Source organism: Phalacrocorax aristotelis, chromosome 9 (genome assembly GCF_949628215.1).
Source record: "Phalacrocorax aristotelis chromosome 9, bGulAri2.1, whole genome shotgun sequence".
Lineage (NCBI taxonomy): Eukaryota > Metazoa > Chordata > Aves > Suliformes > Phalacrocoracidae > Phalacrocorax > Phalacrocorax aristotelis.
In genome coordinates, this window is record NC_134284.1 from 33,491,860 (window position 1) to 33,563,345 (window position 71,486).

The following is a 71,486-nucleotide window of genomic DNA, read 5'->3' on the forward strand; positions in this document are numbered from 1 at the left end:
ATCATCTCAAACCTCAGTACGAGGAAGTTTCAGCCCAGAGACACTGTTACCAATCTTCACCTCTGCCCAGATGCGTATCTTTCTTTACTGATGATTTTCATTTAAATCCAAAAATTTCATTTCAACATGTGCTGCTTCAGTAGAATGACATTGATACTCGGGATCTTCACAGGCACTAATCCATAAACAGATTTGTTTACCGTCAGCCATAGTTAAACTTACTCTGCTTTAGTGTTTGCATGAGATTTTGACTCTGTTGCTTTAACTAGGGATACCTGACACCTGAGCTTTGAACCATGTCTCCCAGAACATCCTATGATGCTTATGTTTTTTGCAGGAGAACTTGCAGAGACCTTCTCCAAGTAGAAGCTCCATTGTACAAGCCTACTCACCCAGCGAAAAGAAAAAAAATAAGAAGTTTGCCTAAATTGCTTTGCTATCTTTCAAATGACTAATTGCAGGTCCCGAAAATGACTGAAGACTCTCCCTTTCTGTACAAAACTCAGGGGTGCCAATACTGTCCTTTCTGCTCTGGATAAATGGCCACATCAGCCTGCAAAACTTCCAGTGCTTCTGCCCATGGTGCAGGGCACCCAGAGCTCTATCCAGAGCACAGACCACCATGAAACCAAAAAATGCCACAATCAGTCAATTTAAAATGAAGTCACAGCTGGCTTCCTTTCCGATTCAAGGGATTTCTGCATAGCCCGAATATAGCATTAAAAAATGCTACTGAAAATAGCCTGGTATATTTGGGTGCTTCCAGGGGGGACCAAAGTCAGGAAGTCATTTTATTAGCACATCCAAATAAAGAAAAGACATTCCCTGCCTTAAGAAGGTGATAGTCCAAGTAATGATGAACTTTCCTTCCCTTGTTTTTATAGTAGGCCCTGAACATTGCACACGTCCATTGTAACACCACAGGGCACTCACTGGTCAGTACTGATGCACTCGTGGGGAGCAGCACTTTGTATCCACAGTTCATACATTGGCAAATATGGCCCGTTTGGTTGTATTAGTGAAGTCTGGGCTTAGTCTTTTCCCAAGAAGCCTAATAAGCGTTGCTGGACTGTCCCCACAGCAGTGATAAGGAGTACCTTTGAAAGGACAAGCATTTTCAACAGGTAAGGAGACAGTCCTGCACCCACAGCGCCTCCAGAAGTCACCAGCCTGGTGCATGACCAAGTATTTCTGCAGCTCAGATAGGCACACTCTGACTTTGCAGATACTTGGAGTCACCCTCCGTATTTCAGCATTTTAAACCCCCCGTTCCAGATGGGACACGATGAATCCGGGTGTCTCTATGAGAGCCGAAGCCTTTCCTTGCTAACGAGTCACCCCCCAGAGAAGTGTGAGTAAACGTTGACACTCAACACAAAAAAAAGAGAAAGAATCATGCAAACGTTCTTCAAAGGCTGATGGAATAAACATGTAAATACAAGATGGGCTGATTTCCTACTGTTCATGTTTGCTCACTGTGAACATTTGGTTCACTTGGCTTTCCTCATTATTTCAGCTGGGGAAAGTCACTATATGAATTAATAGCAGATTTCCCCGCTGAAAATAAATGTTTACCGGTATTTTTTTTTTCCTTTTGGCAGAGACCAGGCTTTTTTGTCTGACTGCCTCCTTCTTGGCCTGCACATCCCTGAGGTGTGTAATTAAAGTGAGGGAATTTGCGCATAGTGCTTTAGGGGTTTAGTGAATAGAAAACACAGGATATTTCATTGATTTGGTGCTCACAATATTGTCAGAGTGTACATATCCTTTGTAAATGGCAAAAAGAGAGCCATAATAATATATGTGCATTCAACCCTGTATGTAAAAGACATAAAAAAACCCCAAATAAAAATAAAGAACTGTATCTATTACCAAAGTCTAATATAAAATACATTCAAAAGACCAATTTAGATTAAAACAGAAAAGGCAGGAGCTTCAACACGGTTCAGCATTAACAATCAAGCTACACTTTCCTCAAGATATAATTTCATTTAAAGTAGGTGTGGAAATCTTTGAAAAATTCATGATAGAGAACCACATGTGAAAATAAGATTTGTGTTAGTAAAAGATTCTTCAGCTGCTCTTAAAAAAATAAAAAGTATGTTAAATAGCATGTGTGTAATGCATAAATAGCATCCAATCTGTGCGGTGAGCAGGCACCTGTGATATGCCTCGCATGTCTTGTGGGTTGCGCGTCGAAATAACATTCTGTGTGTTGGGATAGGAGGGGATAAGGGAAAATAAATTCTCTTTTCTGGAGAGGTCTTTTTTGGGGACCTCTAAGCAATTCACATTGTGGAACTGCCACAATGGTCAGGTTGGTGTCAATACGTTTTCACACTACAAAAAGGAGATGGATATCCATGACGCAAGTTGGGCACCCTTTGGACCTGATGAAGAGGTACAGCCAGAGAACAAGCACAGACCACAACTACAGCCTTTTGAGTGACCCAGCTCAACCCAACTCAACTTCTGCCCCACCAGGTGATGCAGCACATGGGACACGTTTCCTAGCTTTCCCTGTCCTGTCTCCGAAAGCAGCACCAACTCAGACATCAAGAAGACAACTGATACGGCCCATCCGCATCTCCTGAGCACCATCAAAAGGAGGAGATCTCTCTAATATACTTTCTGTGTGCTATTTACGTAGATTGTGGTTACCAGGAGTCTGGCCAGGAGCCTTTGCACTGCACGAGTGCCAAAATACAAATAATCTGTGTGCAAGGAGCAAAGCAGGTTCACCAATCATCCATTCAGCGGAGAGCAGTCCTAGCCTGCCTAGGACTGAAGGCCCAAGGCTGATGCTGTGATCCTCTGCTTAACAGATGGATGGTGACACGCTGGAACAGATTATCTGGTGAGACGGTGCAATTTCCAGCACTGGGGGTCTCTGAGGTGTCTTCCAGCCCTATTGCTCAATGAATCTATAATTCATTGTTTCATGAGCAAGTCAAGACACTCCCTCAACTCTCAAAACAGCATGCAGAGGACAAATTGCTCCTTTTGCATCTTTTCCCACTAAGGAAAAGGGAAAATAAGACATGAGGTGGGAATGCAGAGAGAAAGGAGGAGAGTTCAGTGTCTCCCCACAGCTCTATTCTGTCCATACTATAAAGCTTTGTACGTGTTTATTCATATCCAAAAAAATGCCTGTGAAAATATAATTTTTCTCTTCTTTCCTTTGACCCTTCTGATATCTTCTTCACAGCAGAAGATTAAGTTCAATTTCAAGAATCCATTGGAGAAGAAATGCATGTAGAATTGAAAAAGAAGCATTTTATCATTAAAAGAAGACATCCCAGGGCGTGTTAGGGGATACCAGCAGAGAGAGGCTGTTTTGTTGGTACCTCAGACCTTATCCTCCTTGAATTTCCAGCTCTGTCTGGCACACTTGAAAAAAGCAACCAATTCAAACAGTTTATTTCAGGTCAGTATTATTATTACAATACAGTTCTATAACAGGCAGGACTTGAGGACTGGAATTATGAGTTATCTGAACTTCAAGGTATTTATTCTAACTGTAAATGACCTCCCTGACCTTCCTTCATTCTCGCTCCATCAGTGTGCTGGACTTCATCATTTAAAGCCAAACCTAACATTACTTAAAGTCCAAAGCAGCACGATACACTTGTAACAACATTATTTTCAAGCTGTCAGCTAAATTAAATATTTAATTAATCCACTGACACCCCATCCTATTATTTCCCTCATCTAGAAAGACAGAAGTAAAACCCAGGCATATCATCCCAGCTTTCTGTGGACATTTGTTTATGTCTCACAGTCGTACCCCAGCAGCGTGTGAGTCAGAGCCATTTGAGCCTCAGCAGATCAGCAAAGTCCAGGCAAAGTCAAGGCAAAGTCAACCTTGTTGGGTTCACTGTATTGCCCCCTCCACTAGTCCCCAACTTGCCAAGCAGTGGGGCATTTCCTGAATAAAAATTTGCTTTATGAAGTCAATATATTTTATATCAGATTTAGGATTGCCTTTTCAATTTATAGAGAACATGAAGAGAAAAACAGCACAAGTACGCTCAGAGTGGTGCGATAAGTACCACGTTGCTTGCATAGAGCTGGAAAGGAGAAGTGTATTTAATCTCTCCATCTGTGAGGGTTTCCTTGCCTGCCGGCCACGCAGGAGTGTTTGTAGGATGTGGGAACTGCTTCAGGGAGGCAGATTCATCTGGCACCCCCAAGGACAGAGTTAGCAATGCTCTTCAGCAGTCAGTGCACACAGAAACTTTGCCATTTATATGTAATGGTTATGTGACATTCCCTGATCTTAAAATAACAAAGCATTTTAATCACAGAGACTTTGACCTTTTGGTCAAGTGGAACGCTTGCTATTTAATTTCTTTACTTTTCATACAACACATTAGATCCTCCCTGTAAAGTAACTCGGGAGACTGCTCAGCAGAGAAAGGCTGGTTTTGTGGTAAAGGCAACCACAAAAGGTTCAGCTCATGCCTGTGTAAAGCCTTCCCAGCTGGGTTCAGACAATTTGCTCACACTTTGACCCATCTGACCCAGTTTTAGTTGTCCAAGGGGGACACGCAAGTCTCTCTTTGCATCCTCTGGGAAGGCAGCAGAAAGGAAGGACCCTGTCTGCAGGATAATTCAGCCTATCCCACCCGAAATGCATTTTAGAGGCACCTCCTTCTCCAATTCCTTATCTGAAGTGGTCTATTGGGCCGCTACATGCAGAAATTTGCTATCTTGGTTACATGCCTGAAGATTCATGAGTTTTTTTATCCTGTTCTTCCAGCCAGGAGGATCCAAACAGCAAAAAACAGTCAGACTTCGAGGGCCAAAAGCAGGAACAAGACCAAGAAAGAGAGGTCCAAGAGGCATCCAAGAGGCAGATCACACAGATGTGTAATCTCAGTCAATCTGGGCAGGCAGGGCAGGCCCGGGCTAACAGCCCTAATGGCGATCCCTTCTCTAATCCCAAGCTGCGTTTCGTTCACCCACCTTTAAAAGTCACTCACACAAACTACAGAAGAAATCTGTCAAATTGGCCGAGCCTTGTCAAATCGCACGTCCCTATGTTTGCCTACTCACCAAGAGATGGTGTAATCTGTATTTCTTCACATATGTTCACTGAATTTTGTCAAGCACCGTTAGAGGGGCAGAGATGAATTGCAGTTTTGTAGCAAATCCATGCAATACCGGCAGCAGCCACGACGACTTGTTGAACCACCTCCCACCCTGCCTTCAGCAGGACCATGCCATAGCCTGCTGCATCCCAAATCAGAGCTTAGCTCCTTGAGCTAAAGGAATTCGTCTTAAAGGGCATTGCTGGTAGGTTGCTCATCCTTCCAGTATATGGTGTAAAGAGCTGACCACCTACATGGACACATCTACACACAAACATCTGCAACAAGTCTGGTGACAGCGTGGTGACAGCCCTGGTGACAGTGGCGGGAAGGGATCATATGGTGGCATGGTGAGTCCCCTTCAGAGTCCTCCCATCTCCCACCCAGAATGCACACTTCTATCCACACCACACTTACAGCACCCCTCTGCACATCCAGCCCACGCTATCCCCTACAATCATCGGGAGGAAATGGCTCTTATGCTAAAAGTAGTACTGAATTGTTCATTTGAAGCTCAGTCCTTTCCAAATGAACCCTCACAGCTGCTGGCCCATGATGGAATTAAAGGTTCTTTGTATGCTACTGCCAGGACACATTAACAGGGGAGAGAGGAGAAAAGGGACAGTCATTCTAGTGGCCACTAGAAACAAAATTAGGCATGAATACATAGCACCTTTTTTCTAACACTGCCAAAATTGTGCAGTGTTGTATTAGTGGATGTATATACAACTGAGGAGTAAGTTATTTCTGGCCTCTCTTGGTTCTCACAAAGAAAATTTCAATGCCAACAACAGATTTATTCTGAAAGTTGTCAAGAAAAAAGCCTTCCTGCCAGACTTTCACCTGTACCTGCCACAGCGCTGATCTGGTTCGAAACTGATCCAGCAGCAGGGTGGACCAGACACCTCCCATCAGGCCCCATCTTCCATGATTTTATAAGACCATCCAGCTGGATTAAAGGACAGCGCAGATCCCCAGTGTACAGACGTGAACATCCATTGCCTCCAGTGGAGCCTGAACCCTTCTGGGAAAGGGGCTGAACGCTCCTCATCTCTAATCAGCAGCAGCCTGGTCACCTAAACAGGCACTAAAACCCGTAATGAACATAAATGCAGTAAAGACAAATGTTGATCTCCTTTCTTTTTTTAAGCAGCTTTATACTAACTCATTACAAACTTCTGCCCCATCCCTTCTTCCCCCGTGGTCACTCAGCAGAGTTGGGTAGCAGAGGGACCCGCTCCCAATAGGAAGCCTTTTCCTCACAGCCAAGAAGTGGGAATGTGAAGGCAGCATGACTCAGGACTTACAATAAAAACCCCACCGTCTGCTCCTCAACTTTCAGCCTTTCCCTCTTCACCCCCCCTTTTCCCGAGGCTCTCATTGCAAGCTGATCATGTTCCCGAATACCACAGGTCATTGTCTTCCCACAGCCTCAGGAGCTGCAACCTGCTGAGGCCGCAGTGCCAGAAGGCAGCTCTTTCCCTCTTTGTGGTTTGCAGCTTATTTTTTAACATTTTCCTAAAGGGAAGAGGCACTCGGCCTGGGAGTTACCACCACACGCATTTTCGTTTCGCCGTGCTGGTGGCAGCTTTTAGTCGTGTAAGCGCCAAACTTGAACTCAACAAGCTTTGCCTTTTCCCCTCTCCGCGCTTTTTGAGATGATTTGCAAGGAATTGGTATGCATTTGTAGCTCCGTTTTAAAGTCTAACTGCTGAGCAGAGACTGCCAAATTTCAGCCCACAGCAAATTCTTACAACCGAGCTGTAACCCTTCAAAACAGAGACTGCTAACATATGGTTGTGTCAGTGGGAGCTTCTGTAATGCAATTTATTGTTGTGTAGGCTCTTTCAAGCTACTACACATGAAAGGTAAAGGGAACATTTACTCTTCGATGGGAGTTTAATCTTAGATTTGCCTCATTTGAAACAAAACCATAATTTGCATCTCTAATACATAAGCAATCACCTATAAAGAGTGCTTGTGAATAGAGACATTTCTTGACTGTCATCAGAGCCTTTGTTCGTGACTGGGGGTTTTGCCTACGAAAAGGCGGCAGAATTCAGTCCTAGTCCAGCCAGGATGCACAAACCTGATACCACTAGAAAACAGTGATAAATAAAGGAAAGCGCTCTCATGAAGTGGAACAGATATTCACAGCTAACATGGGGCTTGTGCTAGGTTCATCCTGTTGCATGCATATATAATATAGAATTTAATTCCTCTATGCTTTGCCTTCCGTGCCCTTTTTATATTTAAGCATTACAGTGTATGGTTAAGGCTTCAAACAGGAGTAATCTCCTGTTGAAGTGAAAGTGCTTGATCCTGAACAAGCAATAAAAGATAAAGCTATTCCACAAGATGGTGAAGTGTGCTCAACTACTCAGCCTCCTCGTCTCCGCAGCTTCAGCAAAGGGATGCCCAGTGGTGCATGATCCTTTTGTGTGGCCCACTCCATCTCAATCAAATTGGCATCATGAGCTCATTGACACCACAAAGCACCTCTTCTTAAAGAGGAAACAGCCTTCTGGGGTTGAGGATGTTTAAAAACAAGTCCCTTTACTTGGTTTAGACTGGGTCTAGTAAGATGACAAGCGCTCTCTCCCAGACCCACCCAAGTACTTGTGCAACATCCAGCTTCAAGCCTGGCCACAGAGCTAGGACTTTTCTTATATGAGAAGGACAGAAAGCTCACCGCTTTCAGAATGTTTCTTTTTTTTTTTCTTGTGTAACTTCTACCTACAAAGGCACAGCATTAAGTAAGCACTGACCAGGCCATAATCCAAGAACAAGACCTCAAGCTGTGACCTCCAGCTTAATTTCTTAGTCTGAATCCAAGATGAAGGTACCTAAAGTACATCAGCTTCGGGAAGGGTTTGATCTAAGGTCTTGTACTCCTCTTGAGGGATTTCTGAGTTGAGGCACAGATTGCAGAAAACATTATGGATAAGTCTTTTTTTGTTTTTTTTTTCCTCCAGGGCAATTAATTTAACTTGAAATTTCAGTTGGGGTAACACATTGAAAGATAGCTTGGATATTAATCTGTGGGTCTGAAGTGGGTCATGCAGAAGCACACAGACTACAGATTAAAGACTAGCAAATAGGGGAAAAAAAGATATTTTAAAGAACTTTAAGACATGGACATGGTCCTGTTTTCTTTCCATTATGTGATTACTCTGAAACCTATCAATTGCCTTTACATATCACTAGTGTTAACTTTCAGAGCTGATCCTTCTAGTATAAATTCCTATCCAATATGTACACTGAGAATCTCTATGTGACTCCCCAAATACCCAGGAGACCCAGCTCCAGCTTCCCTCTACAGAGGGCCATTTGCACATGACAACTCTCTCTCTCCTGTAATATACATGATGTTCTCCAGCTACCATCATGAGATATTAAAAATTGCCTTTTTTTTCTGATAGTTTACATTTCTGTCCTCTGACTACCAAGGCATGAGTGCCCTGGTTACTATAAAAGTCATGCACACATGTCTTCTGCCAGCATGGTGTCATGTCTTCTGTCAGTGTGTTATTTAGCACTCAATGTTCCTATTATCTTCAAACTGGCTCTGGATTTGTTCCAAAGATTGCAATGCTATTCATGAAAACTTTGGTGGACGGTTTACAGTCTGTTTGAGCAATAGGTTGAAACAATGCAGGGTTGTGAGCAGGGGGGAGGAGACATGGGGATCGGGTTTTTGGGGGAAAGACAGAGGGATTTCATATCTATACGTGCCAATTATCAATCTGAGTCTGTGTTAATCTGTCTAGATAAAAGGAATTCTGTGTGGTGAGGAAAATGTGGAGCACTGATACATGGAATGAGGGAAATTGCTCTCCTAGACAGGTATCACCAGGAGGTCTCCTTGTCAGGTTAAGTCCCCTTCCTACTTTGATTATTTGCCAATTTATTACCATGTCTGCTATTCCAAACAAACAAACAAACAGAGCGGAAACCTGAAACATATCCTTGTCAGGCTTCAAGATGAGACATTAGCAAAACTTCCATAAACAATAATTTTTCAGACCTAATTTGGTTACTTCTTTGTTTCCCTGAATCCTGTCACTCTAAAACAGTGTAAGAGCTACCCTCTCTGGATGGCTCGGTTTTACTATTACTGGACTTATTCAAGCATATTAGCAGACTTCTAGCCAAGAATACCTTGTGGTCTGATGGAAAGTCTTGTTTTCCTTGATTAAACCTCCATTTCTTGTATTCGTTAGAACAAACAAGCAACTGAATATTTTATTAGAAAGAATATGATTTACTTGTGTTAGTTAATATATTTGTTCCATGGCAGAGCCTCAGGGGATGAATATTTTACTTCCTTGACAGCCCTAAAGGGATGGCACTTATAGAGTCTGATCTCAGCCTATTCTAGCAGTCCGCAAGCAGCATTTTGCAGTACAGAGGCAAATGAAAAAAAAAAACCACACCATTTTCCCTCTCCTACTTAGGTGCTGTGGTTTCGGTATCTGCCTACTTGTGTCTGAAGGTCTGAAGTCACACTTTTCAATGGGCAATCCCTGTTGCCAATGCGATAGCAAACCCAAAGAGGCTCGCACACAGGTAGGAGCATTTGGCCCAAGCGTAAGCAGGCTGTAGGATCGGTATTGTGGAGAAGGCTGGTGTGCAGTCAGGGACTGTGGCTTAGGCATGGGGTGGGAACCTCTTCAAAGCCTCTGTTCTCCACCTCAGTCCTCTTTCTTTTTTTCCCAGACCCGTAGCTGTAAGCAAAGGGAGACCTTGAGTCTTTTTTCTGGCCAGTGCACACTACACACAGATGCTCTCTTCTTGCTACTCTGCACACCGTAAATTAACTCCCAGCTTCTCACTGCCAGCCCTTACAACCAAGGCCCAACATTTTCTACAGAACAGATCATCTAGACACCTGTTTCCATAGGACAATTAGTTTATCTCGGCCTAGCAGTCTGAGCTTTGACTCATACAATATTTGGACTATTAGCAGTAAAAGAGTAAACAGAATTGGTGACTTACTGACCAGAGATGAAATACTGATGCCATATTAAATTTCTAATCAGATCAGGACCCGCTGAGCTGGGTATGTTACAACACAATGTAGGAAACACTCCATACTATGGTGAGTTTAAAGTGTGACAGATCAAAACACACGAAGGATAGGATGGGAATGTACCCAGGGCCACACAAAGGTCCAGTAGCAAAGCCAGAAGAAAATCCAAGACTTCATGCCTTCCCCGCTAAGGCATCCAGAATCAGTCTATGAACTGGAAAAGAAAAGCTGTAAAAAGGACGTAAAAGGGAATCCTATCTAGGTTCAACCAGCATGTTCATTCTTGCACTGTCTGAGCCAAGGATCCAACCATGGAGCACATGGATGACGTAACTTCTCCATGACCCATTGCATGGAGAGGTACAAAGATGAGCTGCAAGGATGAATAAGGACAGAAAGAAGCAGAATAAGCGATTGAACCAGAAGCTTCTGGTCTGTTCCAGGCAACCAGGGCAAAGATTTTCCCAAGCGTTTATCACAAGTACACATTTCTGGTCTGCACGTCACGTAGTGCCCAATATTGCAAAGACAAGTTTACTCAAGAGGCAGTAAGCTCTGCCAAAGGCACTGATTCATTGAGGACTTGCTTCCTAACAAAGGTGATCCCAAATAAAAAATGTAGTCCCAAACCTCTCTAAACCCTGAGTGTACATACTTCAGCTGCCTGCTATCTCTGAAATCAGATCTGGATTCAAAATGCACAGCTTCTGCTTGGCTTTTCTTCCCAGGAATGATACTATAAGGGAAGAGGCAGTGTATTTAACAAAGCTGTTATGCAGTTTACTGATTGCGATTATTCAAGGCAAATGCTTTGAAGTAACAGCTTAGTGCAGAGTGACAGTAAACAAGATATAGAGATATACCTAGATGAGAAGAAAAATAAATGGCAATTAGAATTGATATGCTAGGTGTAGGAAATGCTGGTAAGACCTCAGTCTCCAGCAATGACACCCTGCATTTGTATTGCCATTTCCCTGCAAGATCTCCAGGATGAATTACAAACAGCAATTAGGCATCACTGAACCCCCAAATGGCACGTGAACATTAGCCTAGCTACTATATAGCCAAGGCAAATGAAGAACAAAGAAAAGGGGAACCCTATTTAGACCTTCTATGCTAATGCTTAGCGTTGACCTAAGCACCTGCAAGGGCATCTAAGTTCAAGACAATGATAAGCAATTCAGACCAGCTCTTGACTTCCACATAATGAATGCAGAGGAGTTGGGGACTGTATTCAGACAGGCCACCATAAGAATATTTTTTATATTGTCACTTCTTCTCCCTATTCTTTGCACTGGGAACTAATGACTGGCAGTCAGGGATAACATGGGGCTGCACTGCTCAGTGTTATGCAGCTATGTTCATCCTAGGTATGGGTACCCATGGGGTAACCCGAGCCCAGGTCTAAAGGATTTGCCCAGGACTGGCCAGAGAGTCCAGGGCAGACCCAGGAAGAGAATCCAGCAGCCTTGACTCTGAAGTGGAAGGTAAATGAGCAAGCTGGACACTCCAGTACCTCTCAAAGCCGATGTGGGACAAAAATCCTCACAGGAAGCATGGAGGTCCTGGCACAGCATCCTAGGAGAGATGGCAGTTTGTAAACTTATAAACTGAGCACAAACTGAAGAAATGCCAATTGAAGAAATATAATTTTCTCTTCTCTAGTGTCTTTTGCCTCCTCTTAGTTTGTTTGTGAACCTGCTTGCCATTAGCTTTTGGTAGTCGGGGCAATGACTACATTCATTTTAATTTTCTGATTTTCATAAATCTCTCTTCTTGGACCCAAGGCACATTGGTTGTACTGGGGGAAATCCTTAGGTGGTGAAGCTATTGCAACCCAATTGTTTTCAGTAGAGGAGTTTGCATACAGACTCCAAAGTGTTTCTATGCAAACTCTGGCGTGGCCAAGGAGCTACCTTACGCTCTCATTGAACTGCAGGCTTTTGCCGCAAGTTCCCAAATGTACTGAACCCACTAAAATTATATATGTTTTCTTCTCATCCAGAAATCCCCTTCTCCTGTAAACAACCAGAGATGAAAAAGGAGGTGGCCAGAACAGCAAAATAATGATCTGCCTTCAGGGCGCCAGCAAGACGCCTTCCTAGCACTGGCATAAGTGACAGCCTGTACAATACTGTAGAGTTAAGATTCACCCCAATATTAACTTCCTCGCTTATATTTCCTCCTGATCATTCCTGCATCTGAAGTCTGTAAAATGCCACTGTTCCAAGGGGTAAAGCAAAGATTTATGACTTATCATGAACAGTGTATGCAGAACATTGTTCTCTTTTTTTTCCTTTTGTTCCTACCTAATTCTATTTTTTAGAAAAATTATTAAAACTAATTGCATTATTTAATCCCATCACATAAAATCCTCCAGTGTTTCATTAATCGATGTAATCAAGCCAATCAAAATAGATAAAGGAGATCTTTTGGCAGGCTTTGATGAGATTTTATCAAAATCTCAGTGCATATTGTAAAGCCTTAGCATCCTCAGAAGCAAACTAACTGTAGAATGTGGAAGCTTTATCAAGCAGCCACTAATAAAGCAGATGATGCTTGGACCATTTTAAGAGGCTCTCCATATTGAACTAATAACAGCAATGGTTTTGTATTATATATAAAAAAATATAAAAGCAAAAGGAAATAGTGTTCATTTTGTATACAGAGAGAGACTGCTATAAAGCAATCACTTTTTTTAAGTAATGAAGAAGATACGTGTCTGTGAGTCAGCAGACCATAAAGCCAGAACACTGTAAGGAAAATGCAGTGACTAATGCAAAGGTTATATCAGAAGAGCTGTAAGTGAAGAGCCTTATTAAAAGCACAAACCATTTCCTTTTAAATGTAGTATTCTTATACCACATCTGAATCATAAATAAATATGAATGAATAAGCTGTGTCTTGTGCAACATCAGTGTTTGTGTCTCTCCTTCCCCCTTCAGGTCATAGCTCCCATTCTTCATGCTTTTGCACTGACTAATCAGGAGGATGAGCTATTGAAATACCACCACAAGAATGGAAATTAAAGGGGTCTTGATGTAATACAGCACCATAAAAATGGGAAATATGTATATCTGGTAGGTGCTACACTAGAAACAGACAGACACCACGTTGAACAAATGCCTTATCAAACACTTTGGCCGGAAGAGATGCAGCCAGGATCCCATCTAATGGACTTGGTGAACATAGTATAAAATTCCATCAGTATGTCCATATAGATTCTGCCCCTTGCAGCTAGTTTGGCTTCTCAGATATGACAGTTGCAGAAGTAGTTACTAATCCACAAATGCAAAGGCTTGCCAACACAGAAAATCCTCAACTCTTAGATTAAACAATCCCTGTCTGATCTAGACCTATAAACTGACGCAGGGCCACTGCCCCCCAACGGACATCCTCTCCTGCCACTGGATTTCTAGCAGTAGTAGCAGAGGTGGTGTTAACAGACTCTCTTAGGCATCTTGTGGACAGAAATATCTCTTACTTGCCCAGAGTCCTCCAGCTCACCTAGTACAGGTCATCCATGAAATTTGCTGACTGCATGGTACACTACGAATGTTGTGCCATGCTCCAGTCCTTGTCCTGCCTTCATTTCCGTGTGTGCCTGGACCAGCACAGCGGGATGAGGAGACACTGTGCAACACCCAGTAGTTATGTCCAATACTCCTTAGGATCTATTATCCCAGGAAACCTCAGGCAGTTACTCCCTTGGTTCAGTCCAGCCTGGCTTAGGAGATCCCCCACCATAAATCACATCCCAGGGAACAGAGCTTGAAACACCAAAGAAATCAGCCTGACAAGTAGCACTCATTGCCTGCAAAGCAGAGCGCGTTGAAAAATGAGCACTGCCTTCTTTTACAGCCACGTCGACGCTTGTTCCAGCCAAAAGAACTTTCACCACTTTCTTTCGTTTAAAGACTCTCTGGGCCAAATCCTCCTACCCCAGCTGGAGCTGTATTCGCCCTCCCTTTTTTCTCTTAGGCTACAACATGGAGATAGGCAACAGGTAGAGCTCAATGTTGTCCATTTTCACAATGAGTTTAGCACTTCAAAAGGCACTGTTAGAGCTTAACAATGACAGGGATAAAATCCAGCGGAAATAATGAAGGAGGAGGATCTTGGGTTTTATTCAAGATCAGGCAACATGGCACCACTTGATTGCTTAGAAAGCCGCTGGACTGAGTGTGTAGGTAGCAGCCCAACAACAGCAAAATCTAATGAATGCTGTAATTTCACCTTATGTTGTGCTTTCATCACAATTCTGTGCTGCAAATGGTTTTAAATGGAATTAAGCTTGTCTCCCTCACAAGTAGACTTTGTGGTTTTTTTTCTTTCCTTTATCCAAGCACCCAACAAATACAGCTCAATCTAAAAATAAAACCAGGACTGAGCAAAGGAAAATGTGTTAGTCACAGGAGTAATCTGTAAAAACAGCATGGGAGGCCATGGATGAGCAGCTGTGGGCACCTCAAGCCTGATCCACCTGTCTTCGTTGGGTACTCAAAGGAGCAACCCTGCTCTGCCTCTGCTGCAAAATTGGACCTAATATGCCTAAAGCAATCCCTTCAAAATGGAGCTTGAGTTTTGCTTTGAGCGAGTTGTTATATTTACTCTTGAACTCAACTTTGCATTACCAGACCTCAGCTATAATCCCTGCGGTGCCAAAAAGTCACTTCACATTAGCTGAAATCAGAGCTTTCTAGTTACGGACGCGCAAGGTCAAACTATTTTCAAAATGTTTTCCAGCAAGCTAAAGCACTGAAAATATTCTCTGGAAAAATCGGTGTAGTTTTACTGAAGGGAGTGGTGTGTGACCTGCAGAGGCTCTTGCTCATTCGTTGCAGCCTGAGGATACGTTTATTACGTTAACTGGTTAATTAGCCGATATAGCTAGTCATGTCCTAACTCCTGTCATCAGAAGGAAAAGCTTTGTTTCATCTCAATATTCAGCCATTAGAGGAACAGACCCAGAGATCTGGGGGTTGTGGAGGGGGGTTCCCACTGTCACAATTTTGTATTATTTTTTTCCTTCCATTGGAATGGCTTTTATTGTGCTTTTAAGATGTTTAGTTACATCAAGGGGAGGTATAAAATTTGTATTTGCGTTTGGGGTTTGGTTTTTTTTTACATTATTAATTTAAAATAACATTATCAGGAGGGGGAGAAATTGTAGCGGGATGCTGGGATCCCAGTCATCCCAGCACGCCACGCCGCTGCTCTTTGGACAGCAATCACAGGAGCCTGGCAGCAAGCTGTGGACAAGGTTCTTCCAAGCAGCAGCATCTGGCTCTCTGGCAAGAGGACCAGGCGGCCGCACCGGTCGCGTTGGAGTCGCCCCTGGGTTTGTCATGTGGGGAAGCTGCTGACGGACTGCCTGGGTTGCTCAGTCTTGCCTCAATTACGTTTGCCTTAGGTACACACCTTTGAGGGTACATAAATCTGTATACCAAACCCCGCGGCTGGGAGTCCCCACTTGCTCGTGCTCCTCCGTGCACTGCTGTGCTCAGGCAGGTGTAATTCCCTGTGCCCGCGCTCAGAGCGCCCCGCAGACCACAGCTCACATCCAGGCAGAAGGAGGACGGAAAAGGATGTTACTGTGAATTTAAGGTTGTCTCTCAAGATGCTGTATTAGCAAAAACCTGCCTGTCGTTTTAATGTAGTTGTGTTTTTATGAATAGCTGGTTAATCAAAAGATTTTCTGATTTTTTTTTGTCTTTTTGCAAAAGCTTTGCCTGTTCGCATCAGGGAAGGTAAATGTCTCCTTTCTTGCATCATCAGGAGCGCAACTGCCAGTGGTGGTGATTTCTAGAGCGCTGGGATCAACGCTGCCAGATGCCAGCATCGAAGGCACGCTCTGAGCAAGGGATATGGCGTTTCGCACACACCTGCTCCCTCCCTCCTCACCCGCTTCCCACCAGTGAAACAATTACAGCAGACTGGTACGAGAGTGGGAATTTTTTTAAAAATTAGTATAAACACAACCCAAACCTGCTCATATTAAAGCAATTAAGGAATTAAGGGATGTCACAGCATGTGGGGGGAACTAAGCTATCATTTTATTTCTTGACAGAGAGTAAGTTCACTGAAAATTTGAGTATCGTGCCGTTCAGAACTATTCGTGAGTGTGGGTGAAATCTGGAAAATAAAAAAGCCTTAATTCATTTGGATGTTTTTTTAAGGAAGAAAATGCCAGTCTTTTTTTTTTTTTCTTTACTTCTTCTAGATTAAACTTTTGTTTTTCATTTTAAAATAGCATTTTCCTGTCAAAAATAGACTAAAAGAAGCTTTTAAAGGAATTAAATAGCCTAAAAATAACATATTTTATGTCAGCTAAGCACAATGTCTGTGGTTGATTCAAAGACACATTTCCAAGGATTTTTAAATTATGTGTAAAATCTGACCAAAAAAAAAAAATCTGTTTTCAGTTGCAGATAGTCCACTTTCATCCTGACTGTTTTCTGCTTCGGTCACCAAAAAGAAAACACATTATCCACCCAGCTCAGTACATAAGGTGCTCAAAACCCTACCGAAGGACTTAGGATTAACGCTCAGACCTTTCCGTCAGCCAGACAGCTCCCTTCTCTGTCAGCTCAAGAGAAGAAGTTGGAAGCCCAAGCGTAGAGCAGAGGGCTGGTACTGGATGAGTTTTCTAAGAAACATCCTAACAGGATTCAGTCTGGGGAGAAGTTCAGGCTAAAAGCTTGTCTGTGGTGCTGCACAGAAAAGGGAAATCCCAGCTATCGGCCAGGTGACCACTATGGGGAATCACAGGAGGAGGATTTTGGGAATGAGAGCCGTTCCCAGGTAGTTTAAGGCCTTTATAAGGATTCAGCATGGAGGGCTTGCTGCCTTAATGGGGGGAGGGAAAGAGCGAAAATAAAAGGAAAGGCAATATAAAAACTGCTTTTACCATAAGAGTAAGGAAACACAGAGTGATTAATATACACACTGACATTTGATGGATTTATAAATGCTCCTTTGGGACAAGCGCTTGAAAGTATTTGATCCATGCTGCAATATTTTCATAGCACTTAATAAATTTGGAATCCAGTCTCTCCTTCCCCCTCTCAAGCCACATACACATGCAAAAAACAGATCTAAGACGAGGGCACATCCGGTGCCACTTCCACAGCCACCGCTGCCGTATTCCCTGAGACACCATAAGGACACCGGTGATGTTAGTGCATAAAAGGAAGAAGAAAGTATTTCAGTGAACAGACAAAACTCCCAAGGCTGTGCATTCATAGGACCCAAGATATCCCAGAAGCTGGGGGTGTGCTAATGCATGAAGATGCCCAGCCCCTCCTCAGGATGCCACTGCTTTCCAGAGGAACAGGAATGCGAGGCTGCAGGGGAACTATGCCACCTCTAGCAGATTTGGGCAGATCCCTCGACATTCTTCCATCTTTTTATTTTTTTTTTAAAAAAAGGGAACTTTCTGGGGTATGAATTTGAAATTCTTTGGTTCCCAGCAAGGGAACTGACCCGCCTAAATACAACTGCTTCTAATTAAGGCAAGTGGCCAAATTAAGCCCTTGAAACTGCTTGTACTTGCAAAAGAGCTCCCTAAAAGCCAGGATCATGAGGTGTGCACAGGGCAAACACAACTTTTTGCAAGTGTTTGCAGGGCTCGCTTATGGGAATGAGCACCTTGCGCTCTCGATCTGCCTCAGACGTGTAGCCACATGAGTTTTTACACATCCTTCAGTTAAACCCAAGCGAAATTTAGCACTCAAGGACATCATGTGGAGTTGTCCATTTGCCCGTTTCTCCATGGGCCTCTAAACCACATAAATCATACTTCCTCGAGGACAGTAGAAGTGTCATTTGAAATTCCTTCTCTGGAAGATGCTGCGAGTGTTATTTCCTTCGATTTTGAAGACAGGCCATAAGGAACCTGAAAAATGGATGCGAGGGTGTGTGAGAGAAGCGCTTGAGGCACCAGACGAGTCCTCCCACAAGCTCTTTGCTTGACCTTCATTTATAGGGAAGTTTCTCCCTTGCAAAATGGAGATGATACATCCCTGTATTGTCCAGGTGCGGTGTGAATTAATTCATTAGTACTGGCAAGGTATTGAAATTCTAGATTAATTTCATAACTACTGATACTGGAAGTATTTAATAATATACAGGGTAATAACTAGAGTTTCACTGCCCATGAAGTTCTCTTATCGGCTCACCCATAAATACCCGATTATTGGTCAACCTTTTTTTTTCCCCCCCACAGTCCGTAACATCCTTGTCTACCTTTTTCTAAGGTCCCCAACTGCATTTCTCAAAACCATTTTGACATTTCCATTCCAGGCTGATTCTTCCTTACAGATTTTGGGTCACGCACAGGTTTGACAAAATGGCCACATTTGAAGCAAAAATGTACAAACTCGCAAGGCTCAGCGCCGCAATGTGAAAAACCATCTTTGTGGGAGCATAAGGAGACCCATTTCTCTCAGAAATATTTTTCCTCAAAATAAAGGCGCACTTGGGCTGCAAAATGAGCTTGCCATCTGAGAAGCAGCTTGCACTTCTATTTACTTTAGTAAATGGACTTGGATTTGTGATCTTAGTGTGAAAAATCTAGAGTGTTAAAAGTCCTGTGTTTCATCGATAATAATTTATACATCTCACACTGGAAAGCTTTTTTGAATTACAAGTGCAGGGTAAAATACAGTCAGTGGTATTTATATTAGTTCTTCTTTTTTTCTAATAGGCTTATATAATAACTCCTGTAACAATTAATCCAAGCACAGAGCCTGAAACTATCTACTTTGCAAGAGGATAGCATGAAAATAAAATAATTTTATTTTTTAAAAAAAGTGCTCTGGTTTAAAAATTCTTAGTTATGTGAAAGGAATTGGTTTTCTTCCTTTTGTAGTGTTTCTTTAATAAAGAACTGCAGTAAGTTAAGGGGAGTTGGGCAATTACACTATTATACTATAATTTGCATTTCTTGATAATGCTTTTGTCAAAAAATACTGGGAAGTTGCATTTAATAAAATATTTAAATTGCTGACATAGCCTGTGACTGTCTGCACTACATAGGCAAAAGACATCACAGAATCCCAGGTTAGAAGGAACCTCAGGCACCATCTAGTCCAACCTTCCTAAGAAGAGCACAGTCTAGACAAGATGGCCCAGCACCCTGTCCAGACGACTCTTGAAGGTGTCCAACATGGCCGAGTCAACCCCTTCCCTGGGGAGATTATTCCAATGGTGACTGGCCTCACTGAAAAATTTCCCTCTCGTGTCCAATTGGAATCTCCCCAAGAGCAACTTGTGCCCATTCCCCCTTGCCTTCTCCATGGGACTCCTTGTAAAAAGGGAGTCTCCATCTTCTTTGTAGCTGCCCCTTAAGTACTGCTACATGGTGATGAGATCCCCTGTGAGCCTCCTTTTCTCAAGGCTGAACAAACCCAGCTCTCCCAGCCTACCCTCGTATGGCAGCTTCCCAGTCCTTGGATCATCTCGGTGGCCCTTCTCTGGGCCCCTTCCAGCCTGTCCACATCCTTTTTGTATAGCGGGGACCAGAATCGCACACAGCACTCCAGGTGTGGCCTGACAAGCGCTGAGTAGAGCGGGATGATGACTTCTTTATCTCTGCTGGCGATGCCCTTTTTGATGCAACCCAGCACCCTGTTGGCCTTCTTGGCCGCAGCAGCCACTGTTCGCTCATGCTGAGCTTCCTGCCCACCAGGACCCCCAGGTCCCTTTCCACAGAGCTGCTCTCCAGCCAGGTGATCCCAGTCTGTGCTGCACTCCTGGATTATGTTCTCCCAAGTGCATGACCTTACACTTTTCCTTGTTGAACTTCATAAGGTTCTTGCTGGCCCACTCCTCCAGCCTATCCAGATCTCCCTGCAGAGCAGCTCTCCCTTCTGGAGTGCCTACTTCCCCACTCAACTTGGTGTCATCTGCAAACTTCATCAGGCTACACTCGATGCCATTATCCAGAGCACTTACAAAGATATTGAATAACATGGGCCCAATATCGATCCCTGGGGGACCCCACATGTGACAGGTTGCCAGTTTGAAAAAGAGCTATTTACCACCACCCTTTGGGTGCAGCCTGTCAGCCAGTTCCCCACCCACTGCACAGACCACTTGTGTAGGCCATAACACATTAATTTCTCCAGGAGGAGGCCATGGGGAACCATACCTTGGAGAAGTCCAGGTAGACAATATCCACCGCCCACCCCATTTCAATCAGGCAAGTCACTTTGTCGTAGAAGGCCACCAGGTTTGTCATACTGCAGCTTGTTCTGAATTTTTTACCAGGTACCAAACATGTAGATTTATGGACTATATAGACTAAATCACAGCAAACACCCTAACTGTGGAGCTATAGAAACCTACTCCCAGCTCCACGATTGGGTAGGAATCCTAGAGCAGTAGTCCAAAATCCTACAGGTAGTCCAAAAGCAAAGTATGATACGAGAAAAGTATGCTGGGGTTAAAAGCAAAGGGCAAAATGGGGCTGGAGTTACTGCTTGCCTACAGGTTTCAATAAAGATGAGAGCATGGGCTGATGAAGTGAAAACATGGACTTTCCTTTTCCTCAAAAGCAATACAAGAGAGACGCATGGCACAACAAGTCCTAGCTGGGCGTTCATTCCTCAGCCAACTCCATCTTCCTGCACGCACACACACACACACACCAGCCCCAAGACTCTCCCCACAAACAGGACTTGTGAGCGCTGTGCTGATCACCATCACTGGTGTATCCTCCTCCTCCCAGCCGCAGGCAGGGCTGAAAGGCAGAATTCTGCCCTTTCTCCTCTACAGCAGACTGTTGTCTTCGCACCAACTCTGATCCCAGCACTGAGCAGAGAAACTGAGCAGCAAGAAAAGCCAGAGCATTGGTCAGGGCTCTCCTCCTCAAATGAACGCCTGCAGCCAGCCCCACTCTCACCCATCCTTGCCGTAGCAAGCTTCAAATAAATCGCCAGCATATTTTATCTATTTTCTTATCTATCTGCACCTCATCCTGATGGCTCTGAGCTTACATGCAGGAAGAGAAGAACCGGAGGCTTGAAGGATATCCTCCAGGTCTCATCCATAGACTCAGCACAAAACACTCCCTAGGCAGACACCAACAGGCAAGAACACGCTTTGGGTAGCCAAACCAAGGCACCCGGGAAGGAGTCTGCTCTCATTAATTGGGTTGTTGGCACCTCCTAAACTCAGACCCCTCTTGGTGTCCAGTGTTGCCACATCAATCAAGATGCCAAATCGAGGCAGCCACATCCATCACTGGTACACCTAAATGAGGGACCAAGAAATGGTCGTGGTGAGTAAGGAAAAATCATAGAATCCAACCTTAATGATTCTCTGCTTCTATAAAATATATGGGCAGGGCTGTGTTATGTATAGACTCCTGCATTTCAGCTGTGGATGCAAAAAGCTGTAACGGAGGTGTCACCTCGCACCAGAAAAGAGCAGAAGAACTGACCATCACAGGTTAGAGCAGCTCAGACTGTAGATGTGGCTTTGTTGCCTAAATACAGATGTCCAGTGTCACCCAAGATGTCCCAGGGTGTCCAGCTGGCTTCCAGCTGCTGAGCCAAGGGGGCACAGGTCTCCTGCAAGTCCTCTGCCAGACCCACCGGTGCTGCGTGGGTGTCCCAGGGACTCAAGGGCATCTCGGATGCTCCTGGCAACCATGTCCAGGCAACTGATTTGAATCCTGTGCCACAGCAGCCTGTGGGGTCGGGACACAGCTAAGAAATGACCAAAAAATTTCACCTGGAAGGCATTTCTTTTCCCAGGTAAGCTTCCTGCCAGAGAACCTCATCGCAGTTGTTATCAGTGAGTGCACGTGAAAGGTTTTTCTTCTTCTCAACAACCTGTTGATATCAGATTTATCTACACCATCAGTATGAAAATAAACGCAGAAGGCAGTCACCCTTCCACAGAAAATCCTGATGTGTCTGGGTCAAGTTCCTGCTTCTTAGACACAGGCGTAAACCAGCGTGTCATTAACATCCCCCTTACAGGGACAGACTTTGGAGAAATAAGGAGACAGCCCCTAGCACGGCTGTCTCTGGACGGGAGAATGAAAGCTCCAGAAACTCCTCTCTTCCCATCAAAAATCCCTTTACAAGCAGCCATCTGAGTAGATGCAGGAGAGGGGGAGCTGCGGGAAGAGCAGCGCTCCGGCGAGTGAAGATGAGAAGAAGGAGGTGGGCACGGTCCCGTCCCAGGGGACCCGCATCCTCCCGTACCATTAAGCCCGCGGGCAGATCAGCCGGGGCTCTGGGAGCAGGCAGGGGAGGGAGATGAAAGGCTCCTGGAAGGAATCAGGTGCAGAGGGTGGGCAGATGCTGCTAAAGAGCAAAAAGATCCGGCCAGGCTCATTTGTCTGGAAGGGAACCAGCAGGAACTTTCTTTTTATCTCCAATTGTGGATGTTAAGGTAGTTCCTAAAGGCCACAGCCAGTTTGGACCCCACCGCTCTGCCTCTCCCTGCCTGTACAGGAAAGGAAATTGCAGTGTTATTTTTTTCCACAGGTAGAAAATCCCCCGCTGTGGCGGCTGCGGACGCGTTAACTCCTCTCTGCCTGCAGGACCTGCTCAGGCTCTGCATCTCCCAGCAGAAACCCAGCTGGGTGATGGTCGGTCTGTTTGTCCAACAACCAGTTGAACGTGGCCCAGTGTTTCTGGTCGGAACCACAGCTCTGCCAGAGCCAGCCCTGCCTGCCTGCACCGGCCGCTGCCTGGCTCTGCCTGAGGATTAGCCGTGCTCCACCTGGTCTGCCTGGGGTTTAATGGGGCACCCCCTTGCCAGGCAGGGCAAGCAGGGCACAGCCCGTCTGTCTGTCTATCTGTCTGTCTGCCTGGGGATTAGCCTGGCCCCACCTGGGCTACCCCCAGCTCTGCTCACCAGGGTGGACCCAGGCTGAGCAGCTCTCTTCTGCGTGGGGTGGTGGGTCGCAGCTGTCTGTCCGTCTGGAGGAGACGGATGGGCGCTGCTCTGCTCATCCTACCACCGTGTCTGCCTGTCTGGGAGGGGAGGCTGGACACCCTCGTGTCTGTCTGTCGGTCTGGGAGGGGCAGCCACACACTGTCATGCCTATAGGTGAGGGGATGCTGGCCATGGCCCTGTCTGTCTGTATGTCCATCGGGGGGTGCTGGCCATGGCCCTGTCCATCTGTCTGTCGGTGAGGGCATGCTGGCCACGGCCCTGTCCGTCTGTCCCTCCCTGAGAGAGGCCGGGCACCGTCCGTCCCTCCGCCCTCTCTCCCTCCTTCCCTGCCGGGGTCCCGCCGTGGCCGGGGCGAGACCGCCGGACCCCCGGCCCCGGGGCCGAGCCCGGGGCGGGCAGCCCGCACCGCTGGGCACCGGGGCCCTCGGCCCCCCCTTCCTTCTCCTCCCCCCGGCGGAGATTAAAAGCTGCGGGAGGGGGAACGGGCCGGGTTTAGGCCCGGGGGGGTCCCGGAGCTCGCCCCGCCGGCAGCGAGCGGCCGCATTGTCTCCCGGAGCCGGCACCGGGCGGGACCCGGGCAGGGCGGGCACAAACACACCCCCACTCCCCCCCCCCCCCAAAAAAAAAAGAAAAAGCCGCTATTTTCACCTCTGGGAGGCGGCTGAGCGGGACGCCCTCCCCCCCTTCCCGCTCCTCCCTGGCCGGGCGGAGATGCGGGACCCCGCCTGGGAATCCCCCCCCCCGCCCCCTCCCCTTCCCAAAAATAAACCCACCCGTGAACCGGGTCCGCTTTTCCAGGCTCAGGGGTGCCCCCCCTGCTCGGTGCAGGACAAAGATCTGCGGGAAAGTTGCCGGTGGGGGAAGCAGTTTGCGGGGGGGCGACTAGCATGTATATATATATGAATTTTTTTTGAGGGAGAAATTGCGCTGCTTTGATTTAATTCTTTTCTTCCTAAGTATCAAACCAACTTCGCCGGCAGGAAGGGGGTTTGAGCAGGACTTTGTTTAACTCGGCGAGGGGCGCGCACCGCCCGCCCCCGCTCCGCGGCCGCGCAAACACCGCCCGGCTCCGGCTGAGCCGGGCTTTACCGGGGGGCGGGTGTCCCTCCTGGTGGGGGGAATACCACGGAGCAAGCGCTCAACCGCCAACCCTCGGCATAAACACCCCTTATCAGCAAATCGAGGGAATGGAAATTTATTTTTTTATTCTTTTATTATTATTATTATTAAAGCCTAAAGAAACGCCCCAAGCGAAGGCAAACGCTGGCGCTTGGCAGGGCTGGAAATGAGCGGGGGGGGAAGGACTTTTCCCTGGGCTGTGGGGCACGGATTCGTTTGCAAACTGCAGCTTAACCGCTAGCACCACTCCGCATTGTCATGCTTTTAAATATCCTGAATTAGGCAGCTCTTAAAAGTCCCTTTAAACCGGGCGGAGGGGGCCAGCCCGATTTGCACAACTTCTTAGGGTTGTGCTGCCATTTAAAAAAAAAAATAATAAAAAAATTAAAATACGATTTTGAGGGGGTGAGGGGATGGCACGGGGAGGATGCTGCTGGGTTTTATCGGGGGAGACGGCGGCGATGGCCGGGTGCTGCTGGAGGAGGGGGTGAGCCCCCCATCACCTCTCAGGTACGAGCACTTGCACTGACATTGATGTAACGACATTAGAGTTAATGGCAGCAGCCTGGTCCTCATTATTAATTGTCTTTGTGTTTGGATAAAGTATGTAATCTTCTCCTCAACCACACCATTAAAATAGGTTGCCTTTTCAATTAAGAACTGTCTTGAGCACAGCAGTCAATTTTCCTAATGAAGATGCATTATATTTTCACTTTTTTTTTTTTTTTAAATAATGGGAAAATCCCACGTTTTCATTAGGCGTGATTACGGAGAAAGTACAAGAGGGGGTTTGTCTAAACTAAATGTGGCCCGTGTAGTGTATTAAATACCAGGCTTTTAAATAAATTGAAATTTCATATAGATCAGACGCGAGGTTGGGCTACAAATACGGTCAGATTCGCTTCCTTCAGATTAAAAAAAAAATGCATAGTCCGTTCTTTAAAACGCACTTATCAGATAGAAAAATAATGATTAAAACAACTAGAGTCGACTCTCAGCTGCAATTACTTAGGTAAACTTTTCACTCAGCCTAGTTTGCTTACATTAAACCTGAGGATGATGCTTTAAAATAGACTTGCACTTTCTGCTAATGTGCAGCTTTGGGGAACAAATAGCACAGTTTAATCATGCAGAAACACACAGGAGCCAGAATAGTCTCACAATTAATTTACCAAAATAAACCCGAAGCTGCCTGCATTGTTTAATATTTAGCTTCCACTCCCCTCCTTCCCCTGGAGAAAAAAACAGCCCTAGTTCTTTAGAAAGGAGGAAGGTTGGGGGAGCTTTGAGGGAGTTGGGATTTTTCCCTCCTTCCTTTTTTACGTTGGAAAAGAGATATTGCATCGCGTGAAAGCAAAGAGTTAAATTTTACATAATGTAAAACACTTAAAAAAAGGGGGGGGGGGGGAACACAAACACTTCGGGGAAAAAGGAAAAAAAGGGGGGGGAAAAAAACCAAGTGCGATATTTGTAAGGCTGCAAGAGGACAGTGTCTGGGTTTTACTGCAGTGCTGTACTTGTGGGATCTTTGTTACCGGACAGACAGACACTCGCGGACGCACAAGCCATACCCTTCCCGCACGAAAAATACCATTATCCGCGTACAATTTAAGAAAAGAAAAATTAGCTGTAGTCTTGGCAGCTAGTTTTAAAGTCCCCAGTATGAAAAATAACTGCCAGCGAGGGAGAATGAAGTTAAGCATGAGAGTAATTTCTTATTCGCGTGGTAACAACAGTTGGTTTCTGATCTTTTGCGAGCTTTCTGCGTTGTGGTTTTGTTGGGGGGAGGGGGGGCCTGCTTTGGGGGTTTCGGGGGGTACTTTTTAAATGAACATTTGTTTCTCCACCAGCCAGCGGCTAAAGAAGATCTGCAAAGAATGGCAAAGAAGATTTTCGATTAAAATCTTAGCCCATCTCCACGGATTACTTTATATATCGATTCCTATATATATGGCTGCAATTGATGGGCTCTAATTAAAAATCCAAAGGGGGGGGGGGGAAGTTCTTTCTGGGTCTCAATAAAAGGAGCTTTTCATATACGGGAAATAAAGGTTGTAAAAGGTTACAAACGAAAGACTAGTTTAAAGCTTCTCTGCGGTTTTCTTTTCTTCTTTCTTACAAAACCCCTTTTCTGGCTCTTTCTCTCCCTCCCCCCCTCCCCCCGACCCCTTCATTTCTCCCAAGTTTGCCAACACGCGAGATACGGGACTGGAACCGTTAGTTTAATATCTGGGTTGGGAGCTATAATCTGATTGCTGCAGAAAGCTGCTCATCAAGGTAACTTCGTGGCCTGGAGAGAAAAATTATGTAAACTGGCAGCATTAGAGCCTTTCATCAACACACACACCCGGACACACACAGACATACGGAGACACACTCCTTCCCCAACCTCCCGCACCGGCCCCCGGGGGACGCCCCGCACCGGCCCCCACGCGTGAACCCCCCCACGCAAAGCCTCCCCCAAAGACTTTTTTTTTATTATTATTTTATGCTGTTGATTTATTTCTCTATTTAAGGGTTGGGGTTGTTTTTTATTGGGGGGGTGGGGTACGATTCCCCTCCCCCCCCCGGTGTACACGAGCCTTTGCCTCAGGTGCAAGCCCTGACCTCACTTTCTCTGCTCCCGGGGTAACATTTTTAGAAACTTGTCCGGCTTCGAGAAGACCTGGGCAAATTGCAAATCTCCTCTAAAAGCCTCCACTATCCCTTCCTCTCCCCCCCCCGACCCCCACAGCCCAATTACGAAACTTAGTTTCATCTAAGCAAAGATGCTGCCTTAATATATATATGTATATATATAGATTTTTTTTTTCCTTCCCCAGAGGGGGTGCCGGCTCTGCCAACCCTTTCCCAGACGCTTGGAAAAGGAGGTGTTTTTTTTTTTTCTTTTAAGCATTCCGGCATTTTAAAACGAATCCGATCCTTTCTCGAAGTGACACGGCTTTGCCAGTGCCTCTGGCTTTGCACTCTCCAAAAGGGAGGTTTTGGGGTGGCGGGAAGTGTCGAACTAAGACAAGAAAAATAATAAAAAAAAAACCACTCCGCAATTGAATTGCAGATAAACTTAAAGGAAAGTCTGGAATATTTTAACTAGACATAAATCCGATGAGGGAAAAGCTTAGAAGTGCGCAGCATCCATCGCTTTCCGGAGCCGACCGGAGATACAAAGATGACAAATAATAAATCGGTTCTTTTTTTGGGGGGAGGGTGGGGGGTGGGGGGGAGGTTTGCTTCCTTCCTTAATTTCCACCCGACCTGAAGAAATGATCATTTTCTTTTTCCTTTGGTCATAATATCCAAGGGCAGCAGCTCGGCGCGACCCGCCTGGGGAGCGACACGCACGGCAATAAAACCACTCGCGAAACGGTCGCGTTAGTGAGAAGGGTCAGAAATTAAATCAGGCGAAGCAGAAAAGAAGAAGAAAGAGAGAGAAGAAACACACACAGAGAGAGAAAAATGGCTCTGTAACACGATTGGCATCGGAAAGTTGGAGAACTTACTGAGAAGCAGAAGTTACAGTTTCTTTTCATCCCAGAAGCAGATTTTGGTTCTCTGAGCACAAAGTTCTTAGAGGGCAGAAAAATCACACATCTCCACTCACTCCCCGTTAGCCCCAGCTAGTCTGGCTCTCTGGGACTGTACCTGCTCTGAAACGGTTTCCAAATGGACCAGAAGAGATTGGAAAGTTAAAAAAAAAAATATTTAAAAAAGAATGAAAAACCCTCAAGTTCCTACAGCTGCAACAATTATTATTAATTTTTTTTTCAACTTTTCCCCGAGCAGCAGAAGGCTGAAGGCAGAGGCAGCTGCAAAGTGTGTGCAGGATTGCTCCAGGAAAGCAGGTTCCCCCTTTTTCCCCCTCTCCGATCCAATCTTTGCAAGAGCCATTCCGACACATCGCTAAGCTAAAGGGAAATTCTCTTTGATAAAGCGGTGTTCCCAGCTTCTGGGTTTTAAAACCTAAATCTATATTCAAATCTGGCTGAAGGTGTGTTCTGGGATTTATGAAAGCCTCTTAAAGGGGTAAATTTACCAAACCGTGACAAAATCATCACAATCTTACTTTAGACATCTGAAGTGGATGAGAATTTTAAAGAGACCCTTGTTTATTTAAGTAACACTGTCCAGCTCCGCCACTTGTTTTATTGGCCGCGGGAATTATTCCCAACTTCTGGGGCTGGGGAGGGGAAGTGGAGGGGGGGGTGGGGGGCAGAGGGAAAGGCTGGGATGTCCCTGCTGCCTCTGGCAGGCTGCAGGCAGGGCAGGAGCTCTGCCTGCCCACGGCCGGGCAGGGGCGGGCAGGGCTACGCTTCCCAACCTGCTCTCCCGGCTGCTTTCTTCAGGCACTGAATTTTATTTCTCTTGCTCAGCCCTCCTCTGCCACAGCCTGGCTTCCCCCAGCCGCCAAACACCTCTTTCTTCTTTTTTTTTTTTTTTTTTTCTTATTTTATTTTTAGTCCACCCCCCCTTTTTTATTTTTAATCGATTTCGAAAATACCCTCCTGGTCAGGATACACGGGGACGAATTATCTCTCTCATTCTTCCAAGGTGGATTAAGGTTATTAAATAATATGTGGGGGCGGGAGACGATGGCAAAGGCGGGGTGGGGGTTGCGGGGGGGGGAAGGGTTCAATCGGGATATTTATTACTAGTGCTTTGCTAAGGGGGAGCTTGGGGGGGTGGCCGTGCAGACACGCGTGGAGGTGAGAGGGAAGGATTTGCCCGGCGCGGATTTCTGTGCAAGGGTTGTGGGGTGGGAGGGGAGCTGCAAAGGGGTGGGGGCTGCAGCCGTCCCTCGCTCCCCACCCCTTCAAAAAAAAATTTAAATAATTTTAAAAAGCACCAAAAGTCCCTAGAAAAAGTCTCACCGCTCGGGGCGGGTGGGAGAGAAGCAAAACCCACAACTCCAAGGAGTGCTGGGGGTCCCGGGGGGTCCCAGCCGGGGGTACCCCGGGTACCAACTTTCAAAAAACCAAACAAAAAAAATAATAATAAGCGGACAAAGTGGGAGCGGCTGGGGCGGGCAGGGCTGCGCTGCCTTCCTGCGAGGGCTTGTTTTGTTTGTTTGTTTATTTGTTTAATTTCCCCCTCTTCTCCCTTCCCTCCTTCCCCATCCTTCCTCCTTCTCTCTGGGAGGAAAGGGGAAGAAAAAAAAAAAAAACGCCAGAACAAAACCCCACCAAACCCCACCAAAGCCAGAGCCCGAAGCCGCCCAGCCCAACCCCGAGCATCCCAAACCTGCTCCTGCAAAACCGCCGCGCCGGCAGCGCTCGGGATTGCGCTAAAGTCCAAGGACAACCACACCGGATCGCAGCCAGGCTCGGAGAGAGCCACAAAGCGGCGAATTAATTGCTATAACTTCATTAACATAGGTCACCCCATTAAAATGATCGAGCCGCTGCAGTTTTTTTCCCCTATTGTCAGAAGTGAGGAAAGTGGGTGAGCTGCTCCCTCCCTCCCACCTCAGCCGCCTCCGTCCTCCTGCTTTTTGCCAAAGCTTTATGTTTTTGGGTTTCTTTCACCCGGGAGAAGTTGGACGGGGTGGGGGGGCGCGGGAGGTGGGAGAGGGGCGTCCTGGTGTACCCCGCTCCGCCGGCTCCGGTGCGCCCGGCGGCGGGGACCCCCCCGTCCCCCCAACCCCTTCGCTCCACCGCCTTTATTTCTATTAAAATACGTCCACGACCCTATTTGTAAATTCAGCACCGCGCCGCTGAGTCCCATTCTACACCATCATCCGTCTAGATCTTAAAAAAAAATATTAAAGTACGTTTATATAGCCGCCCCCCCCCCACCCGAGACTCAGTTCCCCTCGTTTTAGTGGACATTTGGCCCCTGGGAGGTGGAACGGGGGGGGCGGTGGGGGCACCCCTCCTCTGTCCCGGGGGTGGGGGGTCTCCCCTTTGCTCCCGCGGGTTCCCCCTCGCCCAGCCGAGGGCTCCTGGCAGGCTCCACGTCCCAAATATTTACTTAGATATTAAAATATCTTTTGTTGTTATTATTCTTACACCCCCCCAGCTTTTTGCCGTCCCCCCCTTTCCTTCCCCGGGCAACACGCTAACGCCATCGCTCCCTGCCCATCACATTAATTTGTACAACCACTTCATACCCTCCGCTCCATAATGTATACATATATATTTTTTTTAAACCAAGCAGGTTCTTTTAAGGTATATTCTAGTGTCATTTCAGTGGCTGTTATTTCTCGCTTGATTGTCCCCCCGGTACAGCAGCGGCCTGTTTTTTCCTCCCCCTGTTGTGTGTTTTTATTATTTTCCCCCCTGGCTTAGATGTGTCAATCACTCTCTCCCTGCCATTGGTTGGAGAGTTTGCGTCAAAAAGTTGCCAGAGAGGCGCTTTCTCAGCAAAGCTCCCCGAGAGAGGTAGAGACCTCAGCTCCAACGCAACCCTGCCACTATTATTAAAAATAAAATCACTTGACCAGCTCCGGCACCGGCCAGCTCTGTATGTACCCAGCCCAGACCCCCAGCACCCCCGCATCCCTTTCCCGCACCGTCCCCTCCCCCCTTTTCCCCCCCCATTTATTCTTCTTTTTCAAACATTTTTTTTTTTAATTCCTCTCTCCCCCCCCACTCCCGCCCCCGGTGTCCTGGGCATGTGCATGCGGCGAGCTCTCTAACCTCCCGCTTTGTGTTTTCTCTCCCAGCTCAGCCCCATCCCCGAATTTGGCGAGGATCCGGGCGGCAGGTTTCACCCCTCGCCCCCCCAAACCCTCCCCGCGGCTCCGGCGAGGCTCGCAGGTAAGTCCGACCCGCTCGGGGGATGCTCGCCGGGCAGAAACACGGGAAGACGGGGGGGGTATTAATTTTTTTATTATTTTTTTTCTTAAAAAGAGTATATGTGCGGTGGTTTGGGGGGGGGCACTGTGCCGGTAGGAGTGAGCCCGAGGGGAGCAGGCGGTTCCCCGGAGGAGATGCGGGGGTGCCCGGGGGAGGCCGGGCCAGGCCGGGCGGAGAAGGGAGGCGACCCGGGCCGGGGGCGATTGTTCGGGCCCTTCGGTGGGAACCGGGAGCCGCTGGAGGAAAAGGCGAATGACTAAATCCGAGAAATGGGAAGGCGATTCCCACCGTCGTCCCCCCCCCGCCGCCGTGGCCGGGCTGTCTCCCGTGGGCGGGCGGGGGTCGGGCGCAGAAACCCCTGCTCCTCCGAGGCCAGGCGCAGCTCTTCGCCGCGATTTCGTTGACTACGTGATTTATTTTTATTTTATTTTTATTCCCCCCCTCCCCTTCGGCCTCATCCTTTGGACTTTGGGTTATTCCCTGACCCCAAGGTGGACTTTTAAAATTAGAAATAACCAGGAAGGAATTCCACCGCCCCCCGTCTCTCGGCTCCTGCCTGAGGAACACACACAAACACACCCGCCCCGCTCCTCTTTGCGATACGGAGACTCAGCAAAGAAATTTTGCAAAGGTGCCTCCGGAGAACCGGGCGGGAAATAACAGGGCGAGAAACCTCCGAGGCGTTTTGGGGCCGGGGCTTCACGGCTCGGCGCGGGCGAAATGGATGGCGAGAATGGCATCCAGGCCGGAGAGGGGCTGCAGCTGTTTTCAGCCGCTCTTATTATTAATATTTTTTCTTTTTTTAAGCCGTGGGAAAGCGCTTCCCAAAGCCCCCGGCCGGGTATAACGCGCCCTGCTCCGCGCCCCGGCCTCGTTCCGCTGAATTGCGGCTCGTTGACAAAGAGAAAGTAGGGAAAGTCCTTGTGCAGCGGCACAAGTTTCGTTAGAGCTCAAAACCTCCTTCGCTGCACAGATTTATTTCGATTCCGGCGTCTCCGGGAAGTTGAGCTTTATTATTTATTTTTTGGAAAAAAAAAAAGCAACTCCGGTTTAAAACAAAACAAACTAATTAAAAAAAAAAATAAAAGTTTTAAAACGGCGGCGGGGGTGGCGGGGGCAGGGATGGGTCGCACGGCTCCGGGAAAGACGTCGCTGCCCTCCCGGCCCGGCTCCGTGCGTCGTGTCCCTCCCTCCCCCCCCCCCCCCGAAAGGAGCCGGCGGCCGCGGAGCTGCGCGCAGGTTTGGGGGGGGCGAGACGCGGGGAGAGGGGGGCTGCGGAGCCAGAGCCGTGGCGGCTCCATCCCTGCCGCCTTCACAAAATTCCCGGGTTGGGAAATATCAACTCAAATCCTCCCTCCGCGGGGGGAGGAAAAGAAAGATAGAATTAAAAAAAAAAAAAATGTAAGAAATGCGGTGGAGCGCGGTGCGGGGAGGGAACCGAGGTCTCGTTTGCAAAATAAATCAAAATAAATTCTTTTTTCAATCTCGGCATCTTCCTCCCCGCTCCGCGGCCTTACGCGCCCGGCCGCGCATCTCTGCCTTGCATTAATCAGTGCGGGCCATCAGCGGAGCTGGGGCCGGTGGCCCGTAATTAGGGAGCGTGTGCCGGCCGGATTATCTCGTTAGTTTATCAAGAAAACATTTATTATAATTAATTCTCGGACGGGGTAATTATTATTGAGCGAGGGTAGAGCAACTGGTAGCCTCGCTCTTTGCGGAGCTGGGGAGGGGGGGCGAGGAGGGGGGAAGGTGACAGATTGCGGAGCGGAGCCGTTGCTCCGCGCCTGCGGAGCGGCCCCGGGATGCGCGGCCGCGCTGGGCGCGATGCCGCCGGCTTTAACGGGGTGGACGTTTAGGGTTGTTTCTTGCGATTTTTCTCTCTCTTTTTTTTTTTTTTTTTTTTCCTCCTGGGGGGATTGTTTAGGTTTTAGTTATTTATTTGTTTGTTTTTAAGCGTGCAGCAAAACCACTGTTGCTTTCCCGCGCATCCTGCGCCGGCGAATAAACTCGTGGCCGAAGTCTCCCCGACGACGGCGCGGAGCGGGGGTCCCCCTTTTTGCCCACCCCCCGGGTTGTGTGTATGGGGGGGGGATGTGTATGGGGGGCTGTTAAAAGCGGGGGCCCGACCCTGCGCTCCCCGCGCTAAATGCGCGCCCGCTCAGCGCAGCTGTAAAGCTCTTCCCTGAGGGGAAAAAGAGGGAAACACACACACACCGGGGGGACCCGCAGGAGCCCCCCGGCAGCTCGCAGCCCTCCCGGGGCGGGGGGGGACGGGACGGCTGCGCTCCCGTGTTAGCCGAAACGCGGAGTTTTGGGGTGTTCGAGGAAGAAAGTTCTGCTGGAGTTCGGGTTTTTCGGCGGCCGCCGGGAACGGAGGGTAGGGCGAGATTTTGCCCCCCCAAACCCACCAAAAATAGAAGATTTTCCACGGCGAAAACAACTTTAACCCTTTCAAGAACCTGCGGTTGGCCCCTTGTCGGCCATTTTTTGGTGGAATTTGGGTCGCAGCCACCCACCCTGTGCTGCAGAGCCAGCGGGGGCCCGGGGAGCCGGGCCCGGGGAGCCGCTCGCCCGCCGGGGCCGTCCCGGGGCCGCTTCCCCACCGAGGTGTTTGTTTAGCTTCAGCTCCGACCTCAAGAGTTTCTTGAAAGCCTAATAAATCTGTTACTAGCCTCCAAATCTAATTACCCGGAGTACTAATTAGGTGCAAATGGCCGGTGGAAATTACTGTAGCCGGGGACTGATGGCGGTAGAGCAGAAAAGTTTGTGTCTCTTCCCGAGCGGGCATTTGAGCTCTGAAATGCAGCAACGTCGGGGGGAAGGGGGAAAAAAAGAGGGGGGGAGAAGGTTTGAATGTTGCCCAAACCTGGGATAATTAAAGTCCTTGCAAGAGACTAGGGGAGAGATAGGTTTCTTGAATTGTTTCTTTGTTTCTCACCCTTGGGCTTTGTTATCTGCATTATTTATTTAGCCGAGGGGTTCTTTGTGTCTGCCAATGGCCCCAATCAAGTTTTGCTTGAGACAATTAGCCGGTGCCCGGCCGGGAATCCTATGCAAATGCCCCGGGCTGCCGTACAATGCGGGCAGTTGAAGGCATGGGGGGGTTTTGTTCGGGCAGTAATTACTGGCTGGGATGTCGTCGTCCCCCATCCCCCCCCCTTCCTCCCTCCCCTCCTCGCCCCTGTTTTTTTGGGAGAGATGCGTTTATCTAGTCAGTCTCTCCCAGCTCCCAAACCCGGCCGGGGTCCGGCTTTACGATCTGGGGGATTGACGGGGGAAGGCAGCAGGGAGAAAAATTGTGGGGGAGAAGGGAGGACAGCGAGCTGGCCTGACACCCCCCTTTTCCCCTCCTCTCTCGCCTCCGCAGGCACCTGGCGGTCCCCCCCCGCCCGACGGCACCCCCGGCACCCCCCGGGGCAGGCAGGGCTCTCGGGCGGCTCCCCCTCGCCCGGATTTCGGCCAACTCTCCTCCCCGCCACAACTTTAGCATGATGTCTTATCTTAAGCAACCACCTTATGCAGTCAATGGCCTGAGTCTCACAACCTCGGGCATGGATTTGTTGCATCCATCCGTCGGTTATCCTGGTAAGCCATGGTTTATTCTCCTTTCCCCCCCCCCCCAACCCCCCCTTTTTGCCCCACGGAGGAGAAGCCGCCGGGCTTTTGGAGGAACAACATGCCCAGGGACTGTGATGGGTGGGGGGCGTGGGGTCTTTCTCCCTTCCTCCTCATCCTCAACTTTTTATGCGGGGAAGGGTCTGCAAAGAGGGGACACGATTCTGCTGGAAGTGAGGGGCAGATGCTCCAGACCCATCCAGTGGTCCAGGAGATGGGGAGGAGGCATCGGAGTTGGGATTGCTGCATGGTGGCGGCTGAGGACCAGGGTGCGGGTCACCCAGGAGAGGTGGTGGTGGGGAAAATCGGGGTGCTCCCCTGGGGAGAGGGCTGGAGGGGACACACAGGGCTGAGGGGTCGCTGACTGACAGCCAGGGCCTCTGGTTCCTTTCGCAGCGACCCCCCGAAAGCAGCGCCGAGAGCGCACGACCTTCACCCGGGCGCAGTTGGACGTGCTGGAGGCCCTTTTCGCCAAGACCCGCTACCCCGACATCTTCATGCGGGAGGAGGTGGCGCTGAAAATCAACCTGCCTGAGTCCAGAGTGCAGGTAGGAAGCGGGGTCGCCCTGGAGACCCCTGCCTGCCTCCCCACCGCCATCCTGGCGTGGAGGGTTTGGGCTGGTCCGTGGCTGGCAGGGAGGCGAGGGAGCTGTTTTATGGGCTGGCGTCAGTCCTGGAGGGAGATGTCCAGGGTTCACCCTGTGGGGTGAAGGATGCTCATAGATGGGTGAGGGTGCAGGGGTGGATGGAGTGGCAATTTGCCTCCCCAGGGCTGGAATGTGGACCCCCCCTCCTCCCCGTGCACTGTGGGGGTTCATGCAGCTCCTGGACCCCAGCTCCTGAGCCCTTTGCACCCTTCCCCAGCCCCCTTGGCCTCTCTGAGACGTGGAGGGCTCCCCAGCATCCCTGGGCTCTGCACCATGCCTTGTCCCCGGTGCCAAATCCCAGCCCGTCCTGCAGGCGCTTGGGGCTCCTGCAGAAACTATAAAGGATCCCCCCTTTCCCCAGGGATCTCCACATCCTCAGAGCAGGGTCAGACTGGGATCCCCTTCCACACCAGTACAGACTGGGAGCTTCCTCTGCCTTTGAAGGGACTTTGATGAGGGAGGGGAGGCCTTGGCAGAGGGGACCCCCCTCTCCTGGGGCTGGGCTGAGTCTGCTCTGCAAGCAGCCTGCTTGATTTAGCAATAAAGACAAACCAGACAGCATTTTGGAGGTGCTGCAGGCAGGGCAGGAGGGGGGTCCTGGCAGCCTGTTCTACCCCCAGCACGGATCCAGGACACCCCTGCAGCTGGGACAGGGCAGCTCCAAAGCCCCACTCTCCTCCCTGCAAGGCTTCCCAAGGCTTGTGGGGTGCTGTGCCCCAGCACAGTGTGCCCACCCAGGACCTGGATCCCCCCACGCCAAACCCCAGCCTCCTCCCCATGAAGCTTCCCCAACACCCATCCTCCCCAGAGCCAGCCCCCTTGGCCCCTCCTAAAGGAGGGTGAGATGGGGGGCTGGCCCTGGCTGGGGGTGAGAGCAGAGGGTCTATTTAGAGGGTAAATGAGACATCTTTACCCTGTGTCCCCCCTAACCACTGCCTCTGTTTCCCTAATTGTTCCCTCCCTTTCTGATGCTCTATTGTTTCTAATTAAGGGCTTGACTTCAATAGGCCTTAAACGGTGATTCCTGGGGGTCCCCGGCTGGCAAACAGCAAATAGGGAGTGCTTCCCCCCCTCCTTTCCCCCAAAAGTGACCTTATTAAGCAGTTTGATTTGCCCATTTCCACTTGTTATTACTGTTAATGATCTCAGGGAGGGGGAGCCCCGGAGCTTTTCTCTGCAGCAGCCTGCAACCCTCTGCTCGCCGGGGAGCGCTTTTAGTGCCCCCTCCCCGGTGAGGTTTCCCCGCTCACTGGCTCTTCCCCCCTTGGGTTTGCCTGTGCATCCCTAACACCCGGCTTTTTCTCTTTCCCCCCCGTCTCTCCATCTCCAGGTGTGGTTTAAAAACCGCCGGGCCAAGTGCCGGCAGCAGCAGCAGCAGCAGCAGAACGGGGGCCAGAACAAGGTACGGCCAGCTAAAAAGAAGAATTCGCCAGCCCGGGAAGTGAGTTCGGAGAGCGGGACCAGTGGGCAGTTCACTCCCCCCTCCAGCACCTCGGTCCCCACCATTTCCAGCAGCAGTGCCCCCGTATCCATCTGGAGCCCAGCGTCCATCTCCCCGCTCTCAGACCCCCTGTCCACCTCTTCCTCCTGCATGCAGAGATCCTATCCTATGACCTACACCCAGGCATCAGGCTACAGCCAAGGATACGCTGGCTCGACCTCCTATTTTGGAGGGATGGACTGTGGATCTTACTTGACCCCTATGCACCACCAGCTTCCCGGACCGGGGGCCACCCTGAGTCCCATGGGTGCCAACGCGGTCACCAGCCACCTCAACCAGTCTCCAGCCTCCCTCTCCACCCAGGGCTATGGAGCCTCCAGTTTGGGCTTTAACTCCACCACCGATTGCTTGGATTATAAAGACCAAACCGCCTCCTGGAAGTTAAACTTCAATGCTGACTGCTTGGATTATAAGGACCAGACATCGTCATGGAAGTTCCAGGTTTTGTGAAGAACCTTTGTGATAACGAGAGAAATCGCGACGAGAACGAACAGGCTGGGCTGAACGCTCCAGTTTTAGTCAGGTCTTGGTTAAATTAAAGAGAAAAATAACTCAACGGACAAACAAACGAACAAAAAATCGACAGCGACGAGAGGGGGACAGTGTTGGTGTGATCCCGTTCGGACTCATCTCCTGCTCAGACGCTCTGGAAAAGGAATAATAAAGAGGAAAAACGGATGAGGAAGGCCTTAAACGGACAGATCATCTAGTGAGCAGAAAACAGACAGACCCATCTGTGTTCTTTCTAGTTTTAGGCAATTGTTGGGTTTCTTTGTTTGGAAGAGGTGGGCGATCGTCCCACCTACGGGCCAGTTTTAAAAAAAAAAAAAAAAGAAAAAAAAAGTCTAGGTTTTTATTTCTTTTTTTGTGTGTGCGTGGAAAGATCCTTCACCCAGAGGTTTCCAATGTGTTAGCCAACCCTCGGTTAAAATATTCGGAATGGACAGCATCTCTCTCTTGCTCCCTCTTTTTCTCCCTCCCTCTTTCTTTCTCTCTCGCTCTCGAGCTCATCCAACTGTTTCATGCCCAACTTGCTCAAGTTGGCACCCGGAGAACTTGGTTCAGGGCTGTGTGGGTTGTGTGACTGATTGTCCTAGCTGCACTACTTTATTTAAAGATTAAAAAAAAAAAAGATAATGTTCATAAGGAGTCAATATGTAGTTTTTAAGAGACAATCAGTGTGTGTCTTATATAAATGGTACATCTGTGGTTTTTAATCTGTGCTAGACTTCAAAACTGTGATCTCCTGTATTGTATGCAACTATGAACTCTGCACCAGCGGGAGTTCTGCTGTGATTTAAATAGGTTATAATTATAAGTGAAATTCAGAGCAACTGAGTTACCTATTATCATCTTTTAAAAAAATAATTTAAAAAAATATATTAAAAAAAAAAAAAAAGAAAAATACAAAAACACGATCGCCTTTCACCCGAGGTGAACTGCACTGAAACTTTTTACAACAAACTGTCTCTGAATGAAAGAGAAAAGACCGAAAAAACCCTGCTGGAGGACATTAAACTCCTCTGGAGCTCACTTACTGCTGGCCATGCCGGCAGTAACTCTCAAATCCAACAGGACTTTGGGCAGTTGCTCTGACCTGGATGAATTTAAACCAAGAAATTCATTGTTGTTTATGCTTGCAGATGTTAACTGAAAAAAAAAAAAGATATATATGCATAAACCTTTTTTTCCTGGATTTGGCAGATATGTATAATTATATTAAAATGGTTCTAGCACACTTGATGGTTGTCTTCCATTTTAATCGCATCCGGTGAGTGACGGAGAGGGGCGATGCCGTCTGCCGCAGGGATTTCTCGGTTGCAGCCAGGCGCGGGACCAGGAGGGTCCGGCTGCTTCTGCAGGGCTGAGACAAAGAAGGTTTGCTGGCGGCTCCCTGAGGTGAAGGAAGCAAAATGAAATAGGGATTACTTTAGTTCTTAATTTTTTTTTAAGCAAAAAACAATTCCAAACAGCCCTTGGATAACGTGACCTTCCCCCCGCAGCCTTCCCCCATCTCGTCACGGGGAGGGGAGGGATGCGTTTGCTCCGTGGCCTCCTGGGAGGTGCGAGTCCCCGCTTGCATTTGGGGAGAGCCCTAAACTCCCCAGGCTGATCCCACGAGGAGTAGGGGGCACCTGGGAGAGATCAGGCAGGGTTATCTGAGCGGAGGTGCTGGGCAAGGAGGGGGACAAGTTTTTAAGCTACAATTCCATGCGCCGAAGCCACAGCACCCCGCGATGCAGGATCATGTCCTTCCCAAGCATCCCTGCTCTTGGGGACTCTTTCTCTGTCCTTCTCCCTCTCTCTCCCTCCCTCTCTCCTTCCCGTGTGCATCGATGGGGTCACTTCAGCCCTGCTTGGTTTGGAATTAACGCAGCAAAAAATAAAATGGACCTCTGGATAAAAAGAGAGGCTGAAATAAAGCACCCGCTGTCACTGGCTGTCCCCCACGGCTTGTCACCAGCGCCTTCCTGCCCGCAAGTCACCTGGGGCCACAGGCCTGCGGCCACTGTCACCCCACTGCGGTCCCCAGGGCCGGGGGAGCACAATCGTCGCCGCTGCCGTTGCGGTGCCTCCCTGGCTGGCTTTGCATCCCCACATCCCAAACGGGCTGTTCCCCTCCTCGGGCACAGGCAAGACCCGTCCTTCCCACGGCAGCATTTATGGCCCCTGCCACCACGAGCAAAGCTCAGCTTTTAAAATAAACACATCGGCCGGCTCTGACCGAGGGCGAGTTTTGATGCTACTGCTTGTTAGCACTTGTCGGTCAGTGATTTTTCTCATTTATTTATTTTTTTTTACATGGGAGGATGTGTGCAGGGAGGGTGTGGGAAGCACAGGGCAGCACGGAGGCTGGGGCTGCTGCGGACAGCCCAGCCGGGTCCCCGCCACCGGCTGCTCCCAGGCAGCAGCACAGAAAGTTTCATTTCTGTGCTGATTTGGTTCAAACCAACAAAGTTTACCACCCAAAAAAACCCCCTGTTCAAGCAAAATGCACTTGGAAAAGGCAAGTCCTTGTTGAACCGGGGTGCAGCATCCCACCTGCTTGGAAAAGCTCTTTGTTTCCTGGGATTTTGATTATTTTTTTTAAAAGCCTCTTTAAAACCTCTTTTCCCATTTTGCTTTTCCCATCTTATCTTTCACTTTTCTTTCCTATTTTCCCATCTGTTAGGGATGAGATCCTCTGGCTACGGCTCATTTTTATTAGAAAAAGCCAATTAATGGCAGGAATTTCTCTGAATTTTACCTGGCTTTTTGCACTTCCCACATTTTCTCTACTGTTTGTTTCTGATTTTAATTTAAATGGGCATTCGCGTGGGCAAAAGGCAAAATCCCAAGGTGAGCTGGCAAACGCAAAATATTATATAAAGAGCTTTTTAACTCCTTTTCCATTTTTAATGTTTTAGATCTCCCTTCCGGCTAAATTTGTTTCCTCTGAACTCAGGCAGCGGGAGGCAATTCTGGATCCAATAAAATCTGGGAAAAGCTGGGGGGACCTCATCAGTTTAGTGTTGGAAAGCTGGATTTAGGGGAAAAGAGCTGATTAGAACGGTATTTGATTTGAGGTGTCCCCATCGCCCCCCAGAAATTTGTATAAGGGAATCTTCTCCCTGTTCTGCAAGGGTGACATTTTCCACCACAGGGGGAAAAAAAAAACCCAAACCCAAAAGTGAAAAAGAAAAAACCAGGAGGGAAGTCTTGACCCCAACCACAGTCAAGCTACCTCAAATGCTGGCTTCATCTCCCCTGCCTGACACCCTGCCTGCTCCCCGCCTGCTTCCCTCCTGCTCCCGGCCTGCTTCCTTGTCTCATTCCCTGCCTGCTCCCTGCCCGCTCCCTGCCTGCCCCTTACCCGATACACCTGCCCGCTCCCTGCCTCCTCCTTACCCGATACACCTGCCCGCTCCCTGCCTGCCCCTTACCTGATACACCTGCCTGCTCCCTGCCTCCTCCTTACCCGATACACCTGCCCGCTCCCTGCCTCCTCCTTACCCGATACACCTGCCCGCTCCCTGCCTCCTCCTTACCCGATACACCTGCCTGCTCCCTGCCTGCCCCTTACTCGATACACCTGCCTGCTCCCTGCCTGCCCCTTACTCGATACACCTGCCCGCTCCCTGCCTCCTCCTTACCCGATACACCTGCCCGCTCCCTGCCTCCTCCTTACCCGATACACCTGCCCGCTCCCTGCCTGCCCCTTACTCGATACACCTGCCTGCTCCCTGCCTCCTCCTTACCCGATACACCTGCCTGCTCCCTGCCTGCCCCTTACTCGATACACCTGCCTGCTCCCTGCCTGCCCCTTACCCGATACACCTGCCCGCTCCCTGCCTCCTCCTTACCCGATACACCTGCCTGCTCCCTGCCTCCTCCTTACTCGATACACCTGCCTGCTCCCTGCCTGCCCCTTACTCGATACACCTGCCTGCTCCCTGCCTGCCCCTTACCCGATACACCTGCCCGCTCCCTGCCTGCCCCTTACCCGATACACCTGCCCGCTCCCTGCCTCCTCCTTACCCGATACACCTGCCCGCTCCCTGCTTCCTCCTTACCCGATACACCTGCCCGCTCCCTGCCTGCCCCTTACTCGATACACCTGCCTGCTCCCTGCCTGCCCCTTACTCGATACACCTGCCCGCTCCCTGCCTCCTCCTTACCCGATACACCTGCCTGCTCCCTGCCTGCCCCTTACTCGATACACCTGCCTGCTCCCTGCCTCCTCCTTACCCGATACACCTGCCCGCTCCCTGCCTGCCCCTTACTCGATACACCTGCCTGCTCCCTGCCTCCTCCTTACCTGATACACCTGCCTGCTCCCTGCCTGCCCCTTACTCGATACACCTGCCCGCTCCCTGCCTCCTCCTTACCCGATACACCTGCCCGCTCCCTGCCTGCCCCTTACTCGATACACCTGCCCGCTCCCTGCCTCCTCCTTACCCGATACACCTGCCCGCTCCCTGCCTGCCCTTTATCTGATACACCTGCCCGCTCCCTGCCTGCTCCTTGCCCCGTTCTCCATGCAGTCCCCTGCCCACACCCTGCCCGGTCCTTGCCCCCATCAGCCCACACTGCCCAGTCTCTCCCCAGTAACAAGCCCTTGCCCAGGCCAGCTCTGCTCCCACCCCAGGCTGAGCCAACTCAGGGAGCCCCAAAAGAGGGAGAAGTTTTGGGGTGATTGCATTTCCAGAAGGAGCCTGGGGCTGGGGAGCACTGCCAGTTTCCAAGGAGACAGGGGAGAGCTACTGAAAAAAGCTGGATTTAGGGACTCGCAGCACAGCTTCCCCCCTGGCACTGGGAGGGGCACAGGGATCCCCAAAACCCCCAGTCACAGCCCTGGCACTGCCCTTACCTGCGGTTTGGGTATGGATTTGGGTTTGGGAGGGCTTGCGTTGGGTCTGGAAAAGTTAGAAAGAGGATTGGGAATGTTGGTACGGATACGGATTGGGAGGGCTGCCTATGGTTTGGGCTTGGTTTGGGTCCTGGACCCCATCCAGTTTTGGGGATTGAAAGGGGAGCATGGACACTGGAAGAGGTCCCACCCTCCATCTCCAATTTCCCAAAGAGCAGAGGAGGACAGGCCCCCCCAGCCCCTGAGGCCATGCGGGTCTGGGGGGCCAGGGAGGCTCACCCCAGAAGGCAGCCCCCCATGGTCGCAGGGTGGCCATGGCCTCCCTCACCCCCAGCCCATGCTGGGGGCTGTCATCTGCGGGGGGGCACCGAGCTCCCCCCGCCCAGCCCTGCAGGGCACAGGGATCGAGGTGGTGTGCAGGGGTCAGAGCCCCCACACAGGCACCCCCGTCCCCACACACACATGCATGGAGCAGAATCATGCCTATCTATGGATGCATATAGCATGAATGCTCATGTCCGTGTGTATGTATAGGTGGATATAGCACACAAATGCATACATAAATGCACGTCTGTGGATGCACAGAGCATAAATGCGCATATCAGTGCATACCTGGGAATGCACGTGGCACCGATGCATATGGAAACGCAGATATTGGCGTGTATCATAAATGCCTATTGCAAGAATGCACATATCAGTGTATATATAGAGACACGTATAGCACAGCTGGATATAGGGATGCCTATAGCACCAGTGCCTGCAGGTGTAGGGACTCTGCTATAGCACCAGTGCCTGCAGGTGTAGGGACTCTGCCCATGGCTGGGGGCTGCGCTGGGGTGAAGGGCTGGGAGCCTGGTGGGGCTGGGGGTGTGTGGGCATGGTAGTGGGGTGGGCTGGCACAGTGCTGTGTGCAGTGAGGTGTTAGAGATGGTGAGGAGGAGGAAAGGAAACAGAAGGAAAGGAAAAGAAGGAAAGAAGAGGGAAGGAAGAAAGAGAGAGAAAGAAGGAGAAAGAGAAAGAAGGAGGAAAAGAAAGAATGGAAATGGAAATGGGAAGGGAAAGGAAGGGAAGGGAAGGGAAGGGAAGGGAAGGGAAGGGAAGGGAGGAAGGGAAGAAGGGAAGGGAAGGGAAGGGAAGGGAAGGGAAGGGAAGGGAAGGGAAGGGGAGAGAAGGGAAGGGAAGGGAAGGGAAGGGAAGGGAAAGGGAAAGGAAAGGAAAGGAAGGAAAGGAAAGGAAAGGAAAGGAAAGGAAGGGAAGGGAAGGGAAGGGAAAGGAAAGGAAAGGAAAGGAAAGGAAAGGAAAGGAAAGGAAAGGAAAGGAAAGGAAAGGAAAGGAAAGGAAAGGAAAGGAAAGGAAAGGAAAGGAAAGGAAAGGAAAGGAAAGGAAAGGAAAGGAAAGGAAAGGAAAGGAAAGGAAAGGAAAGGAAAGGAAAGGAAAGGAAAGGAAAGGAAAGGAAAGGAAAGGAAAGGAAAGGAAAGGAAAGGAAAGGAAAGGAAAGGAAAGGAAAGGAAAGGAAAGGAAAGGAAAGGAAAGGAAAGGAAAGGAAAGGAAAGGAAAGGAAAGGAAAGGAAAGGAAAGGAAAGGAAAGGAAAGGGGAAGGGGAAACACCATTTAGCAGATGCAGCTGATGGGGCTGCCCCGTGTCTCCCCGCTGCTGTTATAGCTGCTGCACCTCTGTGCTGGGGCAGGGCAGATGGAGGTGATGAGGGAGTAGGGAAGAGGTGGTGAAGAGATAGATAAATATATAAATGCCACACAAGCTGTTAAAATCTGCTCGGAGAGTCAATTTTGACTTTTAGGCTCATGAACCATTAATAAAAATCTCCTTATACTCAAATGGCTCTCAAATGCCGTGATAGCGGATTACAAACTCCTAATGGAGATACTGTATGATCAAATATTCTCTAAGCAGCAAGGTCTAACATACCGGGGGTGGCTGGGCCACCTGATTATCAGCTTATTGGCAAATACTTCTTAGTGCGGGATGTGCCGAAAAGGAATCGTCTTCCTCGGCACGGTCTCTTTCCCATTCTTCATTTAAACAGATTTGTGAATGGCTCCATGTGGTCTGGGGACCATAGCATGACCTGTTGCAGTGACATCCCCACACGTGGGGTCACACACCACACTCTCATGGGGCTGGACCCCAGTTTTGAGTTTTCCCTGTTAGAGACGCAGAGTTGGGGGCAGAGATGGGGACTCCCCTTCAGTGCGCAGAGTAAACACCTTCTTTGGTCTCAGATACCTCCTGGTGACACTCAGCCCTCGCCAGGACCAAGCCACTGCACGTGATGTATAATTACTTGGAAATTAAATTTGGAGAGCCAAGGTAGCATCATTATAAGGAGAATGAGAGGAAAGAAGGTGCCTCTGTGAGACCAGAGGCCTCCTTACAGAGATCCCTATGGAGCTAATTGCTGGAAAAACTGGACCATATTTCTGCTGGTTTTTGTTTTCAAGGAAGAGCTAGTTCTCTCCCTGCCTCCCCTGACATGCTCACAGGTAGAGACCCTGTTATTTATTCCTGTGTGGATGCTGGTAATGAAAGAAGCAATATTGCCAGAGCTGCTGTGGTTTAGAAAATGCATCGTGTAACCCTCCATGGGGTGCAACGCACCCTGCAGAGCCCAGTGCCCTGGGAGGGTTTGAGACCAGGCTGGAGAGGGCACGAGGCAGCAGGAACGACAACTTATCTCCTTCATGCTTCAGAAAAAACATTTTAGAAGTCCTTTCTGGTCTGTAACCATCCCAACAGGGACCACATTTTGTGTATGCACACAGCACCTAGCACAGAGTGGCTGCAGGACTCACAGCGGTGCTTCCACCCTCCCTTGCCATTAATAGCAGTTCACAGCCTGCTGGGAGATGATTTAACTCTCACGTTGCTGAAGTAATGACACAGGAGAGTTTTCAAGACTGGGACCATTTTTGTCTTTCCCAAAGGAGGTTGTGAGGTCAGGATGCCAGCGCCAAGAAGAAGAAATTTCCTACTGACCTGCTGTGATTCCCTTGGGACTTTCTGGTGAGGCTTGCCGCCTACCTTGTGTTTCTGAGCACCAGCCTTTGGACACGGAGAGGATGCCCACTCTCAGCTGCCTTTCTTGTGCAGTGAGGAGAGCCGGGCAGCCCCGGTGCCCATAGTGTATTTCCCACCAGGGCCGGGTCCTCCTGCAGCCTCATTCCCTTTAGAAATGACAAATTGCTTTTCCTTTCAGACACGGTTTAAAGCAGAGGTGAAGCCGATTTATCTTCTGATGTTCCTGTTAAAAGCAAAGCGTATTTCCATCCATGTAAGCCAGTTCCTCTGTGCCATGGTGGTGGAAGGACAGGAAACCACTATCTGCTGTGTCTCATTGATTTTTGGGGACCCTGTGAGCCACTGTGGCTCCTCCATGGAGTGTGGGGATGCAGGTTTGACGCCTCAGGATAATCAGGCTCCTCTCCGTTAGAGACATACCTGGAGAGAATTGTGTCTGGGGAGCTACTGCAGGCTGATCCGGGTGAGAGGATCACCCCAGGGGCTGCAGAGCTGCAAACGAGGAGTCGTGATTAAAGGGAGTGTGATGAGTTGTGAGGGTGTTTTTGTTCACTGTCACGCAGAGGAGACAGAGTGGGCTTGGCTTTATTTAACACTTTTATTGGCAATGTGAAAGAGCATACAGGCAGAATTGTTAAACACTGAATTGCCAGAGCTGGTGAAGGGAGAGGAGAGATAGAGGCACCTAGAGGACGGAGACCTTGGCAAAGGAAAGCAGGGCTGGATGGCAAAGGCTGAGCAAATGCACCTGGAGAGATAACCAGAGCAATTCAGCATCCCTGCAGGAGGAGGGTGTTTGGAAAGTTGGGCCATGCACAGGCCCTCCCAACAGCCATGAGGTTGCAGGAGGGTGGGATGGTGAGAAGGGTGATGGAGTCTGGTGGGAACACAAAAGGCTTCAGCTCTGGGTCAGTGAGGGGATGAGGGCAGGGACATTGCTGCTGAAACCCTAGAAATGCCCAAATCAGGTGGGAGAGGAGACCTCTACTGAAATGGCCAGTCTCAGTGCCAGGCTTTGAAACTGGAAGTGGAAAATTAGAAAGGGTTCAGGATGAGCCATGAAAGCAATTCAAGGAGTGGGGAGATCCTTTCAATAGATGGAGTTATCCAAGAGACAGTTGAGGTGTTGTAAGTATATTTGGTGAATGCAGAGTATTACATAGAAGACAGAAGCCTGTGTTTACCTGTCTGGTAACAGCAGCCAGGCTGACAAGTTAAAATAAGATTAATCCAAACTGACCATCAGGAAAAAAAAAAAGTTTGCAGCTGAAACAAATTGCCTTAGGACATGGAAGATACGCAAGATTTTTCAAGTATTACTGTTAAATAACTGTGTAACTTTCTAAAAGTTATGCAGTAGATGTTTGCTCCTGTCCGCAATTACTTAAAATACCATATGGCACATCCCTTACTGAAACACCCAGATTATCCTGCTGTTTCAGGGCTATGTGCAGGACTTATTAGAGAAGTAAGTATTCACCAGATGGTTCCTGGGGAAATTTGCTTCTGGATCATCTCTGGAGATGGCAAACCAAACACAGATGGTGTAGGAGAGAGCTGAGAGCTGGGCACCAGTGAGCAGGGTACCAGTGGTATGGGTTGTCTGTGCTGCTGAGGTTTGCATTGTGGCAGGACTTCCAGGCTGTAGGACCTCTGGGCTGATGGCTCATCCAAGTCACGTGTGGCAGAAGTGTGGCACACCACCAGTGTCTGGCCTTTCCCACATGTATGGAAGAGGCCATCTCAGTGGAAGTAGGGCACTCTCCCACTGCTAGCGCAATGCTGGGATCCCTAAGGCAACCGGGTCCTGGGAAACATCTTGCAAGAATTTTCTGGAGCAGTTTGGGTCAGCCCTGCTCCACTGCTGCTCTTCCTTTTTTTCTTTGGCCGCTCTCTCTCCCGCTGCCTCCCTGCCACAGCGACCAGGGACACCGTGCCAGCCTCTCCAGGTGTGCAAACTATCCGCCTCCTTTGGCAGGTACTGCCAGGGGCGACTTAAACTGCTAAAGGCTGCCAAAGCTCGTTTCTGCCTCATGGCCTCCTATATCAGTGGGGAGAGAGGTGACTGCAGGAGGGGTCACAGCAGGGACATCTGAGACTCTTTCCCTGTGTTTTGGGGGGGTGCCTTCAGCATTTTGCAGGGTGCCGATGTTTGAACAGATCATCCAGGTCTGCTGTAAGTCTGTGACATTGCAAAGGGTGGTGGTGGATTCATTTAAAATTAGTAAGAAACAGCATGCTGGAGCTGTTTGGAATCTGGTGGGAACAACTGTGCAGATGCGGAGGTCACCTTGTGGCATTACGCTGGTCCCTATATAATTGACACCAGAATTAGGGCCTCACTACATGTATTTAATTATTTGTGTTGATGCAACCATGTTAACATAGTCCCTATATGTCTAATTTCACAAGGGAAATCCTAGTCTCTGACATTTCATTTTTTCCTGATGGCGCCACTGGGCAGTGAGGGCCTACTGAGGCTCCCCTCACCACCACACCGTTGGGTTGGACTGCAATAATCAAAAGCAAAAAGAGCACTGAGTAGCACCCTGGGGTGCCAAGGGATATGCAGGTCCCTCCCGGCAGCACCCATTTTTCACACGTATGTCCTGGGGGCTGTATATGATGCAGGCTGGTCATCATGGCTAAGGAGCCGTCTATGGGACTTCTATGTTTCTGTCTGTGGGGCCTTAATTGCCTCAACCTTTGCATAGATACCGCAGCAAACAGGCAGTATTACTTGGCCACAGCCTTTAATATGAGCTGCAAGAAGATGTCTGGTCCTTTCTAAGATATCTGGGAGGCTGAGGTTTTCTAAACCCAGGAGGTGAGCCTTGTAGAGGGTACCCTTATCCCAGTTGGGAAGGGGACAGGCAGAGAGGACCCAGGGGCAAAGGCAGTGCTTACTGCTGGCAGAGCCTGGAGGACCACTGATGGTTGAGGCAGAAGCAATTTGCTTTGCAGTCTGTGCTGGCCCGAGGACTAGCTCTGTCTGTGCTATGTTTGTGAGCAGTTTTGGTGTCAGGATGATATGTTGCCTGGCAAGGGAGCCTGAAGAGACTTTGGCCGTTGGCGTTACACTTGCTGGACTGGGGACAAGGCAGCAGGGTCAGAAAAGGGGATTTCCCCCAACCCGCCATGGTGATGCCACACGTAGTCACACGTAGGTGGGTTGGATGACATGAGCCTCGAGGTTGGTGTTCCTGTGTCAGACACAGCCCCTCAATGGAGCATGGTGCAAATCAACCAGTTGCGTCTGGCACTTGGGCATGGAGGAGCTGAGGTGTTGTAAATGCAGGAGATGGGCTGAGCTGCATGGGGAGAGGGAGTGTGAGACAGAAATCAGCTGTGTAACGCCCCAGCAACACTGAAGATGTGTAGATCTCCTGATAATCAGAGATTCCAGTGATGCTAGTGGGCTCATACTGGGAATCTGTGACTGTAACTGTCCCCATCAGTGTTAACAGACAGCCTCTTTACTCACTCCACAGTTTAATAGACAGTGATTAGATATTATACAGAGTCAAAATACCCATGGAGACCAGGCATGATGTGCTTATTTTTCATTTGCCTTCAAATCACAGAAATCCACAAGCGGTGTTAATTCTAGACCCAGCCAAACCAGCCTGTGCTGGGAGCTTTAAAATTAAAGCAATCACAAGGCTTCCCTTAGGTTTCCAGTGACTTATGCAGGAAACCAAACACATGAGAATAAAAGGACAAATGAAAAACTGAGGTTTCAGGCTGGAATTCTGCCTTCTTTTGGTTTGTACTGAGAGCAATGATGGAGTCAACTTTCCTGTGTCAGGAGAAGGGAGGGAGAGGGCTGTCCTGATTAGATCTAATTTCCTACCTGTTTACTGTAGGCATTTGCATAATGATCACCCTGCAAAGAGTGGTTAGCATATGCTAACACTGATTCTTGAACCGGTTAAAACACAAACCCCACGCACACTGCTGCTGTTTACAGCACATCTCTTCCTCCTGATTGTGTCCCAGGATGTGGCCAGTGGGTGCCCCAACTACCTGAGATGGCTGGAAGCCTCTTCCAGATGTCATCAGGACAGGATGCAGAGAGATAAACACAAACTGTTTTATTTTCATCCATAAGGAGAAATCAGAGAGCTGGGAAGAGGTCTAAAGGTCTTTTAGGGGCCATTTTCCATTTTAGTCCCTTGTTCAGTGTTGGAAGAAAGGGACTTGCCCGATACCCCATATTCCTGGCCCACGTGCTAGCATGGCGATAGCAGCTGGTAGATTTTGAAGCAGTACAAATCAGAAGAGAGGCAGGACAGTGGTTCAGTCCTCTCCAGTTATTTGAACCCAAGCAGGATACATACTTCACCAGAACTTTCACAAAAGCAAATCTTCATGTATAGAGTGATGATGTACAGACCCTCACCCTAATGTAGAGGGAAGTTGAGCTTATTTGTAAATCATTCGCTTTCAGGTAGGAGAGGCACGAGTGTGCCATTGTTTTGGAAGAGTTTCTTGTTAGCTGAGTTACAAAAAAAAAGATAAAGAAGAGGGATGCAAGGCAGACAGGAGTGTGCTATTGCCAAAGGGTGGCAGAGGATTGCAAGGTTTGAGTATCCAAGCAGCGAGGTGTCAGCAAACAAACACAAGCTGGTTCACCTTTCAGCAGCTCTGTTCATCACATTGCTTTGACAAACAGGGTCATGATGTCTTTTCCCACCTCGCCCTTTTCAGTGTCTCCCACATGTGTTTTCTCAGGTTGGCAGCTGCCAGCAGCAGTCACGCATGCTCCTCTAGCTGCTGCATGCTAAAGAGTTATGCCCTTTCCATGAGCACATATTTTTAATGGAAGCATTTTAGTAGCCTGGGTGACTCTGATAGGCTAGAGACCAATTGCACATGGAGCCGTGCCAGCAGATCTCTGAGGGGATGGGAATATCTAGGTAAGGGCATAGGGAGCCAGTGAGAGGCAGTAACCTCTCCCCTGGGATGGAGCAGCCCAGCACACTGCAGTTGCTCCCTGCTCTAGGTAGATTTGTTCATGACAAAGTCATGTTGGCTGCTTCTTGTTAGAAAATACTCTGCATAAATTGGATAGAATGGAAAAGTCATAGAACAGTTCAAGTTTGAAGTGATCTCTGAAAGTGTCCTGTCCTAGACCCTGCTCAAAGCGGAGCTAACTTCAAAATTAAGTCATGTTGCTTTGGTCAAATTTTGAATACCTCTAAGGATGGAGATTCCTCTCAGCTTCTGTGGTCCCTGCCCCAGGGCTTAACTGCTCTCACAGAGGAGAGTTTTATCCTACCTGTCCCTTGTTGCAACTTGTGTCTGGCTGAAAGGTAGCCTGAGGAATTGCTGTCACCTCCCACACGAGCCTAGGTCTCCAGCGGAGCAAGGGATCATTTGCCCCAGCTCCCTCAAGCACTGCTTTCTCCTCTTTGTATCCACAACAAAGAAATACATCTTCCAGAAACATGGATTACTTAAAGTTGCTCACTGGCTTGATTTGGAGGATAAGGGGTTATAACTAACTGCCAGTTGTATGCAGTGGTAGGACCAGATGGTCTTTTACTCTGTTCTGTTCTGTGAAGCTCTGAAGTCCCTTTGAGCAACCCCATAGTGTGTCCCCTAGCAGGGACATCTGTGGGCCTTGACCTCCAGCCAACTCCTTTGGCAGCTGCTGCAGCTGGGCGTTGTCCTCTTGGACCCACCTCTCTTCCACACCAAACATGTCCTGACGATCCTTCATGGTATCTGGAAGTCCTTTGGGACAATTGTGAGGACTCCTATTGCACCACACCAGCCCAAGGACAGCAGAGATGGTCTCAGTTCCTGTTGTATGTTGGAGTGGCAGTGTGACTCATAGACATATACCGCTTTACTGCATCCTCAGTTCACATTTCCCAGCAGTGGTGGCATTGAGGCATTAAGTGAGTCTGTTCCCCATCACTCCTGTGGAGCATTTTTGCTTCCTGCTCTCTATGTCATACACGGGACCTTGATGCTGGCTTTCTTAAAATCATAGAAACATTAAGGTTGGAAAAGACCTCTAGGCTCATCAAGTCCAACCACCAACCAGCACTCCCGTGCCTCCTAAACCATGGCCCCAAGTGCCACGTCTACATGTCTTTTAAATACCCCAGGGACGGTGACTCCCCCACCAGTCTGGGCAGCCTGTTCCAGTGCCTGATCACTCTCTCAGTAAATAAATTTTTTCTAATGTCCAATCTAAACCTCTGCTGACACAACCTGATGCCATTTCCTCTTGTCCTATCACTAATCACTCAGGAGAAGAGACCAACACCCACTCTTAATTAGAGTAATTGCTGTGGGGTTGGTTCTGCTGTTTGGCACTCTGCCCTGTGCCCTGACCACATGTCACAGGTGAGCCCGCTGCTAATTAGGGACTCGGTGGTGTCTGCAAGGCGTCGTACCGATGCCAGAGTTCCCACCTCTGCAATGCAAGTACCTCTTGCCTCACCTCCTCTTGGTTGTGTGTCACAAATGGTATCTCTTCTGCTGGGGTTCCCACAGCTCATCAAACACCTTTATCAGCTGCTCCAGGATCCCTGGCAGGATTCCTGGAGATGGTGTTTCACTCACTCCTCTTCCCTTTTCCCCATGAGACTGTAAGATTTCTATTTTCTCATACTTATCCGCTGCTTGTAGGAGGCTCTTTGTGTAGAAATCCAGGATTTCCAGTGGTCTGAGACCTGCCTGTTTGCTCTGGTCTCTAATTGCTGAATGTTCTCCTGTCATTATCCTGCACTTGCCGTGACTCACACCGAATGGTGGCACCCATCACATTTCTTTTGCCCTGTGCTGGGTACGAACAAGTCAGGAGATCATATTTTGAGAACTTGAGCAGTTTTAAAATAAGTGATTTCCAGTGACAGTGCTGCAGTGGCCATCCCACTGGGGTGTTCCCAAGGCTACTTCCAAACACCTCCTTCCTACATCCCAAGCCACCATGGAGGCTGACATGCCTTGCCCCATCCTACGTCTCTTTTGGTTTCCCACTAACATTTCGATAATGTTTATTGCTATACCAGCTCTGACTGCCTCGGGCAGCATGGCACAGGCAGAGAAGATACAAATCAGTTATGTGCTGCCTTTCCTGGCGGAAAGAGAGATCTCATCACCTCTGTTTTACTAGCAAGGCATGGAGACACTATAGGTAGGATGGGCCTCCTGTGGAATCGGTTTGGGATCAGCTGGGTGTCTCAGGCACATCTCAAGCCTCTGAAGGCAAGTTACTGCTGATGCCTCAAAATTGTGCTTTCCCCTGGCAGTCAGAGCTCGTGGTTCAAAGTCCCACACCCGGCAAAAGGGGCAGCCCTTGGAAGCTGCTGTTTTTCTGCCATCACTCCATAGCTGCAGTGACTGGCGCAAGAGCCCAGCTCTCATGCTGGAACCGCACGTTGCTTTCTCATCATGCAACCGCTGTATTTTAATAGAAACCTCTTTTTAGGCAGTCTCAAAAACAGTTGGATGGTTTTTTCCTCCTTCTGTCAAATGACCAACTTAATAATTCACTAGTTGTGCTGGGATTAGGCACTTTGGGCCACACTCTGGATTTCTTATCTTTAATGTAGTTCTCGACGACATCTTCTGCACTTAATCCCCTGACAAAACTCCCTTTGATTCCCGCGACAGTCGCTCACAGAGATCAAACGCAGAACGCTGCTCTGTCAGGTAGAGCTCGTCGAATAATTTGTGACAAATAAGTTACCCACAGACTTTCTCCTCATTTTCTGTGCACAAATTGTCCATTTTGGGTGAGGCTCGGGACTGCTGATGAATTTGTTTCTGCCTGCATGAGCCTGAATTCAATGACTTGTTCATGAGAAAGAGCCTGTAAGTATATTTAAAGAGCTTCAGCATTCGTGCTTTGACCTCGCTCAGCATCAGCTTCGGTTTTCAGCAGTGCTGAGCCCATCTCACCCCACAAGCGACATCAATGCACGCCCCGATGTGCTGAGCGCTCATGAGTCATCATGCTGTATTTCTGTACCAGATTGGAAGAGTGTGACTTTCTGAGTCGAGACTTGCAGTGCAAATATCTCTAATATCAACTTAAATTTTCCTGTTCAGGCGATGTGCTGTAATGTATGCGCCTGATATGAGTTTTATCACTTTCCCTTGCAAGAATAGTCTCCAAAAACCAAGCAGAGGCAAGATGGGGATGTGCAGAGATAAAGGGAACTGGTTTGCATGTGGAATCAGCTCCAGCAGGATCCAGGGGCACCCACCCCTCTGGCTGCACTGCCCAGAACTGTCTGCACCCCGCATCGCACGACTGGAGACGGAACACGTGCCCCATTTTTACCTTTGCAGTGCTGTGGCATCCATACCAGTTTAACCATTTAACTGAACATTAATGGCATTTCTGAGTCTGTTATGTTAATGCAACCTGGGTGTTTCAGGTAGAGGAAAAGTTAGGACTTAGTATTAATTAGGAATTAGCCATAAGAAAGTTCTGATATAGTTTGATTTGAGTGAGATTTATTACTGCAATTTTACAGATGGGAATGTTTTATCTTGCAATTTCTGTCAACTTTATCTTTTTTTCTTCTTTTTTTTTTTTTTTAAATTAAATGCCTGCAACTCTCAAAAAGCACAAATGTGGGAACTTTAAGGTCTCCATCTATTTTCCAAACAGCCCTGGTAACGCCTGCAGGGAGCCGAGAGCAGCGCTGTCTTACCAGGGCCCACAGAGACGCTTCATTAACCCAATTAAGCAGGTGGATGGAGAGGGTCTCTCTGATAATTTACACCTTACTAATGAAGTGTGTGACTCTTAATCTCCTCCAAACAAGATACACTCATGAAACACTGGTGCAAGGAAAGGGGAAATTAATTAGGTGAAAAAACTATGAGATTATAGCAGAGGGATTCCAACGAGGCAACTGTAACATGGCTGGTGATTCATTTGTGCCTGTCTTAAATTAATGTCTGAGCCGTCAAGTAAATAAGACCCAGCATTATTTTGGCTTAAAGGACATTCTCACCAGGCCTAGCATGAGGCACCTTATTTTCCTGCATGACACACCATTTTCCACGTCCCAGCTGCCTGAGTGGCCCTGGGAGGAAACAAACCCAGCCTGCACAAAGCCTGTCCTTTTTCCTAACACGTCTAGCGAAGGGTTAGAAGGAGCTACTTATTCTATGCAAATATTTTCAAAGTAGTAATAACTTTGTGTTATATAAATATCTGGCTACCAAGCCTGCATTTGGGTTGCAATGGGATGGCGAGGAGGTGGTGTCTCGTTGCAGGGCAGCCATCCCACCAAGTGAGCCTGCTCTACTAAATACTTAATGTTTGCTTCAGTCCTGGGTGGGTAAAATGGAGGGATGATTTCAGCTGTTGCTTTGGATGACGCTAAATGAAAGCCTGGAGTCAAGCGCTCTATGGCACAGTCATGGGTTGATCCCCTTTATTTGTGTGCGGTGCCATACAGTGATTCCGCACATCAGTGCTCATGGTAGAGCAGAACCGTTCAAATTGTGGTCAGCGGAGACCTTCAGTAGCCTGCGAGCTGGCTGCTCAAAACAGCATGACTTCTTCTAGCCTCCAGTGGCATTGGAAGACCCTTGCATGGGTTCCTGTTCTGCTCAGGTGCTGGTGGGGGATCCCACAAAAAATGGGTGAGAACACAACTCAGAAGATTGTCTAGTTTTGTCCCCAGGAGCCTGTTGAAGAGACACCACTCGTCTGGTGGTCATGCCTGGTAACTCTGCCTCCAGGGAATGGGGTCTTCAAAGTTTCCTCAGTGAGAACGTTACAGAAATGCATTTTACCAAATAAACTGAACTGCTGGCTACTGAAAGATTCCTGGAGTAGCAGATCTGAGCAGATTTAACATTGGAAATTGTATTTTGTCCTAAAAGGAACTCAATGAATCCAAGGATTTCAAAGCTTTTGGCAAACGTAAATTAAATCAGCAATTAATTAAGCTCTGCGGCACTCCTGTTTGATAAACAAGAGATACATTATGATCAGTCAGTATTGCCAACTGCAAACATTCATAAACTGTGAGTCCAGCTCCCCAAAATTATGAGATTGGCTTAAAAAATCATGAGATTAAAACCCAAAATTGTTGCATTTTCTTTATCCACCATCTGGCTTCTCAGCCTCTAGGGTAAACATGCCTCATGTTTTCAACTACAAGGGCTAGCCACTTACTTAAAAACATGAAAACTGAGATCCTTGTGTTTCATAATGACTCCAACAGCTGAGGCTTTAGGAAAAATACTAAAAATCCTAAGACTCCTCATAAAACCAGAAAAATTTGCAATACTGATCACTTGTAACTGAAACGGTTTCAGCTCCACAGCTATTTCTGAATGCAGCAACCCAGTGCAAGAGCTGCTAGACAAGGAATAACGAAGGCTATGCTCCCTGATGGAGACTACAGGAGAATTTAGGTGGATGAAATACAACTACAGAGGCAAGATGTCATGTAGTCCTTGCTGGAATTTAGCCAGGGCGTGACAGATAAATACATCAGTTCTCATGGAAGCTCTTCTGGGATTGTTAATTATTACAAACGGTTGTTCCTGTCTCTCTGGAAGATGATTGCAGGCAATGCCACAGCATCAGGCACTGGCCGGGGGCAATAGGTTCGTACCAAGCCACAGAGGTGAATGCCACCCCTGGAAACCCCGCTCCCCCGGTTCTGCAGCCCTTACGGACAGTTTGTGTCAGGAAAATCCTGTCTCTGGCTGATCCGACTTAGCTTGTGAGACAGGGCCATTTTGGTGGCAGGGCTGGCAGCCACCGCATTACTGTCTGGAGAAGAATTTATGCTGCAGTGGGAATGGCAAATTATCTGGAGGGAAAGTAGCTGCAGAAGAGCCATGGCTGGCCGAAACCAGGAAAACAGATTTCAAACTAATGTAAACAGCTTGGGTTTATCACCGGTTTTGCAGGTTCACAAATAAATATCACCCGTTTTGTGGTTCGAAAGTTGGTTATTTTCTACTGACACTTCAAAAATGTAGTTTTCCAGTGACCTTGAAAACCACTTTAAATATATTTTTCAGTAATTTAAAAACCTGAGATTAATAAAAGAGAATCAGAGAAAGAAAGAAAGCTTCAATTCCTTAAACGGGTCTATTTGTCAAGGAAGAGAAGATGAACTTGCAGCCACCTGAGCATCCAAGCGTATGTATTTTAGAGAAAACTAGCTCTAATGTCTTCACTGCAGCAGGATCCTCATGGGCATCAAGAAGCTGTTTTCTCCAAGGAAGAACGTTATAGCTGTGCTTAGGATAGACTCTGATCTTTGCACCTAAACCTATTTAAAGTGACACTATGGGCTTTTGTGCTAGTATGAAATTACCTTGGGCCAGTGAGAGCACTCGCTGGCTGTGTACTCCCCTCTCCTCTGTGGAAATCAAAACACAAACAGGTTGAGAAAGCTATAGACAAATTCATGCAGTGAGCACCAGCCAGGGCTATTTTAGCAAAAAAGATAACAGCCTCTGACTCGGGAAGCTCAGTGCTGCAGGGACTGGAGGCGATAAGGGGGAGACTGGCCTTGGTCGTATGGTTTTTCTGTAAGCATTTCTACCAGATGGAACTTCAGGCCAATGCACGCATGGTCACTTGTGTTCTCCTGTCCCCCAGCCCAGCCCAGGGGCGCATCACCAGGAGGAGCTCCCAAACACATGGGGCTGTGGGCAGGAGAAGCAATGCAGGTGCAGAAGAATATTGGTTAACATGTGAGCCACAGACCTTATGATGCTGCACTCCATTTGGACCTGCCTCCCTGCTTTTCCAGTAACGTTGCATATTAAATAAATAATTTCCAAGGGTTATGCTAAACAGGTGTCTGGGGCCCAGTCATTAATGTCAACATCCATAAATGCTGCGTTTCTCACTCTGGTAGTGCCCATGCCCTGACGACAGAACCAAGTAATTTATCAAGTTGCTTGCTTTCTCCAAAAGAGGTACCAGCAGGTCGTGTATAGGTTAAATATGGCAGCTCTCAGGAGCTATTTTATCCTGTGTGCAAACCTGGTTTATAAAGCTTATCAAGAAGAGAGGCTTGGTATCACAGTCTAGTACTCATAATTAATCCTGGAGACAGCGCGGATTTAGGTTCATTGGGGCTGACTTCAAATTAAAAAGTCACTATTAGCATGTGAAACAGACACCATATGTTACGTATTAACACTGTAGATGTTACAGAATGTTGTGTATTTTTTATTTCAAGTAAGACAGCTATAGATATGTACTTTTCAATAGACAGTTCGGCTATCTAACTGTATTTCTCATACATAAAGTAGTCTCCATTACAGATGGTGGCAGATGTCTTTACGGAGCTCGCTACACTCAAATCTCTTCGTATGCACACATCTATATTGATTAAGTCCTTGTTTACATAGTCATTTGTATTTGTACATGTAAAATTATACTTATTTGCCTGTGTATTTTATATGCTATTATTACAGTTAAAATACAATACTGATCAGTACACATACACGTACCTATTGAAGAGAAACAGCATATATATATATAGAAAAATTATACATTTACACATACAAATAACTCAAAATATAGAGGGAAATGCTGTCTAAGGATGTATTTGGCAGCATCCTGTAAAACCTCATTGTACTGGGAGTTAACACAATGTTCTCAGTGTCTTCAGTCGTCTGAAATTTGAGTTTAAAGTTTTTGCACAATCACAGTCAACATAAAATGCAGCAGGAAATCGCCATTAGTCAAATGTGTTCGTCTAATCCCACTGCAAAATGGAGCTTTTTCATTTTTATCCTGCCACGGGTTAGTTTGTGATTTCATATGTCAGATACATCAATTCTGCCAAGGAGAGAAGATGGGCAAGAACAAATTAAAAATATAGACTCCTTTGCCTCGGGGGAAGCAGAGAGGGCAGGTCTTTGTAGAGAACAGTAATAATGGTCTCATTTAAGAGAGTTTCTGGTTTGATTCTTTGCTGCCCTTGCTCATAGTTAATTACTCCCTGGTAAATTGAAGGCCTAACCAGCAAATCCAAACGAATACATATTCACTCTTGTATGCTGAAATTGCATAGGGAGAGTACAAGTAGGGAGGCATCATCCCCCGTCCTCTGACACTTTCGTGGCAGGGAAGAGAGTACTGACTGGTCGCTGATGGGAGAACCTGCCATTTCTTTCTCTCACTTTTTCTGTCCTTGTCTCGTTCTGTTTCTCACTCTCTCCCACTTTCTTTGCCCTAATTCTCCCCTCCATTCGCATGACCACTGGGATAAATACAGCAACAGTCCCTCTCTTCGCAGAGACTCATGCTTCGGAGGATATTAGTGTGTGCCACACTCTGCTTGCCGATTTGTCTTAAGGTAATTATTTCTAATGGCTGTTGTTGTTTTTCCTGCAGAAACTGTAATGTAGCCCCTTTTGTATCATTGGCTGAGGCCTGTTGTTTCTGTAAGAAAAACAATAGGCCCACAGATTAGGACTGCATATTATGGCTTTACTAGCACAGCAGGCTTTTGGTATTGGTACCAATCCTATCAATTCCTGGCATCCTTCCCCCTTTACTCCTGGTAATTAATCTTTTCATGAATGCTGTCACATTTAGAGCCATTTCATTAAGTTTCTGGTTCCTACATTTATGTAACTCACCCCATCTCTCACCTGCTCCATCAGCTGGAGAGATGCGGAGAGAGGCGATGGCGGGCCCTGGGCTCACTCTCCCTGTCGTTCCTTCCTCTCCACACAACACACTGTCCCGTAAACAAAGTCACATGCAGATGACAGACAAGCAGCCACATGCTTCAGACAGCCTGAAAGGGGCAAAATTGAGCCATCAAAAATTAGGAAAAGCCCCTGTGAATGAAGTCCATGGAACGTCATGCCCGTTTCCCATATGTATGTATGTACCAAGGGCCTGACAGGAAAGGGCTTATACACTTTGTGCAGTATAAAACATTTTTCATGTAAAACATTGCCGATTTCTTGAAGCAAGGACAGCAGTTTGGGACAATCAGCTCCTCCCGCCATACACCGATGCTCTTCCTTCCTCCTCCTCAATAAATCTCCAACCCACCTTTCACAAAACGCACCAGCTTCAAACTATTTCTATAAAGCAGGAGGCTTTCTGGGTAGGGAAAGGAGAAAGGAGGTTTAAAGCCACTTTTGCTGGTGTCACTCCAGACTGTTATTCCTGGTTTTGAAAGGGAGTCGGGCCCAGTGGTTACAGACAGTGTGAGGCTGCACCGTGTGTATTCGTAGGGCGCAGCAGCGGGGTGAGAGACAAAAGCTTGTATTCCCAGCCCTGCCTCGAGTGACCTTGTGCAACCTCTTAATTACTGCAATTACTTGCCTCCTGAGATGACATTATTAGGCCGTGCTCGGTAATAAGGGCTGTGAAGTTCACAGAATTATTTGTGCCAGTTGGTGAAAGAGCAGCGAGTAAAACACCCGGCCATCTTGTGGCTTCCAAACCAGCTCGGGGTCAAAAGGGGATGGCCGCTGGCTCTTCTCGGAAACTCAGAGTTGGTGGTGTCTGGCGGTTTTGTGTTTTGGGCTTGGATTTTGGCAGCGTGGCATCTGCACTGCTTCACTGAGGGTGTGCAAAGACCAATGCTGCAATGTGGCTGCACCTAAATATTTTTCACTGGGGACAGAAAACAGTAACTGTCTCCCTCTGGTACTGTCCATCTGCCAAATTCCACGTTTGTCCCCCAAATCAAACATGAGCACTCCTAAACGGTAAAATTCTAATTTTAAAATACGAAAGGGTTAAAACTGACAGCTACTGGAGCCAAGTCTTAGCATTAGCAACACTAATTCAAAACTCCAAAAGACTGGGGCATTTTGCTGTCCTTGGAAAAAAAGCAGAAAAAAAACCAACAAAAAACAAACCAAACAACAAAAACCAGAAAGAACCTCAGAATTCACCCTAAGGCAGAGAATAAACATTGAGGATCTCAAGTGAAATGTTTAGTTATTGAGAAGCAACAGCAACTGTAAACAGGAGACTAAATGGAAAAAAATTAAATAGCCTTAACTGTAATGATTGGTGCCTACAGTGACAGATGTAACTGCATTCGCCTGTAGCTGAGGATGCTGGGATGGAACAACAGGCCTCTCGCCTTGGCATCTGCACCGTGTGTGAAAATGTGGCTCTCACTGAACACCTCCTGCTCCTGCCGTGGTCAGTGTTGACCCGGAGGTCCCTTATCTGGCTGACAACACCACACAAGGGTGCCAACCTTCCTCACTACCAGCTGTAATCCAGCCCTGATTTCCCAGTCCTGGAGGAGGGCTGTGTCCTCCAGCCCAGGCTGATCTGTGGCGGGCAGGAGGGTTGTTCTTGCTCCCACCGCTCTGCCTGCCCGGCTGCACCCCTGTGCAGGGACCCGCTGGGGACATGGGAAAGCCCCAGCGCAGCTCCTCTGCTCAGGTTCCCCCACCGAGCACTGCTGCAGAATTAGCAACCGGTGCCAAATGGCCTGTTGCGGGAAAGGGTGGAGGGCAGGAGGGGTCAACAGAGCTAGGCGGAGGATAGGGATGCATTTGGCTTAGATCCATCGGCAGGGATGTCCATCTGTCCTCTGGGGCAAGTTTGGATATGGAGGGGACATGGAAAAACTCACCTCTGTGATTTTGGAGTGGAAGGAGGTGCCATGCCAAGCAAGGCAAACAGGAGGGGAAAAACACAAGACACTCTCTGTGGGCTGCAGGGGATGGGCTTTGGTGCTCTTTATTCCCTTGTGAGTAATGCAACTGCTCCGTATGTGCATTCGGTTGAGCTCTTCTCTGCCACTGTGGTGTGAGGGAGAAACCCTGCCCTCCCTCCAACACCTGCCTTGCAATTGCATTGTGCTACATCGTTGGGTTATTTCTGTTTGGGCTATTTTCTTTTCTGTTTTTTTTTTGGTCCACTGACACTTCTGTAATAAAGGAGGTAAAATATTTTCATTATCCTCTCCCCAGAATGTGGAAATCTTCAAAGAGGAGGTAGGAGGGAGGTTAGCTCCTCTAGCCTCATTTCCCTACCGCTGCCATTCCTTGGCTGTTCATCACAAAATGAGTCCACACGCCCATTGCACCGTGGCATTGAGCCCATTGTATGTTTTGCCTTTTCTTTTTTTCCTAAAATTATTTCACATTGCAAACCTGGCGATTATTTCATGCTGTTTAAACTATATTTGTAGTCTTTGATCATATATAAGTAGACTGAAGTAAACTGCTGATAGATTGAAGATATTGTTCTCGGTGTTTCCCCTCTCGCTTTGTTCATTACATTATGCCTATAAGCTTGCATAAAATGTCCATTGTGGCAATGCGCCTTTGTCATCAGTTCTTGTGGTGCTCTGTATTTTTATGAAACGTAGTTCATTCACAAATGGAGCGATTAGGTAATCTATGCCCGTGTGTATGGGTGTATTTTACACACAATGCAGACGCATACAACACACAATCCCAAACACATACTTATCCATATAAACAGAGGGCCCAAACCATCATGTCCTACTTATGTTGAGCAAATACTTATAATCCAGTTTCTAGGGTTCATTCTCAAACTAAAATCTTGTTGACTACGGACATACTTTGCTGCCTTGGACCTGGCCCAACAGCAGAGACACACAATGCCAGCTGGCACTATCCGGCCCAGGATTTCAAGGCAAGACACGTACAACAGCCCAGGATAACCCACACGACACCTGTGTGACTCCTTATCATCAGTATCATTATTTACAAGGAGGCAGAGGAGTTAAGTGGATACTTGCATCTTGCAGCAAGGAGATAGGAGGTGGGAACTTATTTGTGGTGCTTGAAGCCTAGCCTGGTTCCTGCTTGCTTCATTTATAAACCACACGCATTAGGACATGGCCAGGCTAGAAAGCTGGGCTCCTTTTTAAAGAGAACAGGTATCTAACCCCACCGATTGCCCTCATTTAGTGGGAGACAGATGTCTCGTTCCCAGGTTTCTCTGCAAATCACAGCTAGTCACTCCATCACGTAATTAAAAAACTGTCCCACGTCCAGGACATGGCTAAGCTTCCAGCCAGCCTTGACTCTGTTCCACGCCTGTACATCTATTGTGTGCAGTATATAAAGGTGTGATTTTCGTATGATTCCTCCATCACTCTATCTTCATCCTATTTTTTTTCCCCTTTATAATCTATTTTATTCTAGTTATACAAAAGAGAGAGGAGAAAAACTCTCCTTTGTTGTTTTTTTTTTCCTGAACAACAGCAATCCTCCCCCTCCAGTTTGAGTCTGGTTGAGCAGGGCAGGTGAAATAGGAGGCCAGATATGATGTGTGATGACAAGAAGCTGCTGAGCTACATCCCTTGGAGTGGGGTGACAGGGGGAGGCCCCAGAGTCATGCCTGAGCTGGAGGTCAGGTGGTTCCTTCCAACCTGTGAAGGAAATTATTGATGGTAACACCAGAAATTGTGAGGAGGACAGTGGCACCATGTGAGCACGAATTTCTGTTGAAACCAGGAAGGCTTCCAGCAACAAGACCTTCAAGAAATAGTTAGGCAACTCAGCACTCAAAGCCCCTGGTCCTACAGTGGCCACCATCCCTACGAGTGACAACACCTGAGTGACCTGCACCATCAGCAAGGATCTCTTCAACTGCCAAGAGGAGGAGGAGAAACCTATGAAGAAGATGATTGGGCAGGTGATGGTGCCATACCACATCCAGAATGACGACCACTGGACAACACATCGCCCTCATCAGGGTATGCTGGGATCTGGACAGGAGCTCTGTGAGAAGCTGAGGTAAGAAAGTGAAGCTGTGGGAGAGTCTGAGCTGGTGAAGTCCTGGCAGAGCAAGGCAGGTGAGTATGTCCTACCCTGCCTGCAACAAGCATCCAGCCACCATGGGAGATCCATGGACCTGCACTGCCGGGCTGGCTGCAGCACCTCCAGCCCATCCAGCCCTGATGGCGCCATTCCTTCAGCTCCGTTTGCAGGGTCTGCACAGCCAATGTCTGGCACTGGGCACATCATTGGCTTCCTCCTCAGGTAAGATGGGCCCATGCTGTTGCATAGCTACTTCTTTGCCACTCGCAAGGGGCTTTTCCACTCCTAAATGGCTTCATTTTGATGTGTGGGGCAGCCAGTACTCAGTGATGCGTTCCAGTAATCCAGCTTGCACCCTGCAAGTTGCATTCTGGCATCTTAAAGCCCCAAACTCTTCCTTGGAAGGCATCTTCTCTTTCTAGCCTTGGTAAATACAGTGTCCAATTGCAAAATGCTGATATTGTGCAGCATGGAAAAAGCTTTTTTCCCCCTGAGTTTTATTATATACAATTGATTATACACCATTTTTCTCTCCTTCTGAAACCTGCACAATTGGACTCATGTTGCCAGAAGAACCTGCTGTTACCCAGCCCCAGGGAGAAGAAACAGAGAGCAGGAAGAAAGCCATGTTTTAAAGCTCTTAAAAGTTTTAAAAAAAACATTTCTCTATAAAATATCTTGCAGCTGTATGTACCAGAGGCCTCCTGATTGCCACACAGTATCGGAGTCACCACACCAGCCTATGTGCACTTCTGCGTAACCATTTCCAGGCAGAGATGAGCTTGCTGCCTTCCCTCTCCCAGGCCACCTCTGCCTTTCATACTCAGGATACCAGTGTCTTTTTGGCCCTCGCAACCTGTTGAGGGACACAACGTTCCTCAGTAGACCAGAACCAAATGAAATTCAAGAAAGGAAGGGGCTTGCTGAACCCTATCTTCCTGCAGGGTTTGACTCCTGGTCTGGAGGCTATGAAAGACCGGAGGATCTCCAACAGCAGAGACATGGCAGAAGAGAGAGAATTAAGCCAGAGACATGACTCAGAGATTACATTTCTAGGCATTGTGGTTCAAAGGTTGGGCCATGCTTCCTCAGCAGATGGGTCTGGTTGCACAGCACCATGCTGCACTGTGTGGAGCTGTTAGTCTGGGATCAGAGTAGCCAAACAGTGATGGCTGCACTGGGATTCACTGGCCCAGCATTGCTGGTGTGGCTTTACATCCCTCCACGTCCTGGGGTGGCCTGGTCAGCACAAGCTCTGGACTCTGCACCTCACTGCACTGGTATAGATGGGCCAGGAAAGAACAAGAACACGGTAGAAGATGCAGTATGAATCACCTGGGATGAGCAGGGCAGGAGCATGTGGGATTTTTTGGGTTGCCAGAACTGCAGCATAGGTCTGAGACCTTTTTCCCCGGAGGTGGCAGGCCAGCTGGGTGCCCTTGCTCAGCCCTACCCACCCTCACGAGCATCGAGTAGCTCCTGGCTGTGCCACTAGCAGTAGCTGGGACCAGCGCTGCTCCTGGGTCTGCGCAGGGAACACATAGCACGTAGCGTATACACACACAAGTGACCACTTGCAGCTCCGCTCCCAGCCGGGCTGAGTTAGAGCCACCTCACCATACGGCCCCTGTCTGCATCCTGCTGATACAAAGCCGGCAGGTGAATAATCCTCACTGAGCATCAGGTGAGCCGAGTTTAGCTGCAGAGCATTACAGCTGGTAGAAATGGTTTGAGCCTCCAAGTGCTTCTGAGAGGAAAGGGGAGGATGTTGAAAATAAAAAAAAAAAAAGTACAACCTTCCTCTACCTGACCTTCTTAACACAAAAAAAGGATATGTAGAACAGGAGCCATTATTTTTAGTATGGGGCTTCAAAGATGGGTTCAACATTTGGGTGGGTATTATGGATTATTCCTTTACATATATGAAGAAGGAACCTAACATAGAGATAGACTAAGACCCGAAGGAGCCCTCCTAACGGTGAGCATTTCCATGGCCAGAAACCCCCACACTATCCTCTAATCACACTTCTATATAAATATATATCCACATAGGCTATTCTTCCTAGCTGTGAAAATTTCCATGGGTTGGAGCCCCCAGATTATCCTCCAGTCATGATTATGTTTACACATACACGCACACACACAAATAAATAAATAAACATTTTGCTCAAGGGAAAAAAAGCCCAAGTTTTCCTCCATTCATTCTTTTTTTTTTTTTTTTCAGGCTATTTCAGCTGATAAATCATCTTGATTTCCTGAATTATTGCTGCGTAGATCAGCATTACAACAGCCTTTGCACACCTCGGTCTCTCTACCGAAGAATGTAAAAACACTTTATGTGACTTAGTTATTTTTTCAGTGACTGAGAAATGCTAAGCGGTTGGGAAGGAGCAGTAAACACACGCTGCTAGTGTATAGAGTAGCCTTCCGAAAAGGATTTCAGGGTCGAATCCTGTCTCTGTTTACACTGCGTAAATCAGGTGTAACTCCAGTAAAGCTAATAGAGGTAGTCTGGTGTCAAACCCACGGGGATAAAAGGATCAGGCCCTCTAAGCTTTAAAGTTATGAGTCTTTTCAAACTGCAGATCTACTGTCAACATTTCGGTGATTACTTCTCTTTTTTTCCAACACACAGACATAAAATAGTAACAAGATTATCAGATTAAAGAGCCAAAGAACAGCCAGTTTATTATACTTTTGCGTCTAAACCACTCAAATCTTATAGGTTTCCTCCCCGCTCCACATCTTGAGGGGGGAGGCTGGTATGTTTGGTTTTATTTGGTTTTAATTTTTTTAATGGCAGTCCAGTATAGCTATGTAGGAAAATAAACCAGCCCTAGCGTTATGAATTGCATGGTGCAGCCAGCAAGAAAAAAATGCTCCTAGACCCCCAAACCAACCCTTCTGGACATTTCAACTTAAAAAAAAAAAAAAAATCTTTGCTTTCTTTTTGTCAGTCCCCATGAAGAAGAAACGACAGGACAAACAGAATGAAAAGGACAGAGCTGTTTAAAGCTAAAAATGTGCAAATGCTGCATTCTTCCGGGAGAGGGGAAAAAATACAACCCACCACCTTTGCATCTGTATAAATTATTTAAATCAGAGATGGTTACTGTTAAGGGTCTTGAACAGATTGCATAACTGTTGCACAACTAATGTGTACAAGTGTGTCACTAATTTAATTTTAATTTTACTGTATGAGTTTGTATAAGATCCCCCAGCTGTCATGTGCTCATCATCTGTCACAGAACTATCACTAAGCCATGCTGGGCTAAGACAGGATTATAAACGATGAACTGCCATGTGCTCTAAATCTTCTTATTTGCCTAGCCTGGAAGGTATGTCCTGTAAAATTTGATTGGCAGCGTGCTCTATTCTGTCAATTGACTTTGAAGGCCTTTTCTATTGGCGCTTTGAGCGGATCTCAGTAGCTGTATTGACTGTCACCTGCTGACTCCAGCACGTGCCTGACCTCAGCCCCGCGCCGAGGCTCCTTCCCACTTGCCGCTGCATCGCCGGGCCGGCTCGCTCTGGTGGCACGTGCGGCACATAAGGGCATATGGCTGCCTAGCTGTATGCAGAATAGAATAACTGAAGCCAAGCAGCCCCGCACTGTTATTACAGCAGATGGGGGAAGCGTGGCATTCAATATTAAGACAGATGCCACCTCCTTATTCCACCTGTCTAGAACTTGGACATGGGACAGAATGAACTGTCTGCCTAATAATTAAGGAAACAAAGACTGCATTTATGAAGCTCAGCAGAGCACCATATCTGCGAAGCATACACAGATATAATTGTCGACTATAACAATAAGGAAATGTAGACTACTGCTCATCAGATGCTCAGATACGTGTACACAATTACAGTAGGAAACTCTACTGTTCCCAGCTGCTTTTGTAGTCTTTTATTTAGGCTGGTTGTGTATTAAATTAAATGGGAGGAACAAGTTGGCTGGCATTATTACTATTATAAATAACGCTTTAAAATTACAGTGAAGTTCCTTAAATAACAAAGCGCCTACCGCTCCCCCTAACAGGCACTGCTGCTATTGTGCTGTGCCCTTTCTTGCAAATTTGCTCTTTGCTTCTCAGTAGTCAACTGTTTTTGTAACAGCCAGAGAGAAGAAAAACATTCTTTCCAGGACCACTATTATTTTCACGTATTTTTACACAACAATTTGCCTCTTTCTTTGGCGTTGTTAAAAAAATGATGACTGTGTAAAAAAGAAGGCCTGGCTTCTTGGCATTATTCTATGTTACGTTTCTGTTATTTAATCCTACTTAATTTGGGACCAATTATTGTTGAACCTGCCGTGCTTTGTGATGGGAATGATTGTGCTGGAGAGGGCCCGATCCTTCCCGGGTTTGAGCCTGGGCTTGCCGGGGTGGCGGCGGGGCTGTGCAATTGCACCAGGTCTCTGGCCCTTGTGCACGCTATGTGCCTCCAGGACTCTGCAGAGTCTTGCAGTTATCGTCTGTATCTACAATGTCCATATAACAGGGTCTGCAATTATCGTGTAGGCTCAGTAGCACCTGTATGTTGTCTGGGCTTGGGTCTCTGCCCTCCTGAACGGCGGGCGTCAGGCTGGCCAAAGGTACGCCCCCCATCAGGGTGCGTTCCTCCCTCGTAAGGGAAACCCCGAGCACGGCCAAACCCAGTGACACTGCTGACAGCCCCAGCCTCCCCCTTATGCATCTGCACACCCCCACGAGTTCGGTGGAATTGGGTGCTAGGATGTAAATTGAGCAGGTGAGGGTGCGGTGGCCAGGCCAAGATACTTCTCTGTAGAAGCAGTACGCAATTAATGCCTACGATGAAGAATCGAATGTGATCGAGGAGGTATTTTTAGTATCTACTTACCTACCTCCAACCCTCTCTTAAATGCCCTGCACTGATGTGATCACGCCCATTCTTAAATCTTTCTAATTAATTTTATTCTTTTTTGACTGAATGAATTCAAAGGCAGCTTAAAAAAAAATTGTCTGTGTGTCTGTCCTGGGATTTATCTGTAGATGGCAACTGGAATAAAGATGAATAAGTTGCAGAGAATGAAAATGCAGGAGCAAGTGTTAAGGGCATGTGTAATGCGTATACATTATATACGAGCTTAAGGACACAGAGAGTGCCTATTGTCTCAGCAAGCCGTCAAAGTGGGCTTTTACATTTATATACATATATTTGTATATAAGTACTGGCATACATATATAGTCGCTATAAATAAAAAAGAATAATTGCATTTTTAAAGGTAGAAAGATCATGTGCAACACAATAAACGAAACTTGATCTTCACATTTATGTGCATATATAATATAGGTACTCATTTAGGAACATATATGCTTAAATATTTACAGCATAATGTGATTAATTAGATGTCATAGATATATGCGTGTATTTAAATATATACACATAGACAGGCATGCTGAACCTAATGTAGTGCTGTAATAATACTGAATGATTGTTCTATACTAATTTATAACAGATGTATTTAAACCAGACAGCTCGTCTTCAGGAAAAAACAACTACCAGATGTATTAGAGTCTCCAAAGCACAGAAATCGCATGCAACAAATTGCAAAAAGTAATCAAAGCCTGAACTTTTTTTTTTAGTAGAAAAGCTAGCATTTAAAAAGGCACAGATACATGTTACAAGATGAGGATCAATTTGAAAAGATCCCACAATATCTGTTACCGAGAGCTTTGTTAATCTTTAAAAACCTAGAATGGTTATTTATACAGAAGCTGTGAATTAACTAGGCTTTAATAAATAGCTCACAGGCACGTGTGTCAAGATTGTGCTTTTTGTTTTTATATGTGTCTGTATGTGGAAAAAAAAAGAAAAAAGGAAGCTATTATTTGTTAATTTTTTCTGTAACAATTATTTCAAATTAAAAGCCCATCTGACGAAAGGCATATGGATGGAGAGGGGGTTCAGTCCTAATTGAACAGCCCAGGACTCGTGAGGTTAATTACAGATATTAACGCTGTTGTTCTTCAGCTTCTTGCCCTCACGAAGGCTCCAGCTTCCAAATGACCTGGCTCCAACAATAAGACTCTCTTTAGCCCATTAACTAATTGATAAAAATGTGAGTGTTTAGAATGAGTCTAATTAAATCACCGAGCCTTACAATTACGAGTCCATTTGGTAGCTGTCGGGAGATGGGTAACCTCAGCTGGCATTGTAGGCGAATAAAAGATAAAAATAAAAGGGAGCTTAACCAAAGATCATTTTGAAAGCTGTTCATTTGAAGACAAAGTACACATTTGCCTGAAATGTATACATACACCACTTCAGACTAGCACAGTGTCTTGAAAAGAAAATGGAGCGTTTAGCAATCATGATTTTTTTTTTCCCAGCGCATGCATGAAATTCTCTGCAGCCTGTGTGATGGAATGAGCTACTTTTATAATCACTTCTAAGTTACAGTGAATACCTAGATTCTTCAAGAGCACCCGAGTGGCTGATACCAGGTACCTCTATGTTATTGACATTTTTTTTCTCACTCTTTCCTAACTGCAAACTCTCTGCAGACTGACATCCCTGAGTCCCCATTCTGGTTGTGGTTGCTGCTGTAGGGACAGTCACTAGTTCTCAGATGTCCTGTTTGTGAGGTTGGCTTGCTACGGTAGGGCAGATTTTCTCATATGCTTCACAGGTGCCCTTGGCAAAGGAGCTGGAAAATATTTTGTGTGTAAAGACTCCTGTTGAAGGTGTGCCTAATGTCCTAAGCATCACACGCAATTCTCATCTCATGGTGCCAGGCAGAGATTTAGATCTCAAAAAAAGATGAAGAGGTGAGTGATAATGTTTGCTGAAGGAATGGCTTCCATAGAAGGAATCCTAAACTGACAAAGACTTCACAGGTCAAAAAAGAAAAGATTGAAGTTGGTTATAACAAGAGTCTGTAATATCAAAAGAGGGATGGAGAAGGTGACCAGGAATGACTATGCACCGTCTCATGGGAATATCAACCAAAATGATTATTTGATAGATTCAAAACAAATGAATGAAGTAACTTTTTTGCTGTTAAGCTGCTGAACTCATTGCCAAAGGAAGTTTAGGATGCTAAAATTCTAAATCAAAAAGGTCCTAAACAAATTGAAGGAAGAAAAATCCACCTCAAACCAATAAACATGAAGACACTCTCTACCTTAGGAAGTCTCTGAGCTGCAGACATCTGGAAATTGGAACAACATACAGAGGAATTTTCACTGTATGTCTGCCCTACCCTTGTAGTCTATAGCCATTACCAGTAACAAGATATTGGGCAAAATTGCTTTTTAATTCATTCCAGGACTGCAGTATTTTTCAGTCTTAAGGCGCTTCCTCAATGAGCAGACTACAGAGTGTGCCCATGATGGTGTCGTAGGCACGCAGGGAGCCTGGAAGGAGTTTTCCACAGCCTGTGCATAGCAGAGAGAAGACAAGGCTCATCAGGTCAGTGAACTATGGAGAGTTTGCCTTGGCCCCTGAAATATGGCCAGGGAGCGAACTGCCCTTACAGCATTTCTTGGCTCCCTGCATCTCTCTAAGGCAGGTGGCTGGAGTCCACCAAGATTTGTCTCTGCCCAGTGACGAAATGGCCAACATAATGATTTGCAGGTAGTCATGTGTCGACTAAGAGTTCCTTCCCTTAGTGGATGTCTTCCCATTATTTCCCAGGACAGAAATCTTAAAAAGCCCAAACCCTGTAAGACAAACAAATCCCAAACACCTTTCTGTGTCACTACGAAGAAATCACGCTGCTTGCTGCCTGGCGTGAGTCTTTGCTGACTGTTAAAACATACTTAGAGGGATACTGGGGGTTGAACTAGTTACTGTGCATGGTTTGATGACAGGCAATGCTACACACCAGCATTAACACCAAATACACTTAAGTCTCAGCTTCCAGGTGTCCTCTACTGCAAGTGCTTTCTGCACAGGCAGGAAAAATATCTGTCCGATGTTAGCATAATAGGAGAAGTAGCCATCTCCCTATCTTCCACTTTAACAGCCTCTCAAATCTTTCTCCTTCTTCCTTTGATGAGGAAGCCTAGCTCAAAGATAAACACTTATCCTTCTCTTTGCTTTTCTGCTCCTGCTCCCTCTCTCGACACAATGTTCTTGTAGTTCACGCTCCCCACTTTGCTTATGGGAGAACTCCCCGTGATTTCCTGGGCTTTGGGTTCTGGCCCCACAAAGCAATGGGCTGTTAATAGAAATCCTCAACCAAGCAGGACATCAGCCATGAGGATACGGGTCTGGGCTCAGATGGTATTTCAGGTGTTGTGACTAGGGAAGGCAGAAAAGCAGACTTGGATCTAGTCAGAGCTTAGTTCATTTCCGGCTTTATCGATATTTAACCAGTCTTGGATGCTACCCAGGAGTGACTTGGCAGCCAATTCAGAGCATGGAGCACAGGTGTGATACGCTCCTGCCAGTTTGCCTCACTCAGAAGATGGGCAGCTGTGCTCTGCACTAGACGATGCTTCCAAGCAGCCTTCCAGGGTAGCCCAAGGTAGGGCCTGCATCCTTAGATTAGCCTTGAAATGGCAGAGACAAAGATAAGCATGTGAAGGTCCCAGAGAAAAAAGGTGATCTCTTGGGTAGACCAAAATGAAAGTGAACATTTCAAGATGTTGCTGCTGTCGGG

The 71,486-nt window shown here is 47.7% G+C and overlaps 1 protein-coding gene across 2 annotated transcripts; it reads left to right on the forward strand.

The window, feature by feature from the left end:
* Nucleotides 1–34,444: 34,444 nt before the first annotated feature.
* OTX2 (orthodenticle homeobox 2) lies at nucleotides 34,445–38,399 on the forward strand. Of its 2 annotated transcripts, none has more exons than XM_075103095.1 (3): nucleotides 34,445–34,541; nucleotides 34,947–35,119; nucleotides 36,549–38,399. In XM_075103095.1, the coding sequence occupies exons 1-3, from the start codon at nucleotides 34,445–34,447 to the stop codon at nucleotides 37,167–37,169; spliced, it is 891 nt and encodes a 296-aa protein (XP_074959196.1). In that variant the 3' UTR covers nucleotides 37,170–38,399. The 2 variants fall into 2 exon arrangements, with proteins under 2 accessions (XP_074959196.1, XP_074959197.1); XM_075103096.1 differs by having other exon boundaries at nucleotides 34,968–35,119.
* Nucleotides 38,400–71,486: the final 33,087 nt, after the last annotated feature.

Coding starts and splice junctions, on each gene's coding strand:
- OTX2 (XM_075103095.1), top strand. CDS start 34,445: ATGATGTCTTATCTTAAGCAACCACCTTATGCAGTCAATGGCCTGAGT. Junction 34,542..34,946: donor TCCATCCGTCGGTTATCCTG/GTAAGCCATGGT, acceptor ACTGACAGCCAG/GGCCTCTGGTTCCTTTCGCA. Junction 35,120..36,548: donor TGCCTGAGTCCAGAGTGCAG/GTAGGAAGCGGG, acceptor CTCCATCTCCAG/GTGTGGTTTAAAAACCGCCG.